The sequence below is a fragment of the Tursiops truncatus genome, chromosome 4 (genome assembly GCF_011762595.2).
Source record: "Tursiops truncatus isolate mTurTru1 chromosome 4, mTurTru1.mat.Y, whole genome shotgun sequence".
Classification (NCBI taxonomy): domain Eukaryota; kingdom Metazoa; phylum Chordata; class Mammalia; order Artiodactyla; family Delphinidae; genus Tursiops; species Tursiops truncatus.
The window spans coordinates 62,283,055-62,344,002 of NC_047037.1; the positions used below are offsets into that span (position 1 = coordinate 62,283,055).

General features: G+C 39.6%; 1 protein-coding gene and 1 pseudogene across 5 annotated transcripts; one reads left to right on the forward strand and one right to left on the reverse strand.

Moving 5' to 3' along the window:
• LOC109551871 (DNA-directed RNA polymerases I, II, and III subunit RPABC4 pseudogene) overlaps positions 1-2,168 on the reverse strand; it is a 3,131-nt pseudogene extending 963 nt beyond the window's left edge.
• A 15,371-nt stretch (positions 2,169-17,539) lies between these two features.
• SENP2 (SUMO specific peptidase 2) lies at positions 17,540-58,464 on the forward strand. Of its 5 annotated transcripts, none has more exons than XM_033855597.2 (17): positions 17,542-17,760; positions 19,961-20,016; positions 23,492-23,625; positions 24,279-24,345; positions 26,227-26,317; positions 29,562-29,730; positions 31,838-31,941; positions 33,629-33,723; positions 34,303-34,354; positions 37,223-37,286; positions 39,058-39,234; positions 40,990-41,121; positions 42,562-42,765; positions 43,761-43,840; positions 45,909-45,993; positions 55,579-55,674; positions 57,172-58,464. In XM_033855597.2, the coding sequence occupies exons 1-17, from the start codon at positions 17,660-17,662 to the stop codon at positions 57,232-57,234; spliced, it is 1,770 nt and encodes a 589-aa protein (XP_033711488.2). In that variant the 5' UTR covers positions 17,542-17,659; the 3' UTR covers positions 57,235-58,464. The 5 variants fall into 5 exon arrangements, 4 of the variants coding, with proteins under 4 accessions (XP_073660080.1, XP_033711488.2, XP_073660081.1 ...); XM_073803981.1 differs by lacking the exon at positions 17,542-17,760 and adding an exon at positions 21,940-22,134; XM_073803979.1 differs by lacking the exons at positions 55,579-55,674; positions 57,172-58,464 and adding an exon at positions 46,531-46,979 and having other exon boundaries at positions 17,540-17,760.
• The last annotated feature ends 2,484 nt before the right edge of the window (positions 58,465-60,948 follow it).

Here is a 60,948-nt window from a genome sequence, read left to right on the forward strand (position 1 = left end):
TCTAAGAGTTTTGTTGTTGTTATGGTTGTAAAGAGATATTTACTGGGACTCTTGTATAGAAAGGACAAGCTCAAGAAGGAACATGGCAGAATTACAAGATTATGAAAGCCACGGTCCAGGAAAACCTGGACCAAGGAAGCACTCTTTAAAAATCTTGAGTATGGTAGTACTTTGTATAGCACATAATAAATTTATAGAACTTACTATTTGAGGATGGTAGTAGAAATACCTCTTTTTTTTTTAAATGGTACAGTTAATACTTTGAATGTGAGAGACACACAAAGCTATTAACAAAGTTGAAATATATCTAATCGAATCCTGGAACAGATGGAGTACCTGAGCATCCATATCCCTAAGATCAAGGCAAAAGCTTTAAACAGTCATCCAACAATTCAGTGTAAACCAACACATTTTTTTAATATCCTGAAAGCAGAGTTTTTTACCTTAATGGCTGATTACACCTGGGAAATTGTACCTGCCTTAATAGTCTGCTTCATCCACTTTACTTCGGGTTGACTTTGCCTTACAGAAAGCAACCATTAAAGTTTATTTTCCCTTGCCAAAGATTTTAAAAGTAGTCAAGCATTATATACAAATACAGAAAGGCCTATGCCAAGTTAACAAATGAAAATTTTAACTCAAAATGAGCTATGCACACTGACAGTAAGTGCATTGGTATACTCTATACAAAATGATGCTGTAGAGTTTACAAACAATTGGTGATGTAAAACAGTGGTTTCCTAGGAACTTACTTAATCAGACCTTTAGAGGGCCCTAGCAAACTTCATTTTTAACAAGGGTGCCAGATGATTCTAGAATTTGATTAAAGTGTAGTTTGGGGAAGCACTTTAACCTTCATTGTGTGTCAGATTACATATAAAATTAAATTACAAACCATGTAACAGAACAAAAAATAATATCCTTATATAAACTATTAGTAGATACCTAAATACAATATGGCTTTTAAAATGAAAACATGTGTGTATAGTTGTATTCATAAAGTACACTAATCAAAAGCTATACAATATTAACAGCAAATCCAAATGCAAATGAAGATATTCCTCTGAATTTCGTGTTTCATTGAGCATCAAAAAACACCAATCTTTTAGTCCTTTTCTTGTGCATTATTCTGTATCCACATTCTGTGCATCGGATTGGATCCCTTGATTTTATTTCATTTTCTGTGTGACATTCTCCACAGATATATATCATTGGCTGTTGATTTGGGAGTTGAACGTCCTTCTGGGTGTCCATTGTTGTACCCACATAACTTGGAGAAACTTCTCTGTGCTTGCAAACAGATTCTGACTCACCGCTGTGTCCCCTCTAAGAGTTTTATAGTGTCCGGTCTTACATTTAGGTCCTTCATCCATTTGGAGTTTATTTTTGTGTATGGTGTTAGGGAGTGTTCTAATTTCATTCTTTTACATGTAGCTGTCCAGTTTTCCCAGCACCACTTATTGAAGACTGTCTTTTCTCCATTGTATATCCTTGCCTCCTTTGTCATAGATTAGTTGACCATAGGTGTGTGGCTTTATCTCTGGGCTTTCTATCCTGTTCCATTGATCTATATTTCAGTTTTTGTGCCAGTACCACATTGTCTTGATTACTGTAGCATTGTAGTATAGTCTGAAGTCAGGGAGTCTGATTCCTCCAGCTCCGTTTTTTTCCATCAAGACTGCTTTAGCGGGGCTTCCCTGGTGGCGCAGTGGTTAAGAATCTGCCTGCCTATGCAGGGGACATGGGTTCGCACCCTGGCCCAGGAAGATCACACATGCTGCGGAGCAACTAAGCCCATGCAACACAGCTACTAAGCCTGTGCTCTAGAGCTCACGTGACACAACTAGTGAGCCTAGATGCCACAACTACTGAGGCCCGTATGCCTAGAGCCTCTGCTGTGCAACAAGAGAAGCCACTACAATGAGAAGCCCGCACACTGCAACAAAGAGTAGCCCCCACTCGCCACAACCAGAGAAAGCCCGCGCACAGCAACGAAGATCCAATGCAGCCAAAAATTTTAAAAAATAAAAAATATATTGCTTTGGCTATTCAGGGTCTTTTGTGTCTCCATACAAATTTTAAGACATTTTGTACTAGTTCTGCAGAAAATGCCATTGGTAATTTGATAAGGATTGCATTGAATCTGTAGATTGCTTTGGGTAGTGTATTCATTTTCACAATACTGATTCTTCCAATCCAAGAAAATCCTATATCTCTCCATCTGTGTCGTCTTGGATTTCTTTCATCAGTGTCTTCTACTTTTCTGAGTACAGTTCTTTTACCTCCTTAGGAAGGTTTATTCCTAGGTATTTTATTCTTTTTGTTGCAATGGTAAATGGAATTGTTTCCTTAATTTCTCTTTCAGATTTTTCATCATTAGTGTATAGGAATGCAAGAGATTTCTGTGCATTAATTTTGTATCCTTCAACTTTACCAAATTCATTGATTAGCTCTAGTAGTTTTCTGGTGGCACCTTTAGGATTATCTATGTAGAGTACCATGTCATCTGCAAACAGTGACAGTTTCACTTCTTCTTTCCAATTTGTATTCCTTTTATTTCTTTTTCTTCTCTGATTGCCATGGGGAGGAATTCCAAAACTATGTTGAATAATAGTGGTGAGAGTGAACATCATTATCTTGTTCCTGACCTTAGAGGAAATGTTTTCAGTTTTTCACCATTGAGAATGATGGTTGCTGTGGGTTTGTTGTATATGGCCTTTATTATGTTAAGGTAGGTTCTGTCTGTGCCCACTTTCTGGAAAGTTTTTTATCATATATGGGTGTTGAATTTTCTCAAAGCTTTTTCTGCATCTATTGAGATGATCATATATGGTTTTTATTCTTCAATTTGTTAATATGGTGTATCACATTGATTGATTTGCGTATATTGAAGAATCCTTGCATCCCTGGGATAAATCCCAATTGATCATGGTGTATGATCCCTTTTTATGTGTTGTTGGATTCTGTTTGCTAGTATTTTGTTGAGGATTTTTGCATCTGTATTCATCAGTGATATTGGTCTGTAATTTTCTTTTCTTGTGGTATCTTTGTCTGGTTTCGGTATCAGGGTGATGGTGGCCTCATAGAATGAGTTTGGGAGTGTTCCTTCCTCTGCAATTTTTTGGAAGAGTTTGAGAAGGATGGCTGTTAGCTCTTCTCTAAATGTCTAATAGAATTCACCTGTGAAGCCATCTGGTCCTGGACTTTTGTTTGTTGGAAGAATTTTAATCACAGTTTCAATTTCATTACTTGTGATTCATCTGTTCATATTTTCCATTTCTTCCTGGTTCAGTATTGGAAATTTATACCTTTCTAAGAATTTGTCCATTTCTTCCAGGTAGTCCATTTTATTGGCATACAGTTGCTTGTAGTAGCCTCTTAGGATGCTTTGTATTTCTGCGGTGTCCACTGTAACTTCTCCTTTTTCATTTCTAATTTTATTGATTTGAGTCCTCTCCCTCTTTTTCTTGATGAGCTGGCTAAAGGTTTATCAATTTTGTTTATCTTCTCAAATAACCAGCTTTCAGATTTATTGATCTTTGCTATTGTTTTCATTGTTTCTATTTCATTTATTTCTGCTCTGATCTTTATGATTTCCTTCCTTCTACTAATTTTGGTTTTTGTTTGTTCTCCTTTCTCTAGTTCCTTTAGGTGTAAGGTTAGATTGTTTATTTGAGATTTTTCTTGTTTCTTGAGGTAAGATTATACTGCTATAAACTTCCCTCTTAGAACTGCTTTTGCTACATCCCATAGGTTTTGGATCATCATATTTTAGTTGTCATTTGTCTTTAGGTGTTTTTTGATTTCCTCTTTGATTTTTTCACTGATCTCTTGGTTATTTAGTAACATATTGTTCAGCCTCCAGGTGTTTGTGTTTTTTATGTTTTTTTCCCTGTAATTTACTTCTAATCTCACAGAGTTGTGGTCGGAAAAGATGCTTGATATGATTTCAATTTTCTTAAATTTACCGAGGCTTTATTTGTGACCCAAGATGTAATCTATCCTGGACAATGCTCCGTGTGCACTTGAGAAGAAAGTGTAATCTGTTGTTTTGCAATGTAATGTCCTATAAATATCAATTAAGTCTATCTGCTCTATTGTGTCATTTAAAGCTTGTGTTTCCTTATTAATTTTCTGACTGGATGATCTGTCCATTGGTGTAAGTGAGGTGTTAAAGTCCCCCACTATTATTGTGTTACTGTTGATTTCCTCTTTTATAGCTGTTAGCAGTTGCCTTATGTTTTGAGGTGCTCCTATGTTGGGTGCATATATATTTATAATTGTTATATCTTCTTCTTGGATTGATCCCTTGATCATTATGTAGTGTCCCTCCTTGTTTCTTGTAACATTCTTTATGTTAAAGTCTATTTTATCTGATATGAGCATTGCTACTCCAGCTTTCATTTGATTTCCATTTGCATGTAATATCTTTTGCCATCCCCTCACTTTCAGTCTGTATGTGTCCCTAAGTCTGAAGTGTGTCTCTTGTACACAGCATATATATGGTCTTGTTTTTGTATCCATTTAGCAAGCCTGTATCTTTTGGATGGAGCATTTAATCCATTCACATTAAAGGTAATTATCGATATATATGTTCCTATTACCATTTTCTTAATTGTTTTGGGTTTGTTTTTGTAGGTCCTTTTCTTCTTTCATGTTTCCCACTTAGAGAAGTTCCTTTAGCATTTGCTATAGAGCTGAATTTTCTTAGCTTTTTCTTGATTTCTCCGTCGAATCTGAATGAGATCCTTGCTGGGTAGGGTAATCTTTGTTGCAGGTTCTTCACTTTCATCACTTTAAATATATCGTGCCACTCCCTTCTGGCTGGTAGAGTTTCTGCTGAGAAATCAGCTGTTAACCTTATGGGAGTTCTGTTGTATGTTATTTGTCGTTTTTCCCTTGTTGCTTTTAATAATTTTTCTTTGTCTTTAATTTTTGTCAATTTGATTACTATGTGTCTCAGTGTGTCTCTCCTTGGGTTTATCCTGCCTGGGACTGTCTGCACTTCCCGGACTTGGGTGACTATTTCCTTTCCCATGTTAGGGAAGTTTTCGACTATAATCTCTTCAAATATTTTCTTGGGTCCTTTCTCTCTCTCTTCTTCTGGGACCCCTATAATGCGAATGTTGCTGCGTTTAATGTTGTCCCAGAGGGCTCTTAGGCTCTCTTCATTTCTTTCTTTCTTTCTTTTTTTTTTTTATAATTCTGTATTTTAATTTATTTTTTATTAATTTATTTTTGGCTACATTGGGTCTTCATTGCTGCACGCAAGCTTTCTCTAGTTGCGGCGAGCAGGGGCTACTCTGTTACGGTGCGTGGGCTTCTCATTGCGGTGGCTTCTCTTGTTGCAGAGCACGGGCTCTAGGCACGCGGGCTTCAGTAGTTGTCACACGCGGGCTCAGTAGTTGTGGCTCACAGGCTCTAGAGCGCAGGCTCAGTAGTTGTGGTACATGGGCTTAGTTGCTCCGAGGCATGTGGGATCTTCCCAGACCAGAGCTCAAACCCATGTCCCCTGCATTGGCAGGCGGATTCTTAACCACTGAACCACCAGGGAAGCCCTGTCTTCATTTCTTTTCATTCTTTTTTCTTTATTCTGTTCCGTGGCAGTGAATTCCACCATTCTGTCTTCCAGGTCACTTATCTGTTCTACTGCCTCAGTTATTCTGCTATTGATTCCTTGTAGTGTATTTTTCATTTCAGTTACTGTACTGTTCATCTCTGTGTGTTTGTTCTTTAATTCTTCTAGGTGTTTTTTATTTAATTCTTCCAGGACTTTGTTAAATATCTCTTGCATCTTCTTGATCTTTGCCTCCATTCTTTTTCCAAGGTCCTGTATCACCTTTGCTATCACTATTCTTAATTCTTTTTCTGGAAGGTTACCTATCTTCACTTCATTTAATTGTTTTTCTGAGGTTTTATCTGTTCCTTCATCTGGTACATAGCCCTCTGCCTTTTCATTTTGTCTCTCTTTCTGTGAATGTGGTTTTCCTTCCACAGGCTGCAGGATTGTCATTCTTCCTGCTTCTGCTGACTGGCCTCTGGTGGATGGGGCTATCTAAGAGGCTTGTGCAAGCTTCCTGATGGGAGGGACTGGTGGTGGGTAGAGCTGGGTATTGTTCTGGTGGGCAGAGCTCAGTAAAACTTTAATCCGTTTGTCTGCTGATGGGTGGGGCTGAGTTCCCTCCCTTTGGTTGTATGGGCTGAGGCAACTCAGCACTGGAGGCTACAGGCTCTTTGGTGGGGCTATATGGCGGACTCCAGCAGGGCTCACGCCAATGAGTACTTCCCAGAATTTCTGCTGCCAGTATCCTTGTCCTCATGGTGAGAAACAGCTACCCCCCGCCTCTGCAGGAGACCCTCTAACACTAGCAGGTACATCTAGTTCAGTCTCCTGTGGGGTCATTGCTCCTTCCTCTGGGTCCTGATGTGCACATTACTTTGTGTATGCACTCCAAGAGTGGAGACGCCAGTTTCTCCCAATCCTGTCAGTCATGCAATCAAATCCTGCTAGCCTTCAAAGTCTGATTCACTGGGAATTCCTCCTCCCATTGCCAGATCCCCAGGTTTGGAAGCCTAACGTGGGGCTCACAACCTTCACTCCAGTGGGTGGACTTCTGTGGTATAATCGTTATCCAGCTTGTGAGTCACCACCCAGTGGTTATGGGATTTGATTTTATTGTGATTGCACCCCTCCTCCCATCTCATTGTGGTTTCTCTTTTGTATTTGGATGTGGGGTATCTTTTTTGGTGAGTTCCAGCGTCTTCCTGCTGATGATTGTTCAGCAGTTAGTTATGATTCTGGTGCTCTCATAAGAGGGAGTGAGTGCAAGTCCTTCTACTCTGCCATCTTGAACCAATTTACACGTGTGCAATTTTTTGCTAAGATGGATCCCACTGCAGAGGTCTGTGGGTGCATGTCCACACTTATTATGGGGTGGCACCTCCTTCCTTTTTGACCCCCAAGTAGCCTTCCTGCACATGTGCAGACAGGGAAATTTTCTTTGACCTCAGCAGTGGTCATCTTATCTCTTTACTTCAGCAGAGCTCAGCTTCTGCCATTACCTTTGTCCTTGGAGTGTCTGGGTGAGAACAAAGCTTTAATTTTACTCCACTTGACAAACACAGCTGTTTGTCCCAGGGGCCCATCTATCTTCTACCTCACCCCCACTTGGGCCCTAGCCCAGACAAAGCCCCCTGCCTTAGCAGGGAGGGTTCTTTTTCCATTCAGATTTACACAGCCAATAACAAAATGGATGCTAAGACTGAAATAGCACAGGCTTTAATCAATGGCCAGAGAATGGAGAAGTAGGAACTTAGTTTGAAAATCAACTTCTCCTTGCAAGACCACCAGAATCACAACTAACTGCTGAACAACCATTGACAGGAAGACACCGGAACTAACCAAAAAAGATACCCCACATCCAAAGACAAAGGAGAGGCCAGAATGAGACGGTAGGAGTGGCACAATTACAATAAAATCAAATGCCATAACTCCTGGGTGGGTGACTCACAAACTGGAGAACATATACCACAAAAGACCACCCACTGGATTGAAGGTTCTGAGCCCACATCAGGCTTCTGAACTTGGGGGTCTGGCAATGGGAGGAGGAATTCCTAGAGAATCAGACTTTGAAGGCTAGTGGGATTTGATTGCAGGACAACGACAGGACTGGGGGAAACAGAGACTCCACTCTTGGAGGGCACACACAAAGTAATGTGTGTATTGGGACCCAGGGGAAGGAGCAGTGACCCCATAGAGACTGAACCAGACCTACCTCCTAGTGTTGGAGGGTCTCCTGAAGAGGTGGGGTGTGGCTGTGTCTCACAGAGAGGACAGGGACACTGGCAGCAGAAGTTATAGGAAGTACTCCTTGGTGTGAGCCCTCCCAGAGTCCTCAATTAGCCCCACCAAAGAGCCCGGGTAGGTTCCAGTGTTGGGTCACCTCAGGCCAAACAACCAACAGGGAGGGGACCCACCCAGCCCCACCCATCAGCAGACAAGCAGATTAAAGTTTTACTGAGCTCTGCCCACCAGAGCAACAGCCAGCTCTACCCACCACTGTTCCTCCCATCAGGACACTTTCATAAGTCTCTTAGATAGCCTCATCCACCAGAGGGCAGACAGCAGAAGCAAGAAGAACTACAATCCTGCAGCCTGTGGAACAAAAACCACATTCACAAAGAGATAGACAAGATGAAAAGGCAGAGGGCTATGTACCAGATGAAGGAACAAGATAAAACCCCAGAAAAACAACTAAATGAAGTGGAGATAGGCAAACTTCCAGAACAAGAATTCAGAATAGTGATAGTGAAGATGATCCAGGACCTCGGAAAAAGCATGGAGGCAAAGATCGAGAAGATGCAAGAAATGTTTAACAAAGATCTAGAAGAATTAAAGAACAACAAAACAGAGATGAACAATACAATAACAAATGAAAAATACACTAGAAGGAATCAATTGCAGAATAATTGTGGCAGAAGGACGGATAAGTGACCTGGAAGACAGAATGGTGGAATTCACTGCTGTGGAACAGAATAAAGAAAAAAGAATGAAAAGAACTGAAGACAGCCTAAGAGACCTCTGGGACAACATTAAATGCAACAACATTCACATAATAGGGGTCCCATATGGAGAAGAGAGAGAGAAAGGACCTGAGAAATAATTGAAGAGATTATAGTTGAAAATTTCCCTAACATGGGAAAGGAAATAGCCACCCAATTCCAGGAAGCATAGAGAGTCCCATACAGGATAAACCCAAGAAGAAACACACCAAGACACATAGTAATCAAATTGATAAAAATTAAAGAGAAAGAAAAACTATTGAAAGCAGCAAGAGAAAAATGACAAATAACATAGAAGGGAACTCCCTTAAGGGTATCAGCTGATTTCTCAGCAGAAACTCTACAACCCAGAAGGGAGTGGCATGATATACTTAAAGTGATGAAAGTGACGACCCTACAACCAAGATTACCCTACCCAGCAAGGATCTCATTCAGATTCGATGGAGAAAGCAAAAGCTTTACAGACAAGCAAAAGCTAAGAGAATTCAGCTCCACCAAACAAGCTCTACGACAATGCTAAAGGAAATTCTCTAAGTGGGAAACACAAAAGAAGAAAAGGACCTACAAAAACAAACCCAAAACAATTAAGAAAATGGTAATAGGAACATATATATCGATAATTACCTTAAACGTGAATGGATTAAATGCTCCAACCAAAAGACACAGGCTCGCTGAATGGATACAAAAACAAGACCCATATATATGCTGTCTACAAGAGACCCACCTCAGACCTACGGACACATACAGACTGAAAGTGAGAGGATGGAAGAAGGTATTCCACACAAATGGAAATCAAAAGAAAACTGGAATAGCAGTACTCATATCCAATAAAATAGACTTTAAAATAGAGAATGTTACAAGAGACAAGGAAGGACACTACATAATGATCAAGGGATCAATCCAAGAAGAAGATATAACAATTATAAATATATATGCACCCAACATAGGAGCACCTCAATACATAAGGCAACTGCTAACAACTCTAAAAGAGGAAATCGACAGTAACACAATAATAATGGGGGACATTGACACCTCACTTACACCAATGGACAGTTCATCCAAACAGAAAATTAATAAGGAAACACAAGCTTTAAATGACACAATAGAGCAGATAGACTTAATTGATATTTATAGGACATTCCATCCCAAAACAGCAGATTACACTTTCTTATCAACTACACATGGACCATTCTCCAGGATAGATCACATCTTGGGTCACAAATCTAGCCTCAGTAAATTTACGAAAATTGAAATCATATCCAGCATCTTTTCTGACCACAATGCTATGAAATTAGAAATCAATTACAGGGGAGAAAACGTAAAAAACACAAACACATGGTGGCTAAACAATACGTTACTAAATAACCAAGAGATCAGTAAAAAAATCAAAGAGGGAATCAAAAAATACCTAGAGACAAATGACAATGAAAACATGATGATCAAACACCTATGGGATGTAGCAAAAGCAGTTCTAAGAGGGAAGGTTATCGCTATACAAGCCTACCTCAAGAAACAAGAAAAATCTCAAATAAACAATCTAACCTTACACCTAAAGGAACTAGAGAAAGGAGAACAAACAAAAACCAAAATTAGTAGAAGGAAGGAAATCATAAAGATCAGAGCAGAAATAAATGAAATAGAAACAACCAAAACAATAGCAAAGATCAATAAATCTGAAAGCTGGTTCTTTGAGAAGATAAACAAAATTGATAAACCTTTAGCCAGACTCATCAAGAAAAAGAGGGAGAGGACTCAAATCAATAAAATTAGAAATGAAAAAGGAGAAGTTACAATGGACACCGCAGAAATACAAAGCATCCTAAGAGGCTACTACAAGCAACTGTATGCCAATGAAATGGACAACCTGGAAGAAATGGACAAATTCTTAGAAAGGTGTAAATTTCCAAGACTGAACCAGGAAGAAATGGAAAATATGAACAGAGAAATCACAAGTAATGAAATTGAAACTGTGATTAAAATTCTTCCAACAGGGGCTTCCCTGGTGGTGCAGTGGTTGAGAGTCCACCTGCCAATGCGGGGGACGCGGGTTCGTGCCCTAGTCCAGGAAGATCCCACATGCCGTGGAGTGGCAAGGCCCATGAGCCGTGGCCACGGGGCCTGCGCGTCCGGAGCCTGTGCTCCGCAGTGGGATAGGCCACAACAGTGAGAGATCCACGTACCGCAAAAAAAAGAAAATTCTTCCAACAAACAAAAGTCCAGGACCAGAAGGCTTCACAGGTGAATTCTATCAGACATTTAGAGATGAGCTAACACCATCCTTCTCAAACTCTTCCAAAAATTTGCAAAGAAGCAACATTCCCAATCTCATTCTATGAGGCCACCATCACCCTGATACCAAAACCAGACAAAGATACTACAAAAAAAGAAAATTACAGACCAATATCACTGATGAATATAGATTCAAAAATCCTCGACAAAATACTAGCAAACAGAATCCAACAACACATTAAAGAGCTCATACACCATCATCAAGTAGGATTTATCCCAGGGATGCAAGGATTCTTCAATATACGCAAATCAATCAATGTGATACAACATATTAACAAATTGAAGAATAAAAACCATATATGATCATCTCAGTAGATGCAGAAAAAGCCTTTGGCAAAATTCAACACCCATATATGATAAAAACTCTCCAGAAAGTGGGCATAGAGAGAACCCACCTCCACATAATAAAGGCCATATACAACAAACCCACAGCAACCATCATTCTCAATGGTGAATAACTGAAAACATTTCCTCTAAGGTCAGGAACAAGACAAGGATGTTCACTCTCACCACTATTATTCAACATAATTTTGGAATTCCTCCCCATGGCAATCAGGGAAGAAAAAGTAATAAAAGGAATACAAATTGGAAAAGAAGAAATGAAACTGTCACTGTTTGCACATGACATGATACTATACGTAGATAATCCTAAAGATGCCACCAGAAAACTACTAGAGCTAATCAATGAATTTGGTAAAGTTGCAGGATACAAAATTAATGCACAGAAATCTCTTGCATTCCTATACACTAATGATGAAAAATCTGAAAGAGAAATTAAGGAAACACTCCCATTTACCATTGCAACAAAATGAATAAAATACCTAGGAATAAACCTACCTAGGGAGACAAAAGACCTGTATGCAGAAAACTATAAGACACTGATGAAAGAAATTAAAGATGATACCAACAAATCAAAAGATATACCATGTTTTTGGATTGGAAGAATCAATATTATGAAAATGACTATACTATCCAAAGCAATCTACAGATTCAATGCAATCCCTATCAAATTACCAATGGCATTCTCTATGGAACTAGAACAAAAAATCTTAAAATTAGTGTGGAGACACAAAAGACCCCGAATAGCCAAAACAGTCTTGAGGAAAAAATACGGAGCTGGAGGAATCAGACTCCCTGACTTCAGACTATACTACAAAGCTACAGTAAGCAAGACAATATGGTACTGGCACAAAAACAGAAATATATATCAATGGAACAGGGTAGAAAGCCCAGAGATAAGCCCACGCACCTATGGTCAACTAATCTATGACAAAGGAGGCAAAGATATACAATGGAGAAAAGGCAGTCTCTTCAATAAGTGGTGCTGGGAAAACTGGACAGCTACATGGAAAAGAATGAAATTAGAACACTCCCTAACACCATACACAAAAATAAACTCAAAATGGATTAGACACCTAAATGTAAGACCGGACACTAAAACTCTCAGAGGAAAACATAGGAAGTACACCCTTTGACATAAATCACAGCAAGATCTTTTTTGATCTGCCTGCTAGAGTACTGGAAATAAAAACCAAAATAAACAAATAGGACCTAATGAAACTTAAAAGCTTTTGCACAGCAAAGGAAACCATAAACAAGATGAAAAGCCAACCCTCTGAATGGGAGAAAATATTTGCAAACAAATCAACAGACAAAGGATTAATCTCCAAAATATATAAACAGCTCATGCAGCTCAATATTAAAAAAACAAACAACCTAATCCAAAAATGGGCAGAAGACCTAAATAGACATTTCTCCAAAGAAGACATACAGATGCCCAAGAAGCACATGAAAAGCTGCTCACCATCATTAATTATTAGAGAAATGCAAATCAAAACTACAATGAGGTATCACCTCACACTGGTTAGAATGGGCATCATCAGAAAATCTACAAACAACAATGCTGGAGATGGTGTGGAGAAAAAGGAACCCTCTTGCACTGTTGGTGGGTATGTAAACTGATAGAGCCACTATGGAGAACAGTATGGAGGTTCCTTAAAAAACTAAAAATAGAATTACCATATGACCCAGCAATCCCACTACTGGGCATATACCCAGAGAAAACCATAATTCAGAGAGACACATGCACCTCAGTGTTCATTGCAGCACTATTTACAATAGCCAGGTCATGGAAGCAACCCAAATGCCCATCGACAGACAAATGGATAAAGAAGAAGTGGTACATATATACAATAGAATATTACTCAGCCATAAAAAGGAATGAAACTGGGTCATTTGTAGAGACGTGGATGCATCTAGAGACTGTCATACAGAGTGAAGTATGTCAGAAAGAGAAAAACAAATACATATATTAACACATATATGTGGAACCTAGAAAAATGGTAAAGATGAACAGGTTTGCAGGGCAGAAACTGAGACACAGATGTAGAGAACAAACATATGGACACCAAGCGGGGAAGTCGGCGGGGGTTGGTGGTGGTGTTGTGATGAATTGGGCGATTGGGATTGACATGTGTACACCGATGTGTATAAAATGGATGACTAATGAAAACCTGCTCTATAAAAAAATAAAATTAAATTAAAAAAAAAAAGAAAAAAAATAGTAATGTGCCAGTATTACTGTCTTACTTTGATAAATGTACCACAGTTATGTAGTAGAAGCAAATGGGTGAAGAGTATAAGGGAAGTCTGTATTCTCTGTAACTTTTCTGTAAATCTAAAATTACTCCAAAATAATATGTTTATTTAAAAAAAGAAAAGAAAAGAAAATCAAATTCTCAACCTGCTTGAGACACCATATATACAGGAGGGTCGAGGTAAAAGGAGGGAACTGAGTAAAGTGAGGGAGGAGGACTTCTCTGGAGGTCCAGTGCTTAAGACTCCATGCTTCCACTGCAGGGGGCATGGGTTCAATCCCTGTTCAGGGAAGTAAGATCTCACATGCTGAGCAGCTCAGCAAAAAAAAAAAAAAAAAAAAGAGAGAGAGGAATATTTATGACTTATCTGAGAACAGAGGTGCCGTATGCTAGGAACTGGGACAACAATAGTTTTACAACACCCGTTTTCAGTCCTTTTATGGGCTCTTCTGGCTCTTCCTGTGGCAATTGTCAACTATCAGGTGTGTTATTTACCATGCAAATGTATTACAATGAGCATATAATGAGGGTCTACTGAAGGTCAGGTTTTCTACCACCTTGGACGTAGTTGGTTCTAACTGGTTTGGTGGGCTCTTGTTTTTCTATTCTGGTGGTTTCCTGTAAGACTAGGACAACACCTCCCTGCAGCTGAAGGGGGAGGATTAAAGCTCAAGGCTAACAGTCTTGGTAACATTTGGAGAGGGGAACAGGCAGATCTGTAGAAAACATAGGATGCAGAACTAGCAAGTTAAATGACTCATTAGATATGAGAAGGAAAGAGAGGGAAGAGAAACATTAAGCACTTAGCTATGCTGGGCATTGAAGTAGACCCTTCATATACATCAACACATTTAATGTGCCCACAGATCTGAGAGACGGGTTTGGTGAATTATGTTTTGCAGATGAGGAAATAGGCTTAGGTAGGGCCAGATGCTATTATTTCTCTACATGAGGCAACTACAAGCCATTTGTAGTTGATGTGAGCAAATTTTGTAATAAAATCTAGGACATGGAAAGCTATACTTGCTTTTGGCATAATATGGCCAAAGTTATTGGACAGACTGAATAAGATCAAAGTCACATTATTAGAAGGGCTCGCTTTTCTTGAGTACCAGAGGAGCTGGTCCCCAGAAGGAAGTCAATTTTCATGGTGGTGAATTATGTTAGATTTTAGGCACATTAGGCCCAAACCAACAACACCTCATCTATGGGCTCATACCCCGCTTCAGTCGAATGGCCCAGATCTCTCTTCTGACAGGGGTCAGCAAAAACGAAATTGGTAGGAGATCTTTTAACACTTCAAGAATGCTGGCAAAGGGAAAATTTGCAAGACTAAAGAATGGATTGGAGGGCTGGGTCTTCATTGTTCTGTGTGGTAGGTTTTGAGGAAGATGGGGGAGGGGCCATGGAAAGGCTTGAAGGAGAGGATCTCTGAAGGAGGAGGAAGAAGAGGTCTTTTTAGAAAATTAGAGTAACTGGTTAGGATACCCTATGAAAACTAAAGCAATGAGGTTGTGCTCCTCTGGCGGTACATGGGTGCAAGTTATCCAAACCAAGGGCAGAAATCTCAGCATCCTTGTTACTACGTGTGATTTTGGGATTCTCCTCTGGGCCTCCAGTGAAGAGTTCCTGAGTCTGGGAATGGCTCCGTCAGTAGTGGATTTGGGGTTAAGGATAATCCCACTCCTTGGTCGGTGGATGGGCAGTGGTCCACGCCTCTACTGTGGACGACAGGACATCGAAGGCACCAACTGGCAGACAAGACGCAGGCAGAAGCGACTGTAAGGCTGAATCCCCTTTCTTTCTCCATTTCAGAGCGTGACTAGAGAACTAGGAGAACACAGAGGTGGTGTATGTGCGCAGAGGGGCTGGCAGAGTTAGTTTGCTGATGAGGTCCAGAGATTCGGACTGAGGTTTGTAATCCCAAAGCCCTCCCACTTTTCATGGCGGGTGACCTGTTTCAGTATTGGGTATGTGAGGGTGCTCTTAATGAGTCCGGAAAAGAAAAAAAAATTGTGTTGTGGTGTCGTAGTAGTCTGTTCTGAGACTTGATGCCAAAGTTTCTTAAATCTTGGTGGCCAGAACCTGGGAGAAGCTGCTCTTCTAACTAAAGCAGCTTGCAGTTTTCTGATTTATGTTTTAATGAAGACCACTCTTTTGTTTTGGAGAATTCCTTCCCAATACTTGAGTGGTCTTCTTGGTTTGGCAAAAGCAAAGACTTACTTCTATAGTGGAATGGGCAGTTGGGACACAGCTGAACTGCCCTGCATAATAATGCCAATGGTAATCTTTTTTTTTTTTTTTTTTTTTTTTTTTTTTTTTTGCGGTACGCGGGCCTCTCACTGTTGTGGCCTCTCCCGTTGCGGAGCACAGGCTCCGGACGCGCAGGCCCTGTGGCCATGGCTCACGGGCCCAGCCGCTCCGCGGCACGTGGGATCTTCCCGGACCGGGGCACGAACCCGCGTCCCCTGCATCGGCAGGCGGACTCTCAACCACTGCGCCACCAGGGAAGCCCGGTAATCTTTTAAGTTAACTTGTGAGTCCAGCCTGAAACGGGTAGATGCAAATGTGGAAGGGAAATTATCTTCTGTTGGTGACATGTAGAAGTTGTTGAGAAGAGTGGAGAGATGACCTTGAGGGGCCCAGAATCCTTTTGGGAGGCAATGGGCTATAGATGCTGTACTTGTAATAGCCACTTCTGAATCTTCTCAGCTTTATATTAATAATTCTCCTATTATTCCCAAACTATCTGTAACAGCCAGGTGTTAGCTAAATTTTAGGGAATTGAGGGAGGAGCCCATGTTCACACTTAGGATTTGCTTCTACCCTCTAGGACCTGCCCCCATCCCCCCAGGCCAGTGCGGTGGTAGCCACAGGTGGGTAGCTGTTTCTTCTGGGGCTCTAGTGGGTGGCTTGCTGCAGAAAGAATCTAGGAAGAATGTCTATTGAGCAAATGATGAGGCTTACTGGGGAGTGCCTGTGTTGAAGTTCAAGCAAATCTAGAAGTCTGACCTTAATTGAATCACAGATTAAGGATCAAGTGCATTCAGGGATGGATTCGTGGGGCATAAAAACATTTCAGGATTCCCAGGAGTGTTGGGCCAGGGGAGTGGATTTTCCTTTAGTAAGAGGGAGGGTCCTTTTCTGTTGTTGATAATTAACCTGAAGTAGGACCTCTAGATAAGAGAGGGAGAATAATTAGCAGCACTCCCTGCCGGCTCGGGGTGGGGGTGGGGGGACTAGTAGCTACTAGTAGGCCACAGGTAGCTTTTCATCCTTAAGTTTCTGTGAAGCCTTCCTTTAGTTGTGCCCTTTCCTTAACTTCCCTGGCCGACGGTTTTCCTTTCTCTGGCTCCTACTGCACTTTCTACCCACCTTTATCACAGCAGCCAATTATCTTTTAAAAAATTTAATTGAAGTATAGTTTACTTACAGCCAATTATCTTGTAATTTGTAATCATGTTTCTGCCGACGGACTTCAAGGGCGAGGGACTGTGGCGCTGTTACAGACTGTGGTTCAAATTCCAGCTGTGCCACTAGCTAGCTTTTTGACAATTACTTAACCGCTCTATGCCTGGATTTCCTTATTAAAAATGGGCACAAGGCTCCGCATCGCCTGCGGTTGCTGGGAGAAATGAAGGTGACTGCGTGTAAAATACCAGACATAAAGTATGTGAAAAGTAAAGGGCGCCTAGCAGGGTAAACGTTTGTTAATTAACCTGACTAACCTTTATTTGGTGCACTCAAACATTTATTGATCACCTACTGTGTTTCAGCGCTGGGAGGAGAACCGGGTGGAGAACCCTCACGTGCGGCCCGAGAGCCTTGTCCCGCGGGCAGTCTCAGGACTGGCTCCGCCGAAGAGAAAACCCCGCCCACAGCCCTTGCGATCTCGTTAGCGATTGGGCCGGGACCATCCCGCGGGCATTCTGGTTGCTAGGCTCGGGAGGTGGGGACCTAGGTTGCGCCTGCGCAGGTTGAGGGCGAAGATGCTTTCCGGTCGGGCGGGAGGAGGTGACGTGAGAAGCGGTGGCAAGCGGAGGCGTCCTGTAGCTCAGGTGACGTTGTATCTGTGGGCCCTAGGACTGCGTCACAAGTCGGCGACTGAGCTTTGGCGTTGGTGGCCGAGGCAGCGAAGGCGGCAGCGGCGGCGACAGCTCTGGGGTTTGCGTCTCGGGGTGTGTCGGCCGCCGCTGCTGCTTGGGCCTGGTATGTACAAATGGCTGGTTAGAATTCTCGGCACCATTTTCCGTTTCTGTGATCGGCCGGTGCCTCCTGCCCGGGCCCTCCTGAAGAGGCGGCGCTCGAACAGGTGAGAGGAGAGGGGCCCGAGCGCCGGCCTGGCTGTTCCCCTCCCCCACCCCGGGCTCGGCCGGCATAGCGCTGATCCGGGCCTGGCAGGCAGGCCGCGCTCGGCAGAAACAGGTAGCTGGGCGGAGGCGGTAGAGGTGCGTGTCGCGGATGCCCTGGTGACGTAGTAGCTCCTCCGCGCTGTGCAGATGCGAATCCAGATAATGGAAGGAGCTACTGGTCGGTGATGGTTAGGATCTCTCTTGTCAGAGTCCAGGCTGGTTGCTGTCAACAAATGGGGCTGTATCATATTTTGCTGCTCTTAGGTTGAAAACTGAAAATTGAAGGAATACTGTCTTTGTGTGGCTCCTGTTTACAAGGCACACTCCCAAGTGTCATCTGTGCGCAATAAGTGCAGTTAAGTGAGACTCACAGCTTGCCCAGAGCCCTTTCGATTACACTTACTGTTCTCTTAGCACCAAGAGACAGCAGCTGTCTTGTTTTGAAACAACTGTCCAACTGTGTGTGTGTGTATGTGTGTGTGTGTGTGTGTGTTTTGCTGGGGAGGGAGAGTGATTCTGTGCTTTAGAATTAGTGTATGAGAAAAAAAAAGTAGGTACTTCATTCCTTTAAAAAGATCACTAGTCTGTACTCTAAAATTCAGTTAAAATTTTTGGGAAACTAAAAGTTGTTCTCAGCATTTACCTGTTGGTTTGTCCCATTTCATAGTGTCTACCCCCTTCCCTAAGAATTAATCTATAGAATAAAGTACCATACCAATTCTATACATAACCTCCCAACTTTTCACAGCTTTTTTTTTTTTTTTTGCGGTACGCGGGCCTCTCACCGTTGTGGCCTCTCCCGTTGCGGAGCACAGGCTCCGGACGCGCAGGCTCAGCGGCCATGGCTCACGGGCCCAGCCGCTCCGCGGCATGTGGGATCTTCCCGGACCAGGGCACGAACCCGCGTCCCCTGCATCGGCAGGCGGACTCTCAACCACTGCGCCACCAGGGAAGCCCAACCTCCCAACTTTTAATGATCAAGTGTTAATTTCATTTTTTTTATTAAGCCTCAAGATCATTGGAGGATGGTTTCTTGGAGCTTGAGAAAACAAGATGATTACTTAATGTATGAGTCTGAGAATTCAGATCATTGATGAATTGGCTGTGAGCTAAATTCCATCATGTGTTCCAGAGAGGGCAAGGTTTTAACGTATTCTTTCTACCTTTCTGTAGGGTTGATATAAGGATCATTTGACAACAAGTTGTAAAGTACCTAGAATGATGCTTAGGGTATATAAGGGTAGTGTTTGTATATTCTGACCCAAGGGCCTTGTGCAGAGGCTGGTGTGTGATAGGCACTTGGTACATATTTATTGAATAAGGAAATGTGAATTTCCTCTCCCCTGTCCTTTATTTTTACTGCGAATCTCTGCTGGTCAGGGAAATAGTGGCTTGTAGGTCAAACTCCTGGTCTTTACCACATCCTTTATCTAAAACAACTCTTTTAAATGTAAGCCATTTTTCAGTCCAGATGAAGATAGGAAGTCTTGTTGGGATGTTTAAAGTTATGAACTGAATGGTATTCTCCTGGGATTTATTCTGTTCATTTTTTTTGTAAATATGATCATTCATAATCATCTTTAGAAGGATGATTATATCATGAACTTTTAACATTCTTGAGGTATAGGTCCAAAAATTTCCTGAATTTCCAAATTCTTTGTTATCACTGTAATATAGTTTCCATGATAAAAATGAGGTTAAATATAACACCTTTTTCTGGCTGAGAACTATCTTTTGGGGCTTCTTGTATTGTCTACTTCTATCTGAAGTAGAAAGTGACTTTTTTTGGGGAGGGTGTCATCTTGCAAAAGGATATTATTTGTTCTTAAATCATTTCTGGCGAGAAAAGGAATAGCATGGTCCTAAGCTTTTACCTATATTCATTTACTAGTTAAGTGATTTCTGACCAGTTTCCTGTTTGTACTTTAGCCAGACTACAGATTATTATATAATAGGGAGTTTTGGATCTCATATAGTTGAAACCATAGTGTTACATCCTCAAATGATAAAGGCCTACTTATAGCATAAACGTTAGTTGGATCTCATTTTATGACAAAGTGAATGGAAGGAGGTGTGTTGCACGAACAGTAAGCCTACTTGTAGGAGTGCATATGTGTGTATATGAATATATGCATATATATCTCTTTTCTCTTTTTTCAGCACTCTGCTTTCTACAGTGGACACTGATGAAATACCAGCCAAAAGACCGAGATTAGGTATTAAATATTAATTTTAAAAGTTAGTTTTTTAAATAAGAAAAGTTTATGTGTGGACAAAATTCAAAAGATAAAAAGTACATACAGTGAAAAGTAAGTCTCTTTCCTGTCCCTCTTCTACTCAGTTATCTTCACTAGAGGTAACCAGTGTTAGCAGAGACGTAAGTATCTTTCCAGATAAATAAGCCTGTATGTTGAAAGTGCATTTCACATTTTCAAATCTTCCTATAAAGAAAAGGTGCTTTTTAAATTTGGGGGAGAAAACACTGTAAAAACTACTTCAAACTGAGTCGTCTAGTTCAGATAGCTGAGTGAACCACTGTAATCTGTTGCCTCAAATTGTTTACTTCCCTATATCTGAAGGGCTAGGCATTGCTTGGTAGAAAAGAATAAAACTAGATTAGAGTAAAGGGAAAAGGCACAGTGGAATACTATAGTAATATTTTCCTCTTTCTCAAAAATGCATGTGAATTTGAATCTACCTCCGGATGAGGTAGAGTGGACATGTCTGTGTTAAGACTTCATTTAAATCCAATGAGTGCTTATTGAGCCTGTCTTACTGTTGAGCAATGTGTTCTGTTCCACGGGAAATACAAAAATGAGTATGACAGGGTCTCTGTTTTTAAGGACCTTAAAGTTGTAGGGGGTGTATGATTATATAGTGGGGGGTTTTAAGACAAGTACTTAAATAATACTAATGTCTATGAGGATATAAGTGATATAAGAAAGGTAGTAACAAAATACTGTCCAATTTTCTTCTGGTTAAGAGTCTCAGTAGGGCTTCCCTGGTGGCGCAGTGGTTGGGGGTCTGCCTGCCGATGCAGGGGACACGGGTTCGCGACCCGGTCCGGGAGGATCCTGCATGCCGCGGAGTGGCTGGGCCCGTGAGCCGTGGCCACTGAGCCTGCGTGTCTGGAGCCTGTGCTCCGCAACGGGAGAGGCCGCAGCAGTGAGAGGCCCGCGTACCACACACACACACAAAAGAGTCTCAGTAAATATTTGATGAAGGATCTAATATGTGAAATGAGTCTTGAAGGATAGATAGGGTATCGACAGAGAGCAATAGGAAGGAAAAGCATTCTAGGCAGAGGGAACAGTATGGGAAATTGTGTAATTCAGGAAATAGCAAATAGAACTTAGTGAAAAAGTTGACCAAAGAGAGAGTTCAAAATACAGAGGGACTTTGAATGCCAGGAATTTATACTGAATTCATTAGGACAGTATTTCCCAAAACACAGGATAGATACCAATTCAAGAAATAAATGATTTTAGGAGATACAACATTCATAGCATTAAGTATCATCTGAATTATGTTATAAACTAAAAATGTTGTATCCTTTTCAGTTATTTTAAATTTCTGATTATTTTAAGCAGAAAACATGTTGATTTAATGCTAGTATGTATTTAAAACTTGTCTAATACATGCTAATCTTCCCTTTTTTAACAGGCCCAGCTAGAACTTAATATTGTTGTTTTCATTTCTTCATAAGGCAAATAAGGTTGCTTTACATCAACAGTAGTAATATAAAGTTACCTTTCACAAATACATTTGTTTAGCAAAAAAAAGTGAGTCAATTTTATAGAAAAATATAAATAAACAGCTGTATGTGGTTAAAAACAGAAAGCAAAAAACTTTGATGGTGGTATTAGAGAAGGTTCCTGAAATAATTCTGGTATGTTAAGGTTCTCTCCGTCCATGATTTCCATGAAATATATATTAAGATTTTCTGACTAGAAACTATAGAAGGGAACCTAAGCCAAGGGGGAAGCAGTGGGTAGCAGAGATAATACTTCTGGTAGAGTTTGTAGAGGTCTCTAGCAGTGCTGGCCAATAGAACTCTCTGAGATGATGGCTATTGAGCACCTGAAGTGGGGCTGTGCAATTGAGGAACTGAATTTAATTTTAATTAAATTTAAACTTAGGTAACTACCTGTGGATACTGGCTCCTATATTGGACAGTATGAGTCTGTTGGCTGCTTTGGAGACAAAAAAAGGAAGAGTGAAAAGAAGAAGCAGCTTAGAATTGCAGACTCATGATCTTACAGATGAAAGGGATCTGAAGCGATCTACTTAGTCTCAGCAAAATAAGATGGTCTTATCTTCATTTTACAGATGAGGTGGGCCTTCCTGCCTGCTTTTTTCTTTTAATCAATGAGCTCTTTTGACATAATTTTGGGGCATACTCAGATTTTGACAAAACTTATGGGAAAATAAATATCACAATACTTTTTGTGCGCACTTATGTTATTACGCATTTATGTTATTACGAGTACTTCCTGCCGTTTGGAGTCTGGATGCCAATCTGGATGATAAGCACCAATCCCTAAAGTTCTTTTTCTCCCATTTATAGCACAGTAGAATGTAAGTGATATCCCTCAACATTATTAGAGGGATAACCTGGAATTCTCTCCAGTTCCTAAAATGAGAAACAAGGCATTTGCAAATTTTGGTACTTCTAACTATAGTGACAGATTACTTCAAATTGGATTCTGCTTTACGCATCTTGCACATCTTTCTTGTTGTTTAAGTTATTCCCCTATCTTCCTGGAAAGTATTTTATATCTTATATGTTCTAGAGTGCTTGATGTTTAAAAGCCACCATTGCACTTTCAGGGTATTTTTCTCTAAAGCAGAATATGGTTAAGATGATGACCCTTTTATCTCAAACTAGTGCTTTAGAAAACCTTAATTAGGAAATAGAAAGGAAATTGTAGAAAACAAATCAGCAGTGTAGGAAGTGAGAAGTGCGTAGTGTGATAAAAGGAGGAAGTGGGGAAAGCATTGAAATCTACCCCTCCCCCTTATTTATTTGCTTACTTATTTTGTAATCTTTATTTTTGGTGGCAGGGAGGGGTGAGTCTGAGATCTTCCAACACATCTTCTCTAGTAGAGGCATAGCTTTGTTTCCTCCTTAGACGTTTAGGAGCCACATATCTTATACTTCACTAACTTCCATCCTGGATATAGCCAAGGTAGTAAGTAGTTGTTTAGGACAGCTATATTGTTAACCTGCCTGAGAAGTAAGGACAAACCAGTGAGTAAATGGTAATGCTTCCTAGAATTCTGCCATACCTAGTAACTATATGTTCCAGGTTGTCTAAGTTATGCCCTTATGTCTCTGGAAAAGATTTATTTTACAGTATATATTTTGGGGAACTCATTGCTTAAAAGCTGTCATTTCAGGACTTTTTTTTGTGAATCAGTATGTGATTTGCTAAAAGGATGGTTTCATGCTTTTGTAACCTCCTAGATATTTTACTAAAAAAAAACCCTAAAATGCTAATGCTGGAGTTACAGTTATTCAGATATGAGAAAAATTATTTTTACAGGTACCTTTTTCTCTCAATGGTTGAAGATAGGACTTCTAATAAAAATTGAGAGAGGCCTTTTCTAAGATATAATTTTTTTTTTTTTTTTTTGCTAAAAGTTTAAGTACTCTATATATGTATATGTAATCTATATTACACTTCCTAGGTTGCTTTATTCACCAAGTGAAAAACAGTCTCTACAATGCTGCCAGCTTATTTGGATTCCCATTCCAGCTGACCACAAAGCCCATGGTGACTTCTGCTTGTAATGGAACACGGAATGTTGTCCCTTCAGGAGAGGTCAGTGGGGATAAGGCTTCACTGGGGCTACTGGTCTTTGTACTTAACCATTAAAGTTAAATTTTAGAAATATTCTCTTTTTAGGAATTAATATGTAGAATGACTTCTTTCCGAAATGTTCATATCTTAATTAGCCTTGATATAGAGATCAAAAAAATGAAAGATTAAGAAATTGCACATTTAAAAAATATTTATAAGGAGCCTAATTACTAATACAGTTGACCTCTGAACAATGCTTGGGTTATGGGCCCCAACTCTCCACACAGTCAAAAACTCACGTAGTTGGCCCTCCAGATCCTTGGTTCTGCATATCTGAGGTTCTGCATCTGTGGATTCCCAACCAGTAATCATGTAGTACACTAGTATTTACTGTTGAAAAAAATCCGCATTTAATTGGATCCACAGAGGTCAGACCCTTGTTGTTCAAGAGTCAACTCTACATCTGGTTTTCTTGTTTAAGTATGTGTGAAGAATCTGGAATTGTTACTTTTTACATCATTTTGTGAGTTTTCACAAATTAAACCTTTGGTCTTATTGATGAAGTTTCTTCTGTGAGGTAACTAAATCATCACCAATAGAGTGATTTTTTTTTCATATTAAGACTTATTTAAATTCTAAGAGTGAATACAGAGATGATTCTTTTTGATTTTAAGGTATTTTCGAACTCTTCATCTTCTGAACTGACAGATTCCGGATCCTGGAACAACATGCTGAAACTGGGTGAGGTGGTCAAGAACATTTCTGCTTCCCTACCTCCTCCTGCCTGTGTTCTCTGAGTTTTGGGAATGTGAAAGGAAAACACTGATTTGGCTTCAGATGAGAACACAGATATATTCTCCCTACCATTCTAAAAAGCAAATAGCTTTCCTTTAGTATTGTCTTTGAATTTACTGTTACGTTTCCTGTTTGCTTTATCAGTGTCTTTAATGTGACTTAGATCAGGGTTTATTTATTAAAAAGAAAAAAAAAAAAGTGTTACCTGAGAGCTTACTCTGTCAGACACTGTGCTAAGTTATCAGGAATAACAAAATAATAAAACCTTTAGTAGCAAAATAACAAAACAAAATAATAGAATAATAAAACCTTTAATAACAAAATAGCAAAATAACAACATAATAAAATAACAAACTCATAAAACCCTGCCTTTGAGGGACATCATCTGATGGGGGAGCAACCTTAGGTTCCCAGTTCTCATGGTTTTGTGGATTAGGAACCTCTATATCATCCTTAGACCCCGAAATTGAATTGTAATTATTATATATACTATATAAAATGCTCTGGTGGGGAAAAATAGGAAGAAGCCAGAGTCCTGAAAATGATTGTGATCTCTGCCACACAGATAAGCTTGTAAAGTTTGAGAGGAAGGGGGAAAAAGAGCTTTTAGAGAAGTTGTGGGTTCAGAAAATTGACATATAGAGAGGATGGTAGATTTATCTTGTGCCTGAAGTACCAGCACTATATTTCTGTGGGTTTGTGTAGCCTAGTCAGAGAAGCATGGGTATTCCTAGGGCAGATTTCTTATATAAAGAAATCCACAATCTCAAATCGGAAATGCTTGGAGATATGTTTGGGAATTCCACATTTTTTAGTTGTTTATTGAATATTATTTAAAAAACCCCAACAGGATTGAACATTGATTCAAGTCAGGTTTTACAAACAAATGAATGCAGGTCAGTTCATGTTTTGCTGCTACTGACTTAAGAAAAAACTTTGAGCTTTAGACCTCTTTGCATTTTGGAGTCCTCAGGGACTCCAAACCCCTGTAGTAGCTCCAGCAGATAATGTGGCTGACGAAAATTTTGTTACCCTTTTTTGAGGTATAGTAACCATCTCACAGGTAGGTATTAGAAGCTTCCAGGGAAATGTAGTAACAAAGCAGATTTTCATTTAAAAATACTTCTGTTTTCTTGAGAAGAAGAAACAGTTTGAAAAATTTACTCAATTTGATTAGATTACAGAGTTTATAATCATTGAGTTCTTCATGCCTTTTGTTGGCCCCAGCAAGCAAAACTAGTAAAGCTTTCCTGTGAATTGTTACTACTTACCTGAGAGCAAAGACAGACTAAGCTTTTCCTTTAACTTTTACAAAATGTGTGCTAGAAAGTAATAGAATTTGAAAAAATAAGATATTTAGTTCTACAGTATAGACTGCTCACAGATTTTCTTTTTTTTTAATTTAATTTATTTGTGGCTGCGTTGGGTCTTTGTTGCTGCAAGCAGGCTTTCTCTAGTTGCGGCGAGTGGGGGCTATTCTTTGTTGTGCTGTGTGGGCTTCTCATTTTGGTGGCTGTTCTTGTTGCAGAGCATGGGCTCTAGGTGCGTGGGCTTCAGTAGTTGTGGCATGAGGCCTCAGTAGTTGTGGCTCACGGGCTCTAGAGCGTAGGCTCTGTAGTTGTGGCACACGGGCTTAGCTGCTCCACAGCATGTGGGATCTTCCCGGACCAGGGCTCCAACCTGTGTCCCCTCCATTGGCAGATGGATTCTTAACCACTGTGCCACCAGGGAAGTCCAGATTTTCTTTTCTAATGCAGACTGTTCACAGGTTTTTTTGTGTGTGTTTTTTGTTTTTCTTTTACAATTACAAATGGTTTTCAAAAATAGGTAATAAATCTCCTAATGGAATAAGTGACTATCCAAAGATCAGAGTGACAGTAACTCGAGATCAGCCACGCAGAGTCCTGCCTTCCTTTGGGTAAGTGTTAAGTTCTGCCTTTCTGTAAATGGAAACTTAGTAATTTTTAGGTCCTCACTCTTGCTAGGCATTCTTACTTTTATTCTATTATGTAATCTTGTTAAGTAACTACTCTGAGGTTAGTAACTTGCCAAATATCATACAGCTGGTGAGAGACGTACTCAAGTGTGTGTTACTTTTTCTATCATATGCCTATATATCATATGCCTATATAATCTGATTTTGAAAACCTTTAATTTTTAAAATTATTTTTAATTTTTATTTTTTTGGCCTCACCATGTGGCTTGCGGGATCTTAGTTCCCCGACCAGGGGTTGAACCCAGGCCCTCGACAGTGAAAGCACTGGACCGCCAGGGAATGCCCTTTAAAACCTTTTAAAAAAGAATTGTCACTCACTTCTAAACTTTTTTTTGAAGTATAATATGCATTCAGAACAGTGCAGAAATCATGTATATAATGAACTGTTATTATTTTATTAGTAATTTTCTTCTCTCTGTGTTCCCACTTTCTGGAACTTCTGTTGCTTGGATATTGGACCCTATGGATTGATCTAATTTAATTTTTGTATATATTCTCTTTTGTTTTTGTCCTTACCCTTTTTTTAAAAAATTCTTCTACCACTGAGATAAACATATATGTATACTTTTGTGGGTTTTTTTGGCTTCATAGTTTTTAAGTTGTAAGCATCCTCCCACTTCCTATTCCCCATGGCTTTTTCTTTCTCCAACCATCGAATTCTTATTATAGAGATACAATATCTTTTCTTATCTCTCTAAAGCTGTTAATTATTTTAAAATTTCTTCTCCTCCTTGCTTTGTCTGCTTCCTTTGAGTTACTCTTCCCCCTTCGGTTTATTTTGGTTTTATCTTTCTTATGAGTTCTTATTCAAATACCTGGTAATCCTTGGCTGTCCACTCATGTTTGAAAATGAGACACTAACTATAAAAAGTAAGGCTCCCTGGAGGTGGCTAAATGGCTGATTGTAGGATTAGGAGAGATAAAGTAAAAAATGATTGTGGAACGTCCTGTGCCACCAATTAAAGGAGCCCTAAAAACCTGGGGACATTATCAACATGACACAGGAGGAAACTTGAAGGGGCTTTCACTGGCCAGTTGGGGACAATTTAAGCATCAGATGAATAAAGACAAGAATACACATGTTAATAAATAAATACATAGTGTGGGAGGAAAAGGTCTTTATAGTAGAATGCCAGCTAGTAAGTGTAGAAGGAATGATGGAATTAGAAAATCACCATCTTTTAACTGTCTCAGTAATAACTGATATATACAGGAATTGTCAGTTGAGCTAAAACTAGTAAGTAAAAGTTTGATGAAGTATGGAATATTTACATAAACTCAGAATTTTTCCCCACAAATGACTTACTAATTATAAAGGGAAAAATAGTAACTTCAGAGTGGAGAAACCTGCCTGACGCCACCTTAACCAAAGGATCAAAGTTTAAATCACCCAGAGTGGGCAAACTCACATCCTGGCCTCCAGATACATTGCACTGAACAGGACATCATCACCTAATGTAGTATTTCTGAAAAGATCAATAATCTGAATGTAATTATGAGAAAACTGGTTAAGCTGAAACTAAGGTTAATTCTACAATCAGGCTTATACTCTTCATTTTACTCTTCATTCATACTCCTCTTTAACCTGTGATTATTTAGAAGGGTAGAATTATATTGTTTAATTTCCAGATACTTGGGGGTTTCCAGATATCTTTCTGTTACTGATTTCTAGTTTAATTTCATTATGGTCAGAGAATATACTTAGTACGATTTCAGTCCTTTTAAATTTGTTAACATTTGTTTATGTCCTAGAATATATTCAGTCTGGATATTCCATGTTCGTTGAAAAGAATGTGTATTCTGCTATTGTTGGGTGGAGTGTTCTGTAAATATCTTATTAATAGTTTGCTGATAATGTTTTACAGATCTTATTGATTTTCTGTCTACTTTTTTATTGATTGATGAGTATAGAGTGTTGATGTTTCCTACTGTAATTGTGGACTTGACTATTTCTCTCATCCAGTTATGTCAGTTTTTGCTTCATGTACAGTATTTTGAAACTCTGTAGGTGAATACATTTGACCTAGATTCACCAGTTGTTATCATTTTTCCAGTTTGCTTCATCATTCTCTGTTATATGTACATAATATTTTTTTCTGAATCATTTGAGAGTAAGTCTTAGACTCATGCCCCTTTAATCATAAGTACTTGAGTGTGTTTATTTCTCAGAATGAGGACATTCACTTACATAATCACAGATTACCAAAATCAGAAAATTTAACATTGATATAGTACTATTATATAATCTTATTTAAATTTCTCTATTATAGAGATTCTTTTTTTCTGGCCCACAATTCAGGGCAGGATCATGTATTACATTTAATTTTCATGTCTCTTTGATCTCCTTTAATCTGGAACAACGCCTCAGCCTCTCTTTGTCTGTAATAGCATGAATATTTTTAAAGAGTACAAAGCATTGCTTTTGTAGAATCCCTTAATTTTGTCTGATGTTTACTCATGATTTATTTTAGATTATGCAAATTTTTTGGTAAAAATACTGCATATGTGATGTGTCCTTTCTTAAACCTCACATCAAGAGAGGTATGATGTCAGTTTGTTCCATTATCGGTAATGGCAAGAGAGGCAGGCTCTATCAACCAGCAACAGTGACTAGGTGAGGGCTTCATGGCTTCGCATTCTTTAGCATTTATTAATTTAGTATTCATTAATTTAGTATTCAGCAGATACTGATTGAGTGCCTTTTGGCTTAGATCATGTACCAGGAAACGGTGGTGGAACGATGAAATCTCTGTTTTCATGGACTTTAAAGTTTAGTGTGGGATGCAGTCCCACAGTGGCACCAATAATTAATCAATCACACCAATAGTTAATTTCAATGGTGCCAAATGACTAAAGGAAAAGTGTAGTACCAGAGGAGGGTATGTTGTGTAATAGCGAGCTAAGCCAGGGTTGGAGTTGGAAAATTGGGCATGAGGAAAAAGGCAAAGGCTTTCATGTGGAAGCCCTGGTGACTGGGAATAGACATTCCATAGCAGAATTCTGGGGTGCCCTCTGCTCTAGAGATCTAATTTTTGTGAATGGTGGTTGTCTGATTTGCCAGGAGCAAGCTTAACCTGAGACAGCTTAATCACAGGATTGTCTGGAGCTTAAATTCCAGCAATTGAAGCCGTTTGGGAATAACTTTTTCTTTTTTTTTTCCTCTCAGTTTTACTTTGAGCTCAGAAGCCTATAATAGAAGACCAGGTGGCCGTCGTCATAGCAAAGGCAATCTGGAGAGTTCCTTAACGTGGAAGCCTCAGGAACAGGTTGTAACAGAGATGATTTCTGAAGAGGGTGGCAAGGGTCTGAGGCGTCCCCGTTGTACTGTGGAGGAGGTAAGCCCTTTTAGCCTGATCTCTTTTAAAAGCAATTTTAGGAATTTGGGTGGGGTGGGGATAAATAGTATATGTTCTGTGGTACAAAATACAAAAGGTATAAATGGGTGTACAGGGACTGTAAATTTCCCGTCTCCCTTCTATATCTGGCCCCTATTTGACTCCAATGCTTATATGTATTCTTCTGTATATATGTAGTCAATTTTCAGGTAAAGGAAAGAAAAAGGAATCATATTAGGAAAAGGTACAATTATAGATTCTTTCTCTTTGGGTGCCTGAATTATTCTAACTTGTTTCTTGTATAAGCTGTAATAACTGTGACTAAGTAAGGGAAGTAAATGGTGTACATGTCTGCTTTTTCCTTCCATTTTTAGGGCACCTAGCATGATGTCTTCATCAACAATCTTCCCTTCCCTCTTGAAGTCTTCACTTATTCCAGGAGAATTTAGAACTATTCCTGTCTCTGGCATTTCCCCCGGACCATCACCTATTGCAATTTGCTAGATGGTTTTCTGAGCCACTTGGCTTAGTTCATCAAAGAAATGTTTATTTGGGTCCCAGGTGCTCTGCCAGTTTTCAGCAATTCAGAATTGAATAAAATATGGTCCCTGTTCTCTAGGAGCTTATACATTAATTGTTGTAATCAGCAAGCAAGTAGGCAGAGAAAGGAATGGACTGCAGCCCTGGAGGGGATTTTAAGCAGAGGTATTAAAGTAGGCTTCAGTACCTCCTAGATAAGAAATAAGGGATGGGACTGAGCAGATATGTATGGGGTATACACAGGCCATATTCTAGAAACATTAGAAGGTAGTATTAGCAAGGACATACTTACTGGTTAAGTGTGATATAAGGTTAGATGGAAGAGCCTGAGTCCCAGATTTCAATCTTGGATAAATATGTGTCACTGACCAGGATACCCTATGTGTTTAGGGGAAGGTGATGACTTCAGTTATGTACATTGTTTAAAGTGCCTGTGAAACACGCAAGAAGACCTGTCCTGTAGACTTTTGGATATATGGGAGTTTTGAGAAGAAGGCAAGCTTAGGGACACATTGCTGAATCTTCTGCATATTGGTGTTAGATAAATCAAGGGAGCTGAAGAGATTATTCAGGGAGAGTATGTACTGTGAGAAAAGATAATGGGCAGAACCATCGACATTTACAGTGAGGCAGAAGAAATAATCTTCAGTGGAGACTGAGAAGATACGAAGAAGTTAGGAGAGGGGCTTCCCTGGTGGTCCAGTAGTAAAGAATCCGCCTTCCAATGCAGGGGATGCAGGTTCGATCCCTGGTTGGGGAACTAAGAACCCACATCCTGCGGGGCAACTAAACCCATGCACCACAACTACTGAGCTTTTGCGCCTCAATGGGAGCACCTGTGTGCTACAAACTACAGAGTCCACGCGCCCTGGAGCCCACACGCCAGGGCTAGAGAGAAGCTTGCGTGCCGCAACAAAAGATCCCATGTGCCTCATCAAAGATCTCGCGTGCCACAACTAAGATCCGACACAGCTAAAAAAATAAAGAAAATAAATAAATATTAAAAAAAAAAAAGAAATCAGGAAAGTGTATTGTCCAGGAAGGCAAGGCGAGGTTAGCAGGGTGAGATGCTGGAGAGAGAGGTCAATTGACAGAAGAGCTGAAAATGTGTCCATTGGATCTGGCCATAGAGGGTCGTTAGTGACTTTGGTAAGACCAGTTCTGTTTCGGAAGCTGAATGTTCTGAATATGCAAGTGGATTATTTCTGCTGAGTTTTTTGTGGTTTACCCAGTTTCACTGTCAAAAACTCAGATGCTATCAAGGTCTAGCAGATAATGTAAATGAGTGAAATGGGCTGGAGTGAATAGGTGACCAAAGGGAATAAATAGTCTTACATAGCTCCAGATTGTTGATACAGTGTTTCAAAAGAGACCAGATGTTACTGGATTTTTCTTTTTAATTTATAAAGTTGGTAATTAAAGGAATTAAAAGAACACTAAAATACAAAAACACTGTGCTGGCGAATGAAACACATCTATGAGCTGCATTTGACCTCTTAGTCTTTGTTTATGATTTAATTATAGGTTTGATGTGCTGGTAGTTATCTAAATGCTTTCTTTTATTTAGGGTGTTCAAAAAGAGGAGAGAGAGAAATACCGAAGGTTATTGGAGCGACTTAAAGAAGGTGGTCATGGAAACACTGTTCCTCCTGTTACTTCAACTCATCATAGGTAAAGATGCGTTACCAAGATCAATGCTTTGCCAGACATCTTTTTCCTTATTTTTGGAGAAGGGATTGGTGGGAAGGGCTTTGTTGAAAAAAGAGATTAATATTGAGAGAGTGAGCCCTGTAATTTGTCTGTACTGATGGATTATATAGAACAGTGGTTTTACAAAATACAATTTTCTGTTAGCTTTTGTTCAAGTGAACTCTTACATAAAACTCTGACACAGAAAAGTGGATTCACTGGTTGAAGTCAGGTTCCCAGGGAGCAGAGAGTTTTTTCAACCTCCCCAACACAAGTTTCTCATGACCTCTGTCTTCCTCTCTTTTTCCCCCTCATCTCCCCCGCTCTTCCCTCCCTTCATCTCCTCCCACCCAGCCCCCACCCCCACCCCTGCCACGTACACATAGTCTCTGAGGCGTCCTAGTGGATGCATCTTAGCACAGTCGGAAATCTTCCACTCTAGAGACAAGATTAAACTCATCCCAGGTCATAAGAAGTTTTCCTTACAAGACTGCTTGGTAATTAACTGTGCTGAGTTGACCAAACAGATGAGAATGGCAGAAGGAATTGATGTCTGGGCTTTTATTTCCCTGTAAACAAGGGGACAAAAAATATGTGAGCTCAGGTTTGAGGTCTACTTGATAATTCTAACAAGCGGTGTGAGAATACACAGAGGGGAGTCCCAGAAATTATGTAACAGTAAGTTGAAGGTGAAGAAGTCACGAGACTATCTAGCTTGTTGAATGCAGAAATAACAAGAATTTTAACTTTGGGAATTTTCACTTTGGTTGTGAACTTTAAAAAGAAATTCAGGGACTTCCCTGGTGGCGTAGTGGTTAAGAATCTGCCTGCCAATGCAGGGAACATGGGTTCAAGCCCTGGTCCGGGAAGATCCCACATGCCGTGGAGCAACTAAGCCCGTGCGCCACAACTACTGAGCCTGTGCTCTAGAGTCCGTGAGCCACAACTACTGAGCCCTTGTGCCACAACTACTGAAGCCCGCGTGCCTAGAGCCTGTGCTCCGCAACAAGAGAAGCCACCGCAATGAGAAGCCCGTGCACTGCATTGAAGAGTAGCCCCTGCTCACTGCAACTAGAGAAAGCCCACGCCCAGCAACGAAAACCAAACACAGCCAAAAAATAGATAAAGAAATTTATTTAAAAAGAAATTCAGTTTAGTCAATCAGAATGTTCATATTTTTTTCCATTTTGACTAGCCACTGTTGGAAGCAGCAGTATACTTCATGAACTATTGGTTTTGTCATGTCAGCAAAATCCTCAAACTATTTTGCTTATTATGTTTTTTTGGTTGTTGTTCTTTTTCTTCTTATGTTCTTTTAATGTGTTGTTTTGGGATCCATTTCAGTATATCGTTTAAAATTTTTCATCTTTTAACTTGGGTGTTATCATGCTGAGATTTTTTCAGTCAAGGTGGTGCTGGGGATCGAGAACATCCACTTTTATAATGGAGAAACTGGAGGTTAGGTAACTTGGCTGGAATATTAGAATCAGGATTAGACTCCTTTTATCCTAGTCCCAGATGATGCTATGTTGCACCCTTTCTCTTGTAATTTGACGTTTCTGGGTTATCAATAACTCCTGTTTGGAGAAGCTTACCAGAAAGAGATAATGAATACTTATAATAGATTTTCCTTTTGTATCTGATCTTCTTCACTTTTTGTGTTTCTAAGTTCTCAAAGAAGTCAGATGGACACATTAAAGACCAAAGGCTGGGGGCAAGAGCAAAGTCATGGAGTCAGAACAACTCAGTTTGTTCCAAAACAATGTGAGTTCCCAGATTTAGCTCTATCTTAATAGTCTTAATATATTGAACTTAGTTCAAGTGCATATAAAATTGAAAAATGACATACTAGTAAAAGATGGTGTACCAAACTTTAAAACATTATCAGACCCCAGGGCATTGATGGGATACTACCAGTACCAGTAGTTTATTAAAAATGCTATTTCAAAATAAAGCCAATTTATAAAATACCTCTTGATTATTATTCCTAGCTTCTATATCGTAGTGTATATTTTGTGAGCCTAAAATTAATTTCTTTGTATTCCTTATATTAATTTCCTTGTATTTCTCCACTTGCTGTTCACTAAATGACACTAAATGATAGCTTACCAGATGAGCAGATATTAGTCAGTTTACACTAAAGATAATACTTAAAGGAGAAAGAGATTTATGCGTTTTTAAGCAAATTAATTTGTATGGAGGCTAATGTCTTTGGAACCCATTTTAGCATTTCAGTGTAAATTAATATCTTGATACTTTGGAAACCATAAATTGAAATTCCAGCTATATGATTGATTAATAAAGGAAATGCTTTTTTTTCTTTTTTTTTTATCATCCTCACAGATAGAGTTGTTGAAACAAGGGGACCTCTATGTTCAGTGAGAAGTGAAAAGAGGTACATGGTTCAGTTTATTCTAAGTTTTCTTTGACATATTATTTTCTTTCTTTTTTTTAACATCTTTATTGGGGTATAATTGCTTTACTATGGTGTGTTAGTTTCTGCTTTATAACAAAGTGAATCAGTTATACATATACATATGCTCCCATATCTCTTCCCTCTTGCGTCTCCCTCCCTCCCACCCTCCCTATCCCACCCCTCCGGGCGGTCACAAAGCACCAAGCTGATCTCCCTGTGCTATGCGGCTGCTTCCCACTAGCTATCTACCTTACATTTGGTAGTGTATATATGTCCATGCCTCTCTCTCGCTTTGTCACAGCTCACCCTTCCCCTCCCCATATCCTCAAGTCCGTTCTCTAGTAGGTCTGTGTCTTTATTCCTGTCTTACCCCTAGGTTCTTCATGACATTTCTTTTTTCTTTTTTTTTTTCTTTTTTTTTTTTAACATCTTTATTGGGGTACAATTGCTTCACAATGGTGTGTTAGTTTCTGCTTTATAACAAAGTGAATCAGTCATACATAAACATATGTTCCCATATGTCTTCCCTGTTGCGTCTCCCTCCCTCCCACCCTCCCCATCCCACCCCTCCAGGCTGTCACAAAGCACCGAGCCAATATCCCTGTGCCATGCGGCTGCTTCCCACTAGCTATCTACCTTACTGCGTTTGTTACTATGTATATGCCCATGACTCTCTCTCGCCCTGTCACAGCTCACCCTTCCCCCTCCCCATAACCTCAAGTCCGTTCTCTAAGAGGTCTGCGTCTTTATTCCTGCTTTACCCCTAGGTTCTTCATGACATTTTTTTCTTAAATTACATATATATGTGTTAGCATACGGTATTTGTCTCTCTCTTTCTGACTTACTTCACTCTGTATGACAGACTCTAGGTCTATCCACCTCATTACAAATAGCTCAATTTCGTTTCTTTTTATGGCTGAGTAATATTCCATTGTATATATGTGCCACATCTTTATCCATTCATCTGATGATGGACACTTAGGTTGTTTCCACCTCCGGGCTATTGTAAATAGAGCTGCAATGAACATTTTGGTACATGACTCTTTTTGAATTTTGGTTTTCTCGGTATATGCCCAGTAGTGGGTTTGCTGGGTCATATGGTAGTTCTATTTGTAGTTTTTTAAGGAACCTCCATACTGTTCTCCACAGTGGCTGTACCAATTCACATTCCCACCAGCAGTGCAAGAGTGTTCCCTTTTCTCCACACCCTCTCCAGCATTGTTTCTAGATTTTTTGATGATGGCCATTCTGATTGGTGTGAGATGATATCTCATTGTAGTTTTGATTTGCATTTCTCTAATGATTAATGATGTTGAGCATTCTTTCATGTGTTTGTTGGCAGTCTGTATATCTTCTTTGGAGAAATGTCTATTTAGGTCTTCTGCCCATTTTTGGATTGGGTTGTTTGTTTTTTTGTTATTGAGCTGCATGAGCTGCTTGTAAATTTTGGAAATAAATCCTTTGTCAGTTGCTTCATTTGCAAATATTTTCTCCCATTCTGAGGGTTGTCTTTTGGTCTTGTTTATGGTTTCCTTTGCTGTGCAAAAGCTTTTAAGTTTCATTAGGTCCCATTTGTTTATTTTTGTTTTTATTTCTATTTCTCTAGGAGGTGGGTCAAAAAGGATCTTGCTGTGATTTATGTCATAGAGTGTTCTGCCTGTGTTTTCCTCTAAGAGTTTGATAGTGTCTGGCCTTACATTTAGGTCTTTAATCCATTTTGAGCTTATTTTTGTGTACGGTGTTAGGGAGTGATCTAATCTCATACTTTTATATGTACCTGTCCAGTTTCCCCAGCACCACTTATTGAAGAGGCTGTCCTTTCTCCACCGTACATTCCTGCCTCCTTTATCAAAGATGAGGTGACCATATGTGCGTGGGTTTATCTCTGGGCTTTCTATCCTGTTCCATTGATCTTTCTGTTTTTGTGCCAGTACCATACTGTCTTGATTACTGTAGCTTTGTAGTATAGTCTGAAGTCAGGGAGCCTGATTCCTCCAGCTCCATTTTTCGTACTCAGGATTGCTTTGGCTATTCGGGGTCTTTTGTGTTTCCATACAAATTGTGAAATTTTTTGTTCTAGTTCTGTGAAAAATGCCAGTGGTAGTTTGATAGGGATTGCATTGAATCTGTAGATTGCTTTGGGTAGTAGAGTCATTTTCACAATGTTGATTATTCCAATCCAAGAACATGGTATATCTCTCCATCTATTGACATATTATAAACTATATTTATGAGTAACCATGTCTGAGGAATTGTGAACTCTTCTCAGCTCTGGTAGCTGGTCAGCATATGTGGGTACATAGGTAGCTCTTGTGTCAGATGTCCACCCTAGCTTGGGAGGGTGCCCTTCTCCCCTAGGCATTAGAGGTTGGGAGGCATAGGTACTGCTTAGATAAGAGCGTGGGTGTAGTGGGCATCTCTGGTGGTCAGCATCTCTAGTATATGAACAGTGAAGGCAGTTCTGTGTGCCTTAGGATTTTGGATGTTGGTTCATTTATAGTAGAGTTTGGTAAACTATGGCCCATGGACCAAATCTGGTCCACCTGCCTGTTTTTGTAAGTAAAGTTTTATTGGACACAGTCATACTCATTCATTTACATACTACTTTTGGCCACTTTTAAAGTACAATGCAAGTTGAGAAGATGTGACAAAAACCATAAGACCTGCAAAGCTAAGATATTTACTATCTGATCCTTTTTAGAAAAATTTTGCTAACCTTTGGTTTAGAGGACTATATAAACTCAAGGCAATATTTGTTTACAATTATTAAATCTTCTTTCTGAAACTAGTTTAATATGTATCAGATTACAGTCATCCAGTCTGTAATCTCTCACTTTTTTTCCTCAGGTGTTCAAAGGGGAAACTTTCTGATACAGAGAAGACACTTGGAATCAGACTAGAAAATGAAGGTGTAAGTAGAAACCCTAGTTAAATTTTATGTCTTTTACTCTTTCACCTGACTTATGTTAAAATTTTGGGCCCATGAAAAATAAGATACGATATACGTTACTTTGATTTCTAATTCCGTTGTTTTCTTTGAAGAAGCAGCAGGCATTGAGGATACACACCTTTGGCTTTCTTCTGAGTTGCAAGATTTTTATCTCTGTGCTATCGCGACCTTTGTAAGAGAGACTAACTTGCCTCCATCCCAACCCTTATCTGTGTTGCCTGGCTTCTTTTGGAGAATTTTTTAAAACCATACATCTTTAGGGAAAATGGTTGTTCGGCACTTTTCAGATTCAAGATTTCATATTTATTTGAAAATATTACCAATCTTCTGCTTAATTGGATTTTACATTTTCTATATAAGTATCAGAATAAGAAGTGTCCCAGTGATCTCCATAGCAATACCAACATTTTAAGTAATAGTGGCAAAGTGTTTACTAAGCACTCCACATCCAAAAGAATTATATTCCTAAACTAAATGCAAACTTGAAGTTTTAGATTATTTCATATTTTAGGTAATAGAAATACCAAAGTTTAGGGAACTGCTTTGTGTTAAGTATCAGTCTGATCAAGATTCTCTTTTCCCATTTGATATCTTCATAAGAACTAGTCTTAAGGCTAAGTCATAGTCTTAAGTCATGATCTTAAGTCCTAAGTCTTAGATTGTTCCCTTCTCTAATGTATTTGTTACCTGGCTAAAGACTACATCCTGCTTCTATCCTTGCTGAACCTGAAGGCATTGCGATCTGGGACCATGTGGAAGGGCCAGCAGCTACTGGTTTCCTAGGACCAGTATACCTGGCAGTTAGCTAGAGTAAAGAGCACTGGCTACGTGTGTTGAGAGTGTAGCTCTAGTCCAATGCTCTATTTCTTTCTTTTTTTTTTGGTACGCGGGCCTCTCATTGTTGTGGCCTCTCCCGTTGCGGAGCACAGGCTCCGGACACGCAGGCTCAGCAGCCATGGCTCATGGGCCCAGCCGCTCCGCGGCATGTGGGATCTTCCCGGACCGGGGCACGAACCCATGTCCCCTGCATCGGCAGGCGGACTCTCAACCACTGCTCCACCAGGGAAGCCCCCAATGCTCTATTTCTAAATAAATTTCCTAATTTTAGATAAATTTGCCTACCAGATGACTTAAGTTCAGTATTAACAGTTATGTAGAGTCATGATAAGGAAAGATTCTTATTAGAGTTTCTGGGATGCTGGCAAAATTCTGTTTATTGACCTGAATGGTGGTTACATAGGTGTTAATATTACAAAAATTAAGTGGCACATTAATGTTTTGTGCATTTTTCTATAATATATAATTACTTTTTTAAAAGGATGAAGTAGAACAAGTTTACTTGGTATAAGGATAGAAGTGGTTTATTTTGAGTGGTGGGATTATGGGTCATATTTTTTGCTTTTTTAAAGCTTTTCAAAATGTCTTTTAACTATATTATTTTTAATTGAAATAAGAAAACTGAAAATACTTTTCTTGCTACCTCCAGGGAAAACAAATGTTCTGCTTCATGGTTTATAACTGAGGTGTCCTGTTGTGAGCCTTAGGTCTTGAACCATTTTTGTTCCTTCTTCCAGGGACAGGCAGATATGCTTAATCTACTTTACTCATTTGGGGATTTACTAATTCTCTTTTCTTTCAAGATAATGGTGCTGTTTTATATTTCATGTGTTACGTATGTTTATACGTGCAAGTATCAAACATGTCAGTAGAATATGGGAACTTTTTTGATCAGAGGAGGGGACTCCAGCTGGAACCTGACTTATCTGAAGAAGTGTCAGCCCGACTGCGCCTGGGCAGTGGAAGCAATGGCTTACTCAGGAGGAAGATGTCAATACTTGAGACAAAAGAAAAAAATTGCTCAAGCAAAGAGAGGGATAAAAGGACAGATGATCTTCTTGAACTTACAGAGGTATTGTTTCTTGTTTCTTGTGTTGATCAGAATAAGGGGCATGTTTTTAAATAACCTCAGTTATTTAAGACTTGAGTGAATGTTTTGTTTTCAAGAGTTTCTCCAGGCTAGGGAATGTATGTATGAAGGAAATCATGCCCAAGGGCTGGTCAGTCACTGGCTACACTGATCATTAGTGATCTGTGAAAGTGGCCTAAGGAATTAGATTAATTTCAGCAAATGTGAGTAGACAGGATTGTCACATATCTTGGAATATAATGGGTTCTTTGTAGATTCTTTTTCTAAACTTAAAATATTTTGAGTTACACTGTATGGGTTTGACATTAGGAAGGAGTTCATTGCAGTTCTTTTTTTTTTTTAAACATTTAATTTTATTTGTTTATTTTTGGCCAAGATGCATGGCCTGTGGGATCCCAGTTCCCCAACCAGGGATCGAACCCAGGCCCAGGCAGTGAAAGCACCAAGTCCCAACCACTGGACTGCCAGGGAACTCCCCTTCATTGAGGTTTTTGTTAAGCGATTATGGTTCACTAAAATGTCCCTTTCAATGATTACTGTATTTGAAACGTTTCTGTAAGTAAAAACTTATAGAAAACAAGGAAATGAAGGTAGTTAAAAATTCTCATTTTAAAGGTGAGCCCACATCTTGACTCCTCCATTGTTGTGGTAGTCAGTCCTATTCAGTGAATATTTATTGAGCACTTACTATATGTTGGACATGCAGGTGGAGAGAGAGAGATCCATAAAATTACAAAATTGTGTTTAGTGGGGGGGAGCAGTATTGAAAATATTTGGATGAAATAACTTCTATTTGGTTTATAGATTCAGGCTTATAGCTTAAATATGCATTTCTCTTTGTAATTCTTCAGAATGATGCCATCTATTCAATAAGGTCTCAGTTGCTAGACTGCTGCCTAGTTTTCTAGTTTCTGCTTACTCTCTTCATGTCAAAAGTAGATAGAATGATCTCTTTGATTCCTAATTTTATTACTTTGATGTTTTAAAATAAAAGTTCAGGAGGTAGATAAGGAAAGTATGAAAATGCTTTTATAGTATTGTGAAAGGAGCAAAGGCTAAGGAGTGAGACACTCCGGTGTTCAAATCTTGGCTCTGCCTTTTAATCATTATATGACTTTGACCATGTAACCAAAATTCTCTGAGCTTTACCTCTTCTATAAAATGGTGATAATACTTTCCCCACAAGCAGGGATTAATGGTGTGCTTCAAGCATCTGGTACATGTTTGGCTCATGTATCCCACATGGTAGTGGGATAATTGAGAGTATACTTTAAATATTATTATCAAATTATTGTTTTCAGAAGTTAATAATTGAACTAGCATTTTTTATAACCATTAGTAGTAAGATTGCTTTGTGCTCCTAAATTGAAATTCTTTCCTACTTCAATTTAGTAGGTCTTTGATGATCTGTTTTTCTTAAGGGTCAGGTATTACAGAGATGAAAAGCTTTTTTTTTTTTTTGCGGTACGTGGGCCTCTCACTGTTGCAGCCCCTCCTGTCGCGGAGCACAGGCCCCGGACGCGCAGGTGCAGTGGCCATGGCCCACGGGCCCAGCTGCTCCGTGGCATGTGGGATCTTCCCGGACCGGGGCACGAACCCGTGTCCCCTGAATCGGCAGGCGGACTCCCAACCACTGCACCACCAGGGAAGCCCTGAAAAGCTTTTTTCAATCTCAGACTTTCAGTATCTGATAGTGGTTCCATATTAAAGTAGCAACCTCTGGACTTTGTAATTCAGGACATGGAAAAGGAAATCAGTAATGCTCTAGGCCATGGCCCACAGGATGAGATCCTAAGTAGTGCTTTCAAATTACGAATCACTCGAGGAGATATCCAGACCTTGAAGAACTATCACTGGCTCAATGATGAAGTAAGTTGTCTTTTTTTCCCCCTTTGACTATCATTATGCTTAGTCATTTTCTGTCTGTAACCATAGTGGTTTCTACACAATTAAAAGGGGCTGGTAAAGCAGCTTTAGTTTCTCTAAAACAAAAACATCTTAAACCTTAAAAACATGATTAATTCTGATTGTTTGCTGCCTTTAATTAGCAATGTTTCCCTCTTCTGCATTTGTGCTTTGTTTCATCCACCACTTACTAGCCTTAAGTGAGATTTTTATAAATCCTGGGTGCAAGTGATAAATGGAAGGAAGCAAGCGATACTTTATTTTAGATGAATTCTTATAGGAGCCAGTTTATTTTTTCAATAATAAAGGAATATATTGATCACTGTATGTACACTATGTGATTTTTTTCTTTATTTCATTTGAGTGATAACTGTAAAATTTGTCCAATTGTCATCTTGTATCCTTATGTATTTAGCTAAAGGTAGCTCTTGGTTCTTGCCAATTTCCCAGTTGGTTCTTTACCCAGCTGCTCAGCCCCTGCATTTTCTCCCTTTGCCTTCCTTCCTCCCCGCTATGACTAGTGACATATAAACACATTCTTGTAAAATTAGCATGTTTCTGTTTCACATTATAAATGTAATATGTTTATTATAGAAAATTTAGAAAATACAGGAAAAGTGAAGGAAAAACATTATCGTTTGAAAGTGGCACAACTCAAAAGTAAACAAAATACTAATGTTTTGGTGTATTTCCTTCCATTTAATTTTTTTTAATTGAGGTGTAATTTATATATAGTAAAATTCACTTCCAGTTAATATTTTTGCATATTTTGTGTGTGATATAGTTACATATACATTTTCATTGTTGCAGACTTTCTCCTTGAGTTCTTTCTCTTGTCTCTCTTACTCACATGCCTCAAAAGTACAGTCTCATTCCTTCTTAATCCCTCCCATTTTGCACTGATCATTTTTTTTTAATACATTTATTTTATTTATTTTATTTTTGGCTGCTTTGGGTCTTTGTTGCTGCGTGCGGGCTTTCTCTAGTTGCGGTGAGCGGGGGCTACTCTTTGTTGCGGTGTGCTGGCTTCTCACTGCGGTGGCTTCTCTTGTTGCGGAGCACGGGCTCTAGGTTCGTGGGCTTCAGTAGTTGTGGCATGCAGGCTCAGTAGTTGTGGCACACAGGCTTATTTGCTCTGCGGCTTATGGGATCTTCCCGGACCAGGGATCGAACCGTGTCCCCTGCATTGGCAGGTGGATTCTTAACCACTGCGCCACCAGGGAAGTCCCTGCACTGATCATTTTTTGTTTTCCATCTTCTGTCATAGACAGCCCTTTTATCCCCTTCCTTAGTGCCTTCCCTTCCCTCAGCTTATTTTCTAATTCATCCTAATTGAGTTAGGTAGAAATCTAGTTTTGATAATATACTTGCCATATTCTAACATTTACTCTCTTGATATTACAGGTCATTAATTTTTACATGAATCTCCTGGTGGAAAGAAATAAAAAACAAGGGTATCCAGCACTTTATGCATTCAGTACTTTCTTCTATCCAAAATTAAAGTCTGGGGGTTACCAAGCAGTGAAAAGATGGACCAAAGGGGTCAATCTCTTTGAACAGGAACTTATTCTGGTGCCTATTCATCGGAAGGTACATTGGAGCCTGGTGGTAAGTCGAGAGGTTTAATTGTTGGAGTTTGGATAATGACTGTTTTGTTAAATGCAGGCATAGTAACCACCGCTGTAAAGCAAATATCGCAATAAAGAGAGTGACATCAATTTCTTGGTTTCCCAGTGCATATAAAAGTTATGTTTACACTACACTGTAGTCTATTAAGTCTGCAATAACACTATATCTAAAAAACAATCTACATACCTTAATTAAAAAATACTTATTGCTAAATACTTTTTATGCTAACCATCATCTGAGCCTTCAGTGAGCTGTAATCTTTTCACAATAGCATCAACGGTCACTGATCACAGATCACCATAACAAGTATATTAATAATGAAAAAGTTTGAAATGTTGTGAAGAATTACCAAGATATGACACACAGACATGAAGTGAGCAAACACTGTTAGAAAAATGACGCTGATAGACTTGCTTAATGCAGGGTTGCCACAGACCTTCAATTTGTGAAAAATACAGTGTCTGCAAAGCACAATAAAATGAAGTGTGCTGGTAATGAAGGCGACTCTTCTGTCTAGTGAGAGTCCTGTAGTATATGTTAAAGGCATACTCTGCAGAGTCCCTTCTTAGTTCTTGAGTTGAACGACTTAGAAAGCTACAAGACAGTCTGTAGTGGAGGAGCTTTGATTTTTAATAGGAATTTTAATACATGTGGGTTATTTTATTACTTTTGTTTACGAGATGAAAACGGGTTTATTGTAGTAAAGGTATAAAGAAAAAGGCAAAAAAAAAGTTTCATCACTCTGAGAGGACCACTAATGTTTTAAGGAATAAGTTTCTATGCCTTTCTCTAGGAATAGAAAAATATAATTTTATAGACATGGAGCTCATATCATCTGTGATGTTTTATGAAAAATGTGTCTTAGAAATCCATTCATGTTGGTACATATATTTTTTTAAATGCTTATCTTTTTAGAAATAAAATTCTCATTTTTTTTGATGGTTGTTTCTGGATGTTGCATTTTTCCATTATAGGTGATAGACCTAAGAAAAAAGTGTCTTAAATATCTGGATTCTATGGGACAAAAGGGCCACAGGATCTGTGAGATTCTCCTGTAAGTAAAGGCTTAAAAACTTCAGTGTTGCCTCAGTGTGCCCTTTGTTAAGTGGTCTTTCTTTCCATCCTCTGGTGGATGGTAGTCTAATGTGTAGTGAGAGCTCTCTTCCTAGTTGTTCACAACTTGACCTGAATCCATCTTTTTGTCTAAAAATAACCCCAAAATCTGATCTTAACTGAGAAATCTTATTTAATAGCATCACTGAAAACAAGTTTGTCATATGTCATAATGTAAAATATATTCGATGAGAATCCCGTGATTTGAATTAGATTTCTCTGGGATTGATACATTAGTTCTCTGAATTCTTAAGCCCACTCACTGATGTCTCTGTGCTTTCCATGATGGTTTGGTTCATCTCATAGAACCTGGAGGTAATTTTTAAGTTAAAACATGGTTTGTAGGTAACTGTTTTAATAGTAATTGCTAGAAACCTGCCTTTAAAGCATAGCCGTCTATTAGCTATGTAAAGTGATGAGAAGAATTTCACAGAGAGGAAGCGAATCAGTGAAATAAGTCTATTTTGAAACACTTATGACCACTGGAAGCAATTGCAGGTTCCAGTTTTTAATTTTAGTAAGGATACTTGGATAATTTTAATAAGGATACTTTAGTAAGGAACTCTTGTTGAATGATGTGAAGAAAAGTTAACAATAATTCAGTTCTTTCTTTTTTGATGTTGTTTTAGTGTAAAAGATCCTTTTTATGGGTGTTTATCTTGAATAAAAAATGTAGAGAAGAAATTTTTTAAAATCATAAGATACAAATTGTTTATAAAGCAGTTATCTCCTAGTCTTTTCTGCTTAAGATGTATGTAAAATGTGCATACATACATACGTGTGCACATACACGTACATATAATCACATACTTACGAATGTTTTCATTGGAATCATACAGCAAAATTTTGTCTGTTGCTTATAATAGGATACCAAAAAACCATACTTTTATAACATTCATACTTTTCTTTCCCCCCCCCTCTCTTTTTTAATATATGAAGAGTTCAGCTTCTTTGGGTATCTGAGGCCCCCTCCCTTTCCTGATGCCCCTAGTCCAACTTTTCTCAATTTTTTTCATTATCACCTCCCCACTACAAATTTTTTTTTAATTTATTTTCTCCATGACAAGAGAAAATAGTATTAAGGAAGAGACTTTGTTTGTTTGTTGGGTTGAGCTTTAGAGGGCTACAAACCATTGAAATATCTAAGATTTTTGCCTTCTAAGAACCAGTTTTCACCTCTCTGGGGGTGATATTGCTGCTCCCGTTGTGAGCGCATGCCCTAGCATAGCACTGGTTTCCCTTTTATGTAGGTTAGGATGAGAACTGAGATGCCTTTGTTAAATTTGATAACCCTCTGGAGATTTGGATAAAATTAAATCACTCTCAATACTTAAGTATATATCACCTAGGAATGAGGAAATTCTCTTACATAACCACAATGCCATTATCACACTTAAGAAAGTTGACAACCACTAATGTGTAATAATATATGATTCATGTTCTGATATCGTCAGGTATCTTTTATAGCTTTTTTTCCTAATCCAGGAAGTTAGTCAGGGTTCATGCATGTAAGTAATGTCTCTTTAGTCTCCCTTAGTTTAGAATAGCCTCCTACATTTTTTTTTGTTTTCCATGGCAGTGCCTTTTCTTTTTAAGACTCCAGGCCAGATGTCTTGTTTTCTATCTATTTTTAAGTGAGAAAAAGCAAGTAATAGAATGAAGTACTTTTTTAATAGAATAAAATGTGTGTTTTAAAATGGGGTGGAGTAGAGAACTAGACGAACAAACAGCAAACCATTAATAGTAAATATTTCCATAGTGGTTATTATGGGGTCTTTTGCATTTTACATATTATGTTTTAATTTTTAAAATATAACCATATATAATTTTTGTAATCAGAAAAAACACAAAATAAAATGTAAAAAGCCAAAAACAATCATATTTAAAAAAATCTAACAGAGATGGCTTTGAGAATGGCAGGTCTATTAAACATCATGATGTCTTTGTAGTCATAATGCTAAGTCTCCACAGGGATTCATCAGTATATTCCTTCTTTGCTGTTTTTTCAGTCAGTATTTACAGGATGAAAGTAAGACCAAAAGAAATATTGACCTGAATGTTTTAGAGTGGACCCACTACAGCATGAAGCCACATGTAAGTGGTGATCATCTGTATTTCAAATACTTTGTTGCATTTCCTGTCAGTAGCGTATTATTTAGACTTGGCTTCCTTCCTCCCCTTACTCACTCATCCTTAGGCATGCATTCTCCTGAGGTGTACATCGTTAGAATGATCACTTCTAAATCTTCAGAAATTCATTTAACCAAGTTGTTTGCTTTTTTTTTTTAAGTTGTTTGCTTTTAAGCCTTTATCTTGTTTCTTAAACTATAAATGTTAAATATCTGCATGTCTCAAAAAATTGAGAAAAAAACACAACACAATAAATTCAAGCCAGCTACTTTTCTTGGTTGGCATTAATGGAAATTTTAAAGCTCCTGTTCAAAACTTATCTGAGAAATTTGTATATTTAGATCTTAAGCATCCGATGCTGTGAGTCCTCAACAGTCAGGTGTGCTATTTGTGAATGTGCTTTGGATCTTGCCAGATTTGAATCTCATTCAGAGTTTAAAAATGCATACATCTGGGACTTCCCTAGTGGCACAGTGGTTAAGAATCCTCCTGCCAATGCAGGGAACACGGGTTCGAGCCTTGGTCCGGGAAGATCCCACATGCCGCGGAGCAACTAAGCCCGTGCACCACAACTACGGGGCCTGCACTCTAGAACCTGCGAGCCACAACTACTGAGCTCGTGCACCACAACTACTGAAGCCCGAGCACTTAGAGCCTGTGCTCCACAACAAGAGAAGGCACCACAGTGAAAAGGCTGCGCACTGCAACGAAGAGTAGCACCCGCTCGTTGCAACTAGAGAAAGCCTGCTTGCAGAAACAAAGACCCAATGCAGCCAAAAAATAATTAATTAATTAAAAAACGCAGGGCTTCCCTGGTGGCGCAGTGGTTGAGAGTCCGCCTGCCGACGCAGGGGACACGGGTTCGTGCCCCGGTCCAGGAGGATCCCACATGCCGCGGAGCGGCTGGGCCCGTGAACCATGGCCGCTGAGCCTGCGCCTCCGGAGCCTGTGCTCCGCAGCGGGAGAGGCCACAACCGTGAGAGGCCCGCGTACCGGGAAAAAAAATAAAATAAAATAAAAGCATACATCTTTTAGCCCTAATGGCTCCTTTTCTTTAAAAAAAAAAAAATTTATTGGGCAGTGTTGGGTCTTAGTTGCGTCACGTGGGATCTTTATTGCCGCATGCTGGATCTTTTTTTTTTTTTTTTCCCACAGTTTACCCTTCCCTCTCCCCATATCCTCAAGTCCATCTCTAGTAAGTCTGTGTCTTTATTCCTGTTTCACCCCTAGGTTCTTCATGACATTTCTTTTCCTTAAATTCCATATATATGTGTTAGCATACGGTATTTGTCTCTCTCTTTCTGACTTACTTCACTCTGTATGACAGACTCTAGGTGTATCCACCTCATTACAAATAGCTCAATTTCGTTTCTTTTTATGGCTGAGTAATATTCCATTGTATATATGTGCCACATCTTCTTTATCCATTCATCCGATGATGGACACTTAGGTTGTTTCCATCTCCGGGCTATTGTAAATAGAGCTGCAATGAACATTTTGGTACATGACTCTTTTTGAATTATGGTTTTCTCAGGGTATATGCCCAGTAGTGGGATTGCTGGGTCATATGGTAGTTCTATTTGTAGTTTTTTAAGGAACCTCCATACTGTTCTCCACAGTGGCTGTATCAATTTACATTCCCACCAAGAGGGTTCCCTTTTCTCCACACCCTCTCCAGCATTTATTGTTTCTAGATTTTTTGATGATGGCCATTCTGACTGGTGTGAGATGATATCTCGTTGTAGTTTTGATTTGCATTTCTCTAATGATTAGTGATGTTGAGCATTCTTTCATGTGTTTGTTGGCAGTCTGTATATCTTCTTTGGAGAAATGTCTATTTAGGTCTTCTGCCCATTTTTGGATTGGGTTGTTTGTTTTTTTGTTATTGAGCTGCATGAGCTGCTTGTAAATTTCGGAGATTAATCCTTTGTCAGTTGCTTCATTTGCAAATATTTTCTCCCATTCTGAGGGTTGTCTTTTGGTCTTGTTTATGGTTTCCTTTGCTGCGCAAAAGCTTTTAAGTTTCATTAGGTCCCATTTATTTTTGTTTTTATTTCCATTTCTCTAGGAGGTGGGTCAAAAAGGACCTTGCTGTGATTTATGTCATAGAGTGTCCTGCCTATGTTTTCCTCTAAGAGTTTGATAGTTTCTGGCCTTACATTTAGGTCTTTAATCCATTTTGAGTTTATTTTTGTGTATGGTGTTAGAGAGTGATCTAATCTCATACTTTTACATGTAGCTGTCCAGTTTTCCCAGCACCACTTATTGAAGAGGCTGTCCTTTCTCCACTGTACATTCCTGCCTCCTTTATCAAAGATAAGGTGACCATATGTGCGTGGGTTTATCTCTGGGCTTTCTATCCTGTTCCATTGATCTATATTTCTGTTTTTGTGCCAGTACCATACTGTCTTGATTACTGTAGCTTTGTAATATAGTCTGAAGTCAGGAAGCCTGATTCCTCCAGCTCTGTTTTTCGTTCTCAAGATTGCTTTGGCTATTCGGGGTCTTTTGTGTTTCCATACAAATTGTGAAATTTTTTGTTCTAGTTGTGTGAAAAATGCCAGTGGTAGTTTGTTAGGGATTGCATTGAATCTGTAGATTGCTTTGGGTAGTAGAGTCATTTTCACAATGTTGATTCTTCCAATCCAAGAACATGGTGTATCTCTCCATCTATTTGTATCATCTTTAATTTCTTTCATCAGTGTCTTATAATTTTCTGCATGCAGGTCTTTTGTCTCCTTAGGTAGGTTTATTCCTAGATATTTTATTCTTTTTGTTGCAATGGTAAATGGGAGTGTTTTCTAGATTTCACTTTCAGATTTTTCATCCTTAGTGTATAGGAATGCCAGAGATATCTGTGCATTAATTTTGTATCCTGCTGCTTTACCAAATTCATTGGTTAGCTCTAGTAGCTTTCTGGTAGCATCCTTGGGATTCTCTATGTACAGTATCATGTCATCTGCAAACAGTGATAGCTTTACTTCTTCTTTTCTGATTTGGATTCCTTTTATTTCCTTTTCTTCTCCTATTGCTGTGGCTAAAACTTCCAAAACTATGTTGAATAAGAGTGGTGAGAGTGGGCAACCTTGTCTTGTTCCTGATCTTAGTGGAAATGCTTTCAGTTTTTCACCATTGAGGATGATGTTGGCTGTGGGTTTGTCATATATGGCCTTTATTATGTTGAGGAAAGTTCCCTCTATGCCTACTTTCTGCAGGGTTTTTATCATAAATGGGTGTTGAATTTTGTCAAAAGCTTTCTCTGCATCTATAGAGATGATCATATGGTTTTTCTCCTTCAGTTTGTTAATATGGTGTATCACGTTGATTGATTTGCGTATACTGAAGAATCCTTGCATTCCTGGAATAAACCCCACTTGATCATGGTGTATGATCTGTTTAATGTGCTGTTGGATTCTGTTTGCTAGTATTTTGTTGAGGATTTTTGCATCTATGTTCATCAGTGATATTGGCCTGTAGTTTTCTTTCTTTGTGACATCCTTGTCTGATTTTGGTATCAGGGTGATGGTGGCCTCGTAGAATGAGTTGGGGAGTGTTCCTCCCTCTGGTATATTTTGGAAGAGTTTGAGAAGGATAGGTGATAGCTCTTCTCTAACTGTTTGATAGAATTCGCCTGTGAAGCCATCTGGTCCTGGGCTTTTGTTTGTTGGAAGATTTTTAATCACAGTTTCAATTTCAGTGTTTGTGATTGGTCTGTTCATATTTTCTATTTCTTCCTGATTCAGTCTTGGCAGGTTGTGCCTTTCTAAGAATTTGTCCATTTCTTCCAGGTTGTCCATTTTATTGGCATAGAGTTGCTTGTAGTACTCTCTCATGATCTTTTGTATTTCTGCAGTGTCAGTTGTTACTTCTCCTTTTTCACTTCTAATTCTATTGATTTGAGTCTTCTCCCTTTTTTTCTTGATGAGTCTGGCTAATTGTTTATCAATTTTGTTAATCCTTTCAAAGAACCAGCTTTTAGTTTTATTGATCTTTGCTATTGTTTCCTTCATTTCTTTTTCATTTATTTCTGATCTGATTTTTATGATTTCTTTCCTTCTGCTAACTTTGGGGTTTTTTTGTTCTTCTTTCTCTAATTGCTTTAGGTGCAAGGTTAGGTTGTTTATTCGAGATGTTTCCTGTTTCTTAAGGTAGGATTGTATTGCTATAAACTTCCCTCTTAGAACTGCTTTTGCTGCATCCCATAGATTTTGAGTCGTTGTGTCTCCATTGTCATTTGTTTCTAGGTATTTTTTGATTTCCTCTTTGATTTCTTCAGTGATCACTTCGTTATTAAGTAGTGTATTGTTTAGCCTCCATGTGTTTGTATTTTTTACAGATCTTTTCCTGTAATTGATATCTAGTCTCATAGCATTGTGGTCCGAAAAGATACTTGATACAATTTCAATTTTCTTAAATTTACCAAGGCTTGATTTGTGACCCAAGATATGATCTATCCTGGAGAATGTTCCATGAGCACTTGAGAAAAATGTGTATTCTGTTGTTTTTGGATGGAATGTCCTATAAATATCAATTAAGTCCATCTCGTTTAATGTATCATTTAAAGCCTGTGTTTCCTTATTTATTTTCATTTTGGATGATCTGTCCATGGGTGAAAGTGGGGTGTTAAAGTCCCCTACTATGAATGTGTTACTATCGATTTCCCCTTTTATGGCTGTTAGTATTTGCCTTATGTATTGAGGTGCTCCTATGTTGGGTGCATAAATATTTACAATTGTTATATCTTCTTCTTGGATTGATCCCTTCTTGGATTGATCCCTTCTTGGATTGATCATTATATAGTGTCCTTCTTTGTCTCTTCTAATAGTCTTTATTTTAAAGTCTATTTTGTCTTATATGAGAATTGCTACTCCAGCTTTCTTTTGGTTTCCATTTGCATGAAATACCTTTTTACATCTGCTTACTTTCAGTCTGTATGTGTCTCTAGGTCTGAAGTGGGTCTCTTGTAGACAGCAGATACATGCGTCTTGTTTTTGTATCCATTCAGCCATTCTGTGTCTTTTGGTGGGAGCATTTAGTCTATTTACATTTAAGGTAATTATCGATATGTATGTTCCCATTCCCATTTTCTTAATTGTTTTGGGTTTGTTATTGTAGGTCTTTTCCTTCTCTTGTGTTTCTTGCCTAGAGAAGTTCCTTTAGCAGTTGTTGTAGAGCTGGTTTGGTGGTGCTGAACTCTCTCAGCTTTTGCTTGTCTGTGAAGGTTTTAATTTCTCCATCAAATCTCAATGAGATCCTTGCTGGGTAGAGTAATCTTGGTTGCAGGTTTTTCTCCTTCATCACTTTCAATATGTCCTGCCACTCCCTTCTGGCTTGCAGAGTTTCTGCTGAAAGATCAGCTGTTAACCTTATGGGGATTCCCTTGTATGTTATTTGTTGTTTTTCCCTTGCTGCTTTTAATATGTTTTCTTTGTATTTAATTTTTGACAGTTTGATTAGTATGTGTCTTGGTGTATTTCTCCTTGGATTTATCCTGTATGGGACTCTCTGTGCTTCCTGGACTTGATTAACTATTTCCTTTCCCATATTAGGGAAGTTTTCAACTATAATCTCTTCAAATATTTTCTCAGTCCCTTTCTTTTTCTCTTCTTCTTCTGGAACCCCTATAATTTGAATGTTGGTGCGTTTAATGTTGTCCCAGAGGTCTCTGAGACTGTCCTCAGTTCTTTTCATTCTTTTTTCTTTATTCTGCTCTGCAGTAGTTATTTCCACTATTTTATCTTCCAGGTCACTTATCCGTTCTTCTGCCTCAGTTATTCTGCTATTGATCCCATCTAGAGTATTTTTCATTTCATTTATTGTGTTGTTCATCATTGTTTGTTTCGTCTTTAGTTCTTCTAGGTCCTTGTTAAATGTTTCTTGCATTTTGTCTATTCTGTTTCCAAGATTTTGGATCATCTTTACTATCATTATTCTAAATTCTTTTTCAGGTAGACTGCCTTTTTCCTCTTCATTTGTTAGGTCTGGTGGGTTTTTATCTTGCTCCTTCATCTGCTGTGTGTTTTTCTGTCTTTTCATTTTGCTTATCTTACTGTGTTTGGGGTCTCCTTTTTGCAGGCTGCAGGTTTGTAGGTCTCATTGTTTTTGGTCTGTCCCCAGTGGCTAAGGTTGGTTCAGTGGGTTGTGTAGGCTTCTTGGTGGAGGGTACTAGTGCCTGTGTTCTGGTGGATGAGGCTGGATCTTGTCTTTCTGGTGGGCAGGTCCATGTCTGGGGGTTTGTTTTGGGGTGTCTGTAGACTTATTATGATTTTGGGCAGCCTCTCTGCTAATGGGTGGGGTTGTGTTCCTGTCTCACTAGTTGTTTGGCATAGGATGTCCAGCACTGTAGCTTGCTGGTCGTTGAGTGAAGCTGTGTGTTGGTGTTGAGATGGTGATCTTTGGGAGATTTTCGCCGTTTGATATTATGTGCAGCTGGGAGGCGTCTTGTGGACCAGTGTCCTGAAGTTGGCTCTCCCACCTCAGAGGCATAGCACTAACTCCTGGCTGCAGCACCAAGAGCCTTTCATCCACACGGCTCAGAAGAAAAGGGAGAAAAAGTAGAAAGAAAGAATTAGTAGAAGTAGAAAGAAAGAAAGGAGCGAGGGAGGGAGGGAGCAAGGAAGGAAGGAGGGAAGGCAGGAAAAAAAGAAAGAAGACAAAGTAAAATAAAGTAAGATAAAATATAATGAAGTTATTAAAATAAAAAAATAATTATTAAGAGGAAAAAACAACAAAAAAATGGATGGGTAGAACCCGGAACAAATGGTGGAAGCAAAGCTATACAGACAAAATCTCGCACAGAAGCATACACATACACACTCAGAAAAAGAGGAAAAGAGGAAAAAATCATAAATCTTGCTCTCAAAGTCCACCTCCTCAATTTGGGATGATTCGTTGTCTATTCATGTATTCCACAGATGCAGGGTACATCAAGTTGATTGTGGAGCTTTAATCCGCTGCTCCTGAGGCTGCTGGGAGAGATTTCCCTTTCTCTACTTTGTTCTCACAGCTCCCGGGGCTCAGCTTTGGATTTGGCCCCGCCTCTGCGTGTAGGTCGCCGGAGGGCGTCTGTTCTTTGCTCAGACAGGATGGGGTTAAAGGAGCCGCTGATTCGGAGGCTCTGTCTCACTCAGGCCGGGGGGGGGGGGGGGGGGGGGGGGGGGGGGAGGGAGGGGCACGGAGTGCGGGGCGAGCCTGCGGCGGCAGAGGACCCTGGCAGTGGCGGGCTGCACAGGCTCCCGGGAAGGGGGGTGTGGATAATGACCTGTGTTCGCACACAGGCTTCTTGGTGGCGGCAGAAGCAGCCCCAGCGTCTCATGCCCGTCTCTGGGGTCCGCGCTGTTAGCCGCGGCTCGCGCCCGTCTCTGGAGCTCCTTTAAGCAGCACGCTGAATCCCCTGTCCTCGCGCATGAGGAAATAAAGAGGGAAGAAAAAGTCTCTTGCCTCTTCGGCAGGTCCAGACTTTTGCCTGGACTCCCTCCCGGCTAGCCGTGGTGCACTAACCCCTTCAGGCTGTGTTCACGCTGCCAGTCCTCTGCCTGCGATCCGACCGAAGCCCCAGCCTCAGCTCCCAGCTCCCGCCCGCCCCAGCGGGTGAGCAGTCAAGCCTCTCGGGCTGGTGAGTGCCGGTCGGCTCGGATCCTCTGTGCGGAAATCTCTCCGCTTTGCCCTCCGCACCCCGGTGGCTGTGCTCTCCTCCGTGGCACCGAAGCTTACCCCCTCCGCCCCCCGCAGTCTCCGCCCGCGAAGGGGCTTCCTAGTGTGTGGTCACTTTTCCTCCTTCACAGCTCCCTCCCGCTGGTGCAGGACCCATCCCTATCCTTTTGTCTCTGTTTATTCTTTTTTCTTTTGCCCTACCCAGGTACGTGGGGGGTTTCTTGCCTTTAGGGAGGTCTGAGGTCTTCTGCCAGCGTTCCGTAGGTGTTCTGTAGGAGTTGTTCCACATGTAGATAGATGTATTTCTGGTGTATCTGTGGGGAGGAAGGTGATCTCCGCGTCTTACTCTTCCGCCATCTTCCCGGAAGTCCCCTGCTGGATCTTTAGTTGCGGCAAGTGGGATCTTTTGTTGCAGCATGTGAACTCTTTTTTTTTTTTTTTTTTTTTTTTTGCGGTACGCGGGCCTCTCACTGTTGTGACCTCTCCCATTGCGGACAGGCTCAGGACGTGCAGGCTCAGCAGCCACGGCTCACGGGCCCAGCCGCTCTGCGGCATGTGGGATCTTCCCGGACTGGGGCACGAACCCGTGTCCCCTGCATCGGCAGGTGGACTCTCAACCACTGCGCCACCAGGGAAGCCCATGTGAACTCTTAGTTGCGGCATGTGGGATCTAGTTCCCGGACCAGGGTTTGAACCCATGTCCCCTGCATTGGGAGCATGGAGTCTTTGCCACTGGACCACCAGGGAAGTCCCCTAATGGCTCCTTTTTAAAGTAAGCTACATTAGTTCAATTTTAGCCCTAACCTCTATATAATGGCTTGACTATCTTTATCCAAAAGCATTTTCATTTCTAAGCTGAATAATTAGAAGAGTAAGTGTTGAGATTTCCTGAGGAAAGCACAGATAAAAGAAGAGTTTGTTAGGATGAGGAACTGTGTTCTGGAATGGGAAATGTAATAAAGAAGACAAATTCTCTTCATTTGTGTGGTGGAGTCTAAAGTTCTTTCCACTCTGTGATTGATGCTGGGCTCAGGAGTGAAGTTCGAGGTACCTACCATATGTATGGGTGGTGTGCATTTTCAATCTTTTCCTTTTTACAATAATCATGTGTATTTTTTGAATAAAAATTGAGTTGTTGTCATCTAGTATGTTTTCCAGCAGTGGAATTAGACTCTCCTATTCCCCTTATAACTGACAGCCAAAGTGTGTAAGGGGCTGGCCAAGATTAGTGCAACACGGGCTTGGGGAATGTGTGAGTTTACTTCACCTGGGCTTGGAATCCACCACCTTTGGTTTATGGTGCCTTTAAGTGCTGCTTGCAAGCAGTAGTGGTTTTTTTTTTCAGGACAGAACTGAACATCATGGCAAGATTTCCTAACTGGTTAAACCCTATAAAGAGTCTTTTTTCTCTCTCCTGCTTGCAGCTGTGGGGGTCCAAAGCAGTAGTCTTAGTTTTCCGGCTAGGGAAGACAAGTCAGACTCTGCAGTTAGGAAATAGTTTAGTTGTATTGTAAGCATATCTCTGGTTGAACCACACTTAGCCATTTTCAAAATTTATGAATGCCTTTGAAACAATTCTGACTAGAATTCCTGTTCCTGGTAATAAACCTTCTTTCAGTTTGCTTTATATGAGAGCTGAGAGATTGAACTCTCACTTTGCTTTTCTCTTTCCTTCTAAAAAACATTTTCCATGAGGCTCACATACTCCATTGTCATGGGTTGGGTTTTTATGCCACATAAAGACTAATTGTGTTTGTGTTTGTGTGTTTGTGTAATACCAGATTTAACATTTACCTTTATAATATTGTTTGTCCACAGTAATATTTAGAAAAAGTCAAAGGAGTTTGTATTTGATGAAATTTCACCCCTTCCTCTCTTCTTTTTTTGTAATTTTAGGAGATTCCTCAACAGTTGAATGGGAGTGATTGTGGAATGTTTACTTGTAAATATGCAGATTATATCTCTAGGGACAAACCTATCACATTTACTCAGGTGAGTGGAGACCCCTCCTCATCCTTTTACTTGTTATTAAATAAGATAAACTCAGAGCATGTTACCAGTGCCTGGCACACATTAAACTGTTAATAATGGTAGTTGTGCTACTATTATTGCTGTAAACCTTGGCCATAGCCCTACTCTTGCTAGTATCAGGGTTTGTCACTGTATCTGCTCTCACGTTTATCCTAGTCTTTGGTGACCAGTGGGGCAATTTGCATATCTCTGAACTCCAGTGTTCACTGGTTCTTGAGTGTTACTAATATTTTTAGCCAAAGAAGGAGGCACATCAGAATATGTAACAGCATGGGGAAATCAGGCCTTGTGAGAACTTAAGCTGCAGGTCTAAGATGTAACTATGAATGCTGATTTTCCCTTCTGTTCTGATTATTTTTGGTTCTCCATAGCTCTGCATTTGAGTGGAAATTCAAATATGTTGAGAACTCTTGAGTATTTATGTTTGTAATAGTGGATTCTCAGTCTTTTTACAACCAAGGACAACCTCCTTTAAAAAATAGTTTGCTTTAACAGACCTCATTTTGATAGCTACCAAATTGTACATATTGAATAGTAGGACTAATAATAACCCATTCTAAGCTTTTGAACAACATGAACTAACTAGGGCTCCCATGCTGAATTAATAAAATTGGTTAGCTTCAGCAGTTTTACTAAGAATAAATATGTAATTTTTTACTACAAGTTTTGAGCTATTTAAAATAATTTATGAATCCATGTGTTAAGACTTTTTAGGCCTCTTCACACTAGTTTATAGTAAAATGGTATATCCAACTATTTATAAGGAAACTCCAGGAGTACCTCAAGGGTATCTGATTTCATCAAAAAGAGTTACAGGTGATTTTGGATTTGTCTTGCATGTTGTTGCTTTGAAAATTGGACCATGTAGTGATTATCAGTTAAAGCAGAATAATATATTAAGAAAAGCCTCTAATTCTTTGATGCTTCTAAAGAAGGAGTTATTAATTCTCTGAACCTAATCACATGAGATTTGAAGGGGGGATGTTGCTATTTGAACAGAATTGGCCATGGACAACATTTGGTATAGCACAGAGTAATTTGCAGGTTTGTTTTTTTCTTTATTTAAATAGACTTCATGTTTTTCTCATAAGAGAGCAGAATATGTTAATTTTAGAATGTTTTGAAATACAGGTAAGTAGAAAAGTTACTTTTTGTGCCGCCACTTAGCTATTTCCCTTTTTGGTACACGTTTTTGTTATGAAGTTGTTGTTGGACTCTATTGTATAATTCTGCATCCTGCTTTGATTTTCCTTAACACGGAAAAATGCTTATGATACATATAATAATGCAAATAACCTCCTTTTTTTATGGCTTTGTAAGTCTGTACCATGATGTGGAAAAGTCAAGGCTTACACAAAGGACATTGACATCCTACTTTATTTACATGCTACAACTAAAGGTTGTTGACGCTGGGCACTTTCATGTGTGATGTATGTGTTACTTGTGGATTCTCTGCAGCACCAGATGCCTCTGTTCCGGAAGAAGATGGTGTGGGAAATCCTTCATCAGCAGTTGCTGTGAGAACACCCTGCCGCAGTCCCTCCCGCTGCTGGTGGTTCTTTCACAGATGGACGTTTCCATATACCTCATGCATTGTGGGTTAAAAAGTCCCTGCATCACCTCTGTTCTCTCACAGGTACTGAGCTGTTAGAAGTGCATGAAGGCCCCTCTCTGCACCCTAGTCCTGACTTGGTGTGTGGAGGGCTGCTTGCAACCCTGTTTATAAGGCCATGCCTGCTCAGAGCCCTGGACTATCAACCCACACAAGAACAAACACTAATTAATACTTTTTTAAGATTTTTTTTTTTCCCTGTGAATGTGGGAAATGCAGGATTTAGTCTATGATTTTTCTGTGTGTTTGTTCATGTGTATTCATTCACTCACTCATTTGCAAACATAATGGGCAGTGGCTGTTTTCTGCTGCTCTTTTGAAGTTAACTCTAAATTTCTCATTTGAACTATTTATTTCTGAAAGGAATGTTAAGCTGCCCCTGCTGAAGATCAGGAGGGAAATCAGTGGGGGGCGGAAGGGTTAATTAACTTCTCTAGCTGGAGCAGTAACTGCCAACTTGAAGCAGGAGGTCTTCTTTCTTTTGAGGCTTGAAAATGCCAGGAGAAGCGCTGTGGTGTAGGGCTCTGGTTGCCTTTCAGAGGAAGTTCCACACTACAGCATTGACACGGTGTCGTGGAAAAGTGGAACTGTGGCCAAGGAACTCTGGCTATCCAAGTGTCTTCAGAAGAGTGTCATGGTCATCCTAAAGAGACTTCCCTTTCTGGAAATGAGGTGACTTAGCTACTCTTAAAACTGGATTTGAAGTCACTGTAAACCCTAAATCTTCATTTTCATCCCAGATCTGGTTGAGTATAAGCCTCAGATATGTAAGGGCTGGCCTGAGCTGTTTATTTCAAAAGATACTATTCAGTTTAAAGCTATTTTCCTCAAAGTTTTTTTTTCTATATATAAAGCCAAAATTAAGTTTTGTACTCATTAGTATTTACATCTCCCCATTCCACCGCCACTGAAACCTGTGCAAGAAAATTTAGTACTTGGCTCTGAGGTTGCCAGTTATACAGTAGTCTATTTTGCCTATGAAAGTTTGTATTTAACTGTTTTGTTCATTAAAAACCTTACAGTGGTTATGCATATTTAATTTCAGAAAGTTTAGAGTTGGTCAGAACATATTTTGCAAGATCTAGTGCCTAGTGTTGCTTTTCTGATGTAATAAAAGGTTGTCTGGCAGAACCTGAAAAGTATACGCTGATTTCTAACCCTTTCCCTACTTAAACCTCCCACACTTCTCCTCGTTCACAAAAGTAAGAGGTCAAACCAGAAAAACTGGGCATCTGTTAGCTATGAATCAACGTGTCTGCCATCTGGAGGCCCTGGCTTCTGGTCGCAGAGGCATACTCTTTCTTTTTTTTTTTTTTTAATTTATTTATTTAATTTTAGCTGCATTGGGTCTTCGTTGCTGTGTGTGGGCTTTGTTGCGGTGAGCAGGGGCTGTTCTTCGTTGAAGTGCGTGGGCTCTAGGCGTGCAGGCTTCAGTAATTGTGGCACATGGGCTTAGTAGTTGTGGCTCGCAGGCTCTAGAGCGCAGGCTCAGTAGTTGTGGTGCACGGGCTTAGTTGCTCCACGGCATGTGGGATTTTCCCGGACCAGGGCTCGAACCCGTGTCCCCTGCATTGGCAGGCGGATTCTTAACCACTGCGCCACCAGGGAAGCCCTACAGAGGCATACTCTTGCAGGCAGTTTTCCCTGAGATGTGTAAAAGTCTTGGTATAAGACCTGGGGCCTCTGGTGAGGATTGAAACTGCTGGGCCTACTTGATGGTCAAACCAGAGGACGTGTGCTTAGGTGATGATTAAAGAGTGAGCCAGTTGGGCTGAGTCTCCCTCAAGCTTAGGCTGTACAGAGAACCCTGCCTGCAGCCTCCGTTCCTTTCTTGAGGCTTCTGGAGCTGTGCCAGTGAGTACTGGGTTCAGGCAGCGGGCACAGCCAAGAAAGGCCAGAGATTTACTGGGTCAGCAATGCACTGAATGCCTGGTTCCCACTTGGCACTATAGGTTTCACCTGAGAATTTAGAACCTTGGTTAAGATTTGTTCCATGTGGGGTAAATCCTTTTAGGAATGGCAGCCCAAATGAGTGATGCTGGGGGTTAATGTATTTGTATTACAAGTATTTGGAGGGGCTTCTTAGAGCAGCATTCACTGAGCTTTCCACTAATGTGATTCTTCAGGATAGCTCTTAATAATCTTCTAGGACATAATGAATTGATGAGAACAGAGAGTCAAGTTGGAGAATGCCATTCTACTTAACCCTGAGTTTCTGAATTTAATAGGAGATAACACAGCCATGCTTCTGTAGGCACTGACATTTCTCTGTACAGATACTTGTTGGTAATAGAATTTTAATACCTAAACAGTTTATGAGAAAAGCCGCCAGCTACTGATAATTTGCTAATTATCAGTAGCAAATTATTAACATTAAAGCCAGTGAGAAAGATATCTGTATCTCTATTGCAGTAGTTTGGGGGTCTGAAAAAAAGGTGGAGTGAACCATTGTTCTTTTTTTAGTAGGCAGTCTCTCCTAAAGATTGATGAAGAAGAAAAAAAACCCCACAACTGTTGGTGAGCAAATGACTTTCTCATTTTTGACCTTTGAGCCAGGAGGAGGGTGGGAGGGAAACAGACTTGGGGCATATGGAAGATGTCTGGAGAGCCCCTTATTCTACCTCAGTTACCTAAGGCTGTTAGAACTTCTGATCTTTTCCTCCTAAGCACAGCTTGGGGAATGCCATGTTGAATGGTGGATGTTTGCCTGCACTGTGAGGCGTTGCTTGGTGCTGGGACCAAGGTGTGGGTGCAGGGAGAATGTGTCCTTGAAGATATATTGAACTTCAGATATAAATAAATAAATATGGTGGAGAAATTTAAGTTTGTAACAACCTTAGTACTATAGTTAAGCTACACAGTTTAAATTGGCTTTTGTGAGGGAATTCCCTGGTGGTCCAGTGGTTAGGACTCTGTGCTTTCACTGCCGAGGGCATGGGTTCAATCCCTGGCTGGGGAACTAAGATCCCACAAGCCGAGCAGCACAGCCAAAAAAATAAATAAAATTTTTTTTTAAAAATTGGCTTTTGTGAACTAATTGGGAACCTAATCTCTTTATGATAGTTTCTTTAAGAAAAGCTCTAGGTACCCATATTCAAACAAATTTTTGGTAATTGTTTGTAAGTTGGGGATCTAGGTGTCTATTGCTTTGGTGATTTTTTTTTTTTTAATTTATCTAATATATACAAGGAAGGGTTTGGGTGTTTGAAATAGGTGTTGATTTTATCTATTTATCAATAAATTGATCTCTTTAATTCAGTGGCTTTCAAATATTTTTGATTGCAACTTATAGTAATAAATGTATTGTGACCAATACATACATGCATATATTATGTGATTATATATGGACACAAAAGTTTTACAAAAAATATTACTTATCCTTACTACATTGATAGTTTTCTTTAAACAAAAATTTTTTTAAGGTGAGTTGTGACCACCACATTGATTTCTCAACCCACTAATGGATAGAAATCCAGTTTGAAAAACACTGCTCTAAATGAACTGACAGCAAAATGCAATTATGTTCAAAACTATAATGCTTGAGACCACAAAAATACAACAAATGTGGGGTTGTTTTGAAATGAATCAATCTAAATCTAGGAAAACGGGCCAGAAGTTTTCAG

What these genes read in the sequence shown, in the direction of transcription:
- SENP2 (XM_033855597.2), top strand. Translation starts at nt 17,660, where the DNA reads ATGTACAAATGGCTGGTTAGAATTCTCGGCACCATTTTCCGTTTCTGT. An exon ending in TCAGTTTGTTCCAAAACAAT is followed by an intron (nt 33,724 to 34,302) that starts GTGAGTTCCCAG and finishes TCATCCTCACAG; the next exon opens with ATAGAGTTGTTGAAACAAGG. An exon ending in ATCTTCTTGAACTTACAGAG is followed by an intron (nt 39,235 to 40,989) that starts GTATTGTTTCTT and finishes TTTGTAATTCAG; the next exon opens with GACATGGAAAAGGAAATCAG.